The sequence below is a fragment of the Lepisma saccharinum genome, chromosome 13, assembly GCF_977018435.1.
Source record: "Lepisma saccharinum chromosome 13, izLepSacc3.1, whole genome shotgun sequence".
NCBI lineage: Eukaryota > Metazoa > Arthropoda > Insecta > Zygentoma > Lepismatidae > Lepisma > Lepisma saccharinum.
Window position 1 is genome coordinate 49,080,771 of NC_139241.1, and position 72,089 is coordinate 49,152,859.

The following is a 72,089-nucleotide window of genomic DNA, read 5'->3' on the forward strand; positions in this document are numbered from 1 at the left end:
GATTTCCTTCTTGTGGAGCCATTGTTAACGCTATAGTAATTTGACCAATGGATGGAGATGGTATTGAAATTCATTATGCCCGAATGGACCCTTCCCCAAGGATTTAATAATTGACCAATGGTTGGAGTTGGTATCGAAATAAATTATGCAATGGAAGTCTCATTCCTAACGCTGTAATAATTGACCACTGGTTGTAGATGGCATTGAAATTGATTTTGTCCTTGTGGACCCATTCTTAACGCTTACATAATTTGACCAATGATTGGATATGGTATTGAAATTTATTTTGTACTTGTTGGCCCATTCTTAACGGTATAAGAATTTGACCAATGGTTTTAGATGGTATTCAAATTCATTTCGTTCTTGTGGACCCATTGTTAACGCTATAGTAATTTGACCAATGGTTGGAGAGGGTATAGAAATTCATTATGGCCGGGTGGACCCATCCCCAACTCTCTAATAATTGACAAATGGTTGGAGTTGGTATCAAAATTGTTTATGCCTTGGAAGTCTCATTTGTAACGCAGTAATAAATGACCATTGGTTGGAGTTGGTTTTAAATTTGATTATGATCTTGTGGACCTATTCCTAACGCTATAATAATTTGACCAATGGTTGATGATGGTATTAAATTTGATTTCGTTCATGTGGACCAATTCTTAAAGCTATAACAATTTTACCAATGGTTGGTGATTGTATTGAAATTGATTATGCCCCGGAGGACTCATTTCTGACGTTGTAATAATTGACCATTGGTTGGAGTTGGTACTAAAATTGGTTTTGTCCTTGTGGACCCATTCTTAACGCTTAAATAATTTGACCAATGGTTTGAGATGGTTTGAAATTTATTTTGTCCTCGTTGGCGCATTCCTAACGCTATATTAATTTGACCAATGGATGGAGATGGTACTCAAATTGATTATGCCCGAATGGACCCATCCACAAGGATTTAATAATTGACCAATGGTTGGAGTGTGTATCGAAATAAATTATGCCTTGGAAGTATCATTCCTAACGCTGTAATAATTGACCATCGGTTGGAGATGGTATTGAAATTGATTTTGTTCTTGTGGACATTCTTAAAGCTATAATAATTTGACCAATGGTTGATGATGGTATTCAAATTGATTTCGTTCTTGTGAACCCATTCTTAAAGCTAAAATAAATTTGACCAATGGTTGGAGATGGTCTCGAAATATATAATGCCCGGGTGGACTCATTTCTGAGGCTGTCATAATTGACCATTGGTTGGAGTTCGTACTAAAATTGAATATGTCATCTTGACCCTTTCCTAAAGCTGTAATAATTGACCGATGGATGGAGTTGTTATTAAAATTGATTATGACCCTGTGGACGTATTCCTAACGCTGTAATAATTTGACCAATGGTTGGAGATGGTATTGAAAATGATTTTGTCCTTGTGGACCCATTCTTAACGCTTAAATAATTTGACCAATGGTTTGAGATGGTTTCAAATTTATTTTGTCCTCGTTGGCGCATTCCTAACGCTATAATAATTTGACCAATGGATGGAGATGGTACTCAAATTGATTATGCCTGAATGGACCCATCCCAAAGGTCTTAATATTTGACCAATGGTTGGAGTTGGTATCGAAATAAATTATGCCTTGGAAGTATCATTCCTAACGCTGTAATAATTGACCATTGGTTGGAGATGGCATTGAAATTGATTTTGTCCTTGTGCTCCCATTCTTAAGGCTTAAATAATTTGACCAATGGTTGGAAATCGTATTGAAATTGATTTTGTTATTGTTCGCCCATTCTTAACGCTTTAATAATTGACCAATTGTTGGAGTTTGTATCAAAATTGATTATGCCTTGGAAGACTCATTCCTAACGCTGTAATAATTTACCATTGGTTGGAGTTGGTACTACAATTGATTATGTCTGATACACCCATAGCTAACGCTGTAATAATTTGACCAATAGTTGGAGATGGTATTGAAATATATTTTGTCCTTGTTGGCCTATTCTTAACGCTGTAATAATTTAACCACTGGATGGAGATTGTATTGAAATTGATTTTGCCAGGGTGGACCCATCTCCAACTCTCTAATAATCGACCAATGGTTGGAGTTGGCATCGAAATTGATTATGTCTTGGAAATCTCATTTCTAACGCTGTAATATTTGACCATTGGTTGGAGTTGGTTTTGAAATTGATTATGAACTTCTGGACCTATTCCTAATGCTCTAATAATTGACCAGTGGTTGGAGTTGGTATCGAAATTGATTATGCTTTGGAAGTTTCATTCCAAACTCTGTGTAAATTAACCATTGGTTGGAGATGGTATTGAAATATATTTTGTCCTTGTAGGCCCATTCCTAACGCTGAAATAATTTGTCCAATGGTTGGAGATGGTATTGAAATTGATTTTGTAATTGAGGACCTATCTTTAACGCTATAATAATTTGACCAATGGATGGAGATGGTATTGAAATTTATTATGCCCGATTGAACCCATCCCCAAGGATCTAATAATTGACCAATGGTTGGAGTTGGTATCGAAATAAATTATACCTCGGAAGTTTCATTCCTAAGGCTGTAATAATTTGACCAATGGTTGGAGATGGTATTAAAATTGATTATGACCTTGTGGACCTATTCCTAGCGCTGTAATAATTTGACCAATGGTTGCTGATGGTATTGAAATTGATTTTGTCCTTGTGGACCCATTCTTAAAATGTATAAGAATTTGACCAATGGTTGGAGATGGTATTCAAATTCATTTCGTTCTTGTGGACCCATTGTTAACGCTATAGTAATTTGACCATTGGTTGGAGAGGGTATTGAAATTGATTATGGCCGGTGGACCTATCCCCAACGCTCTAATAATTGACAAATGGTTGGAGTTGGTATCAAAATTGTTTATGCCTTGGAAGTATCATTTGTAACGCAGTAATAAATGACCATTGGTTGGAGTTGGTTTTAAATTTGATTATGATCTTGTGGACCTATTCCTAACGCTATAATAATTTGACCAATGGTTGGATATGGAATTGAAATTGATTTTGTTCTTGTGAACCCATTCATAAAGCTATAATAATTTGACCAATGGTTGATGATGTTATTCAAATTGATTTCGTTCTTGTGGACCCATTCTTAAAGCTATAATAATTTTACCAATGGTTGGTGACTGTTTTGAATTTGAATATGCCCCGTAGGACTCATTTCTGACGTTGTAATAATTGGCCATTGGTTAGAGTTGGTACTAAAATTGATTATGTCCTGGTTGACACATTCCAAGCCCTGTAATAATTGACCGATGGATGGATTTGGTATTAAAATTGATTCTGACCTTGTGGACCTATTCCTAACGCTTTAATAATAAGACCAATGGTTGGAGATGGTATTGAAATTGATTTTGTCCTTGTTGGCCCATTCTTAACGCTTTATAATTTGACCAATGGTTTGAGATGGTATTGAAATTTATTTTGTACTTGTTGGCCCATTCTTAGCGGTATAAGAATTTGACCAATGGTTGGAGATAGTAAACAAATTGATTTCCTTCTTGTGGACCCATTGTTAACGCTATAGTAATTTGACCAATGGTTGGAGAGGTTATTGAATTTGATTATGGCCGGGTGGACCCATCCCCAACGCTCTAATAATTGACAAATGGTTGGAGTTGGTATCAAAATTGTTTATGCCTTGGAAGTCTCATTTGTAACGCAGTAATAAATGACCATTGGTTGGAGTTGGTTTTAAATTTGATTATGATCTTGTGGACCTATTCCTAACGCTATAATAATTTGACCAATGGTTGGATATGGTATTGAAATTGATTTTGTTCTTGTGGACATTCTTAAAGCTATAATAATTTGACCAATGGTTAATGATGGTATTCAAATTGATTTCCTTCTTGTCGACCCATTCTTAAAGCTAAAATAATTTTGACCAATGGTTGGAGATGGTATTGAAATATATAATGCCCGGGTGGACTCATTTCTGAAACTGTCATAATTGACCATTGGTTGGAGTTCGTAGTAAAATTGATTATGTCCTGTTGACACTTTCCCAAAGCTGTAATAATTTGACAAATGGTTGGAGATGGTATTGAAATTGATTTTGTCCTTTTGGACCCATTCTTAACGCTTAAATAATTTGACCAATGGTTTGAGATGGTATTGAAATTTATTTTGTACTTGTTGGCCCATTCTTAACGGTATAAGAATTTGACCAATTGTTGGAGATGGTACTAAAATTGGTTTTGTCCTTGTGGAGCCATTCTTAACGCTTAAATAATTTCACCAATGGTTTGAGATGGTCTGAAATTTATTTTGTACTTATTGGCGAATTCCTAACGCTATAATAATTTGACCAATGGATAGAGATGGTGTTGAAATTTATTATGCCCGAATGGACCCTTCCCCAAGGATTTAATAATTGACCAATGGTTGGAGTTGGTATCGAAATTAATTATGGCTTGGAAGTCTCATTCCTAACGCTTTAATAATTGACCACTGGTTGGAGATGGCATTGAAATTGATTTTGTCCTTGTGGACCTTTTTTAGCGCTTACATAATTTGACCAATGGTTGGATATGGTATTGAAATTTATTTTGTACTTGTTGGCCCATTCTTAACGGTATAAGAATTTGACCAATGGTTGGAGATGGTATTCAAATTCATTTCGTTCTTGTGGACCCATTGTTAACAATATAGTAATTTGACCAATGGTTGGAGAGGGTATAGAAATTCATTATGGCCGGGTGGACCCATCCCCAACGCTCTAATAATTGACAAATGGTTGGAGTTGGTATCAAAATTGTTTATGCCTTGGAAGTCTCATTTCTAACGCAGTAATAAATGACCATTGGTTGGAGTTGGCTTTAAATTTGATTATGATCTTGTGGACCTATTCCTAACTCTATAGTAATTTGACCAATGGTTGGAGCTGGTATTGAAATTGTTTTTGTTCTTGTGAACCCATTCTTAAAGCTATAATAATTTGACCAATGGTTGATGATGGTATTCAAATTGATTTCGTTCATGTGGACCCATTCTTAAAGATATAATAATTTTACAAATGGTTGGTGATTGTATTGAAATTGATTATGCCCCGGACGACTCATTTCTGACGTTGTAATAATTGACCATTGGTTGGAGTTGGTACTAAAATTGGTTTTGTCCTTGTGGACCCATTCTTAACGCTTAAATAATTTGACCAATGGTTTGAGATGGTTTGAAATTTATTTTGTCCTCGTTGGCGCATTCCTAACGCTATAATAATTTGACCAATGTATGGAGATGGTACTCAAATTGATTATGCCTGAATGGACCCATCCCAAAGGTCTTAATAATTGACCAATGGTTTAAGTTGGTATCGAAATAAATTATGCCTTGGAAGTATCATTCCTAACGCTGTAATAATTGACCATTGGTTGGAGATAGCATTGAAATTGATTTTGACCTTGTGGACCCATTCTTAAGGCTTAAATAATTTGACCAATGGTTGGAGATGGTATTGAAATTTATTTTGTACTTGTTGGCCCATTCTTAACGCTATAATAATTTTACCAATGGTTGGAGATGGTATTGATATATTATGCCTTGGAAGACTCATTCCTAACACTAATAATTTGACCAATGGTTGGAGATGGTATCGAAATATATTATTCCCGAGTGGACTCATTCCGACGTTATAATTATTGACCATTGGTTGGAGTTGGTACTAAAATTGAATATGTCATGGTTGACCGATTCCTAACGCTGTAATAATTGACTGATGGATTGAGATGGTATTAAAATTGATTATGACCTTGCGGACCTATTCCTAACGCTATAAAAATTTGACTAATGGTTGGAGATGGTATTGAAATTGATTTTGTCCTTGTGGACCCATTCTTAACGCTTAAATAATTTGACCAATGGTTGGAAATCGTATTGAAATTTATTTTGTTATTGTTCGCCCATTCTTAACGCTTTAATAATTGACCAATGGTTGGAGTTTGTACCAAAATTGATTATGCCTTGGAAGACTCATTCCTAACGCTGTAATAATTGACCATTGGTTGGAGTTGGTACTACAATTGATTAAATCTGGTACACCCATTGCTAACGCTGTAATAATTTGACCAATAGTTGGAGATGGTATTGAAATATATTTTGTCCTTGTTGACCTATTCTTAACGCTGTAATAAATTAACCACTGGTTGGAGATTGTATTGAAATTGATTTTGCCCGGGTGGACCCATCCCCAACTCTCTAATAATCGACCAATGGTTGGAGTTGGCATCGAAATTGATTATGCCTTGGAAATCTCATTTCTAACGCTGTAATAATTGACCATTGGTTGGAGTTGGTTTTGAAATTGATTATGAACTTCTGGACCTATTCCTAATGCTCTAATAATTGACCAATGGTTGGAGTTGGTATCGAAATTGATTATGCTTTGGAAGTTTCATTCCTAACTCTGTGTAAATTAACCATTGGTTGGAGATGGTATTGAAATATATTTTGTCCTTGTAGACCCATTCCTAACCCTGAAATAATTTGTCCAATGGTTGGAGATGGTATTTAAATTGATTTTGTAATTGAGGACCTCTAACCCTGAAATAATTTGTCCAATGGTTGGAGATGGTATTTAAATTGATTTTGTAATTGAGGACCTATCCTTAACGCTATAATAATTTGACCAATGGATGGAGATGGTATTGAAATTGATTATGCCCGAATGAACCCATCCCTAAGGACCTAATAATTGAACAATGGTTGGAGTTAGTATCGAAATAAATTATGTCTTGGAAGTTTCATTCCTAAGGCTGTAATAAATTGACCAATGGTTGGAGATGGTATTAAAATTGATTATGACCTTGTGGACCTATTCCTAACGCTGTAATAATTTGACCAATGGTTGCAGATGGTATTGAAATTGATTTTGTCCTTGTGGGCCCATTCTTAACTGTATAAGAATTTGACCAATTGTTGGAGATGGTATTCAAATTCATTTCGTTCTTGTATGGACCCATTGTTAACGCTATAGTAATTTGACCATTGGTTGGAGAGGATATTGAAATTGATTATGGCCGGTGGACCTATCCCCAACTCTCTAATAATTGACAAATGGTTGGAGTTGGTATCAAAATTGTTTATGCCTTGGAAGTCTCATTTGTAACGCAGTAATAAATGACCATTGGTTGGAGTTGGTTTTAAATTTGATTATGATCTTGTGGACCTATTCCTAACGCTATAATAATTTGACCAATGGTTGGATATGGTATTGAAATTGATTTTGTTCTTGTGAACCCATTCATAAAGCTATAATAATTTGACCAATGGTTGATGATGTTATTCAAATTGATTTCGTTCTTGTGGACCCATTCTTAAAGCTATAATAATTTTACCAATGGTTGGTGATTGTTTTGAAATTGATTATGCCCCGTAGGACTCATTTCTGACGTTGTAATAATTGGCCATTGTTAGGAGTTAGTACTAAAATTGATTATGTCCTGGTTGACACATTCCTAGCCCTGTAATAATTGACCGATTGATGTATTTGGTATTAAAATTGATTCTGACCTTGTGGACCTATTCCTAACGCTGTAATAATTTGACCAATGGTTGGAGATGGTATTGAAACTTATTTTGTCCTTGTGGACACATTCTTAACGCTTAAAAAATTTGACCAAAGTTTGTAGATGGTATTGAAACTAATTTTGTCCTTGTTGGCCCATTCTTAACGCTTTATAATTTGACCAAAGTTTGGAGATTGTATTGAAATTGATTTTGTTCTTGTGGACATTCTTAAAGCTATAATAATTTGACCAATGGTTGATGATGGTATTCAAATTGATTTCCTTCTTGTCGACCCATTCTTAAAGCTAAAATAATTTTGACCAATGGCTGGAGTTGGTATTGAAATATATAATACCCGGGCGGACTCATTTCTGCGGCTGTCATAATTGACCATTGGTTGGAGTTCGTAGTAAAATTGATTATGTCCTGTTGACACTTTCCTAACTTGTAATAATTGACCTATGGATGGAGTTGTTATTAAAATTGATTATGACCCTGTGGACCTATTCCTAACGCTGTAATAATTTGACCAATGGTTGGAGATGGTATTGAAATTTATTTTGTAATTGTTGGCCCATTCTTAACGGTATAAGAATTTGACAAATGGTTGGAGATGGTATACAAATTGATTTCCTTCTTGTGGAAACATTGTTAACGCTATAGTAATTTGACCAATGGTTGGAGAGGGTATTGAAATTGATTATGGCCGGGTGGACGCATCCCCAACGCTCTAATAATTGACAAATGGTTGGAGTTGGTTTCAAAATTGTGTATGCCTTGGAAGTCTCATTTCTAACGCAGTAATAAATGACCATTGGTTGGTTTTTGGTTTTAAATTTGATTATGACCTTGTGGACCTATTCCTAACACTATAATAATTTGACCAATGGTTGGAGATGGTATACAAATTGATTTCCTTCTTGTGGACCCATTGTTAACGCTATAGTAATTTCACCAATGGATGGAGATCGTATTGAAATTCATTATGCCCGAATGGAAACTTCCCCAAGGATTTAATAATTGACCAATGGTTGGAGTTGGTATCGAAATAAATTATGCCATGGAAGTCTCATTCCTAACGCTGTAATAATTGACCACTGGTTGGAGATGGCATTGAAATTGATTTTGTCCTTGTGGACCCATTCTTAACGCTTACATAATTTGACCAATGGTTGGATATGGTATTGAAATTTATTTTGTACTTGTTGGCCCATTCTTAACGGTATAAGAATTTGACCAATGGTTGGAGATGGTATTCAAATTCATTTCGTTCTTGTGGACCCATTGTTAACGCTATAGTAATTTGACCAATGGTTGGAGAGGGTATAAAAATTTATTATGGCCGGGTGGACCCATCCCCAACGCTCTAATAATTGACAAATGGTTGGAGTTGGTATCAAAATTGTTTATGCATTGGAAGTCTCATTTCTAACGCAGTAATAAATGACCATTGGTTGGAGTTGGTTTTAAATTTGATTATGATCTTGTGGACCTATTCCTAACGCTATAATAATTTGACCAATGGTTGGAGATGGTATTGAAATTGTTTTTGTTCTTGTGAACCCATTCTTAAAGCTATAACAATTTGACCAATGGTTGATGATGCTATTCAAATTGATTTCGTTCTTGTGGACCCATTCTTAAAGCTATAATAATTTTACAAATGGTTGGTGAATGTATTGAAATTGATTATGTCCCGGAGGACTCATTTCTGAGGTTGTAATAATTGACCATTGGTTGGAGTTGGTACTAAAATTGATTTTGTCCTTGTGTACCCATTCTTAATGATTAAATAATTTGACCAATGGTTTGAGATGGTTTGACATTTATTTTGTCCTCGTTGGCGCATTCCTAACGCTATAATAATTTGACCGATGGATGGATATGGTACTCAAATTGATTATGCCCGAATGGACCCATCAACAAGGATTTAATAATTGACCAATGGTTGGAGTTGGTATCGAAATAAATTATGCCTTGAAAGTATCATTCCTAACGCTGTAATAATTGACCATTGGTTGGAGATGGTATTGAAATTGATTTTGTTCTTGTGGACATTCTTAAAGCTATAATAATTTGACCAATGGTTGATGATGGTATTCAAATTGATTTCCTTCTTGTGGACACATTCTTAAGGCTTAAATAAATTTGACCAATGGTTAGAGATGGTATCGAAATATATAATGCCGGGGTGGACTCACATCTTAGGCTGTCATAATTGACCATTCGTTGGAGTTCGTACTAAAATTGAATATGTCCTGTTGACCCTTTCCTAAAGCTGTAATAATTGACCGATGGATGGAGTTGTTATTAAAATTGATTATGACCCTGTGGACCTATTCCTAACGCTGTAATAATTTGACCAATGGTTGGAGATGGTATTGAAAGTGATTTTGTCCTTGTGTACCAATTCTTAACGCTTAAATAATTTGACCAATGGTTTGAGATGGTTTGAAATTTATTTTGTCCTCGTTGGCGCATTCCTAACGCTATAATAATTTGACCAATGGATGGAGATGGTACTCAAATTGATTATGCCCGAATGGACCCATCAACAAGGATTTAAGAATTGACCAATGGTTGAAGTTGGTATCGAAATAAATTATGCCTTGGAAGTATCATTCCTAACGCTGTAATAATTGACCATTGGTTGGAGATGGTATTGAAATTGATTTTGTTCTTGTGGACATTCTTAAAGCTATAATAATTTGACCAATGGTTGATGATGGTATTCAAATTGATTTCCTTCTTGTGGACCCATTCTTAAAGCTAAAATAAATTTGACCAATGGTTGGAGATGGTATCGAAATATATAATGCCCGGGTGGACTCATTTCTGAGGCTGTCATAATTGACCATTGGTTGGAGTTCGTACTAAAATTGAATATGTCCTGTTGACCTTTTCCTAAAGCTGTAATAATTGACCGATGGATGGAGTTGTTATTAAAATTGATTATGACCCTGTGGACCTATTCCTAACGCTGTAATAATTTGACCAATGTTTGGAGATGGTATTGAAATTTATTTTGTACTTGCTGGCCAATTCATAACAGTATACGAATTTCACCAATGGTTGGAGATGGTATTCAAATTGATTTCGTTCTTGTGGACCCATTCTTAAAGCTATAATAATTTTACAAATGGTTGATGATGCTATTCAAATTGATTTCGTTCTTGTGGACCCATTCTTAAAGCTATAATAATTTTACAAATGGTTGGTGAATGTATTGAAATTGATTATGTCCCGGAGGACTCATTTCTGAGGTTGTAATAATTGACCATTGGTTGGAGTTGGTACTAAAATTGATTTTGTCCTTGTGTACCCATTCTTAATGATTAAATAATTTGACCAATGGTTTGAGATGGTTTGAAATTTATTTTGTCCTCGTTGGCGCATTCCTAACGCTATAATAATTTTACCAATGGATGGAGATGGTACTCAAATTGATTATGCCCGAATGGACCCATCAACAAGGATTTAATAATTGACCAATGGTTGGAGTTGGTATCGAAATAAATTATGCCTTGAAAGTATCATTCCTAACGCTGTAATAATTGACCATTGGTTGGAGATGGTATTGAAATTGATTTTGTTCTTGTGGACATTCTTAAAGCTATAATAATTTGACCAATGGTTGATGATAATATTCAAATTGATTTCCTTCTTGTGGACACATTCTTAAGGCTTAAATAAATTTGACCAATGGTTAGAGATGGTATCGAAATATATAATGCCGGGGTGGACTCACATCTTAGGCTGTCATAATTGACCATTCGTTGGAGTTCGTACTAAAATTGAATATGTCCTGTTGACCCTTTCCTAAAGCTGTAATAATTGACCGATGGATGGAGTTGTTATTAAAATTGATTATGACCCTGTGGACCTATTCCTAACGCTGTAATAATTTGACCAATGGTTGGAGATGGTATTGAAAGTGATTTTGTCCTTGTGTACCAATTCTTAACGCTTAAATAATTTGACGAATGGTTTGAGATGGTTTGAAATTTATTTTGTCCTCGTTGGCGCATTCCTAACGCTATAATAATTTAACCAATGGATGGAGATGGTACTCAAATTGATTATGCCCGAATGGACCCATCAACAAGGATTTAATAATTGACCAATGGTTGGAGTTGGTATCGAAATAAATTATGCCTTGGAAGTATCATTCCTAACGCTGTAATAATTGACCATTGGTTGGAGATGGTATTGAAATTGATTTTGTTCTTGTGGACATTCTTAAAGCTATAATAATTTGACCAATGGTTGATGATGGTATTCAAATTGATTTCCTTCTTGTGGACCCATTCTTAAAGCTAAAATAAATTTGACCAATGGTTGGAGATGGTATCGAAATATATAATGCCCGGGTGGACTCATTTCTGAGGCTGTCATAATTGACCATTGGTTGGAGTTCGTACTAAAATTGAATATGTCCTGTTGACCTTTTCCTAAAGCTGTAATAATTGACCGATGGATGGAGTTGTTATTAAAATTGATTATGACCCTGTGGACCTATTCCTAACGCTGTAATAATTTGACCAATGTTTGGAGATGGTATTGAAATTTATTTTGTACTTGCTGGCCAATTCTTAACAGTATACGAATTTCACCAATGGTTGAAGATGGTATTCAAATTGATTTCGTTCTTGTGGAACCATTGTTAACGCTATAGTAATTTGACCAATGGTTGGAAAGGGAATTGAAATTGATTATGCCCAGGTGGAACCTTAACCAACGCTCTAATAATCGACCAATGGTTGGAGTTGGCATCGAAATTGATTATGCCTTGGAAATCTCATTTCTAACGCAGTAATAATTGACCACTGGTTGGAGTTGGTTTTGAAATTGATTATGAACTTCTGGACGTATTTCTAATGCTCTACTAATTGGCCAATGGTTGGAGTTGGTATCGAAATTGATTATGCTTTGGAATTTTCATTCCTGACGCTGTATAAATTGACGATTGGTTGGAGATGGTATTGAAATATATTTTGTCTTTGTTGACCCGTTCCTAAAATAATTTGTAAAATTGATGGAGATGGTATTGAAATTGATTTTGTTCTTGTGAACCCATTCTTAAAGCTATAATAATTTGACCAATGGTTGATGATGGTATTCAAATTGATTTCGTTCTTGTGGACCCATTCTTAAAGCTATAATAATTTTACCAATGGTTGGTGATTTTATTGAAATTGATTATGCCCGGGATGACTCATTTCTGACGATGTAATAATTGACCATTGGTTGGAGTTGGTACTAAAATTGATTATGTCCTGGATGACCCATTCCTAACGCTGTAATAAATGACCGATGGATGGAGTTGGTATTAAAATTGATTATGACCCTGTGGACCTATTCCTAACGCTGTAATAATTTGACCAATCGTTGGAGATGATATTGAAATTGATTTTGTGCTTGTTGGCCCATTCTTGTCGCTGTAATAATTTGACCAATGGTTGGAGATGGTATTGAAATTGATTTTGTTCTTGTGAACCCATTCTTAACACTTAATTAATTTGACCAATGGTTGGAGATGTTATTGAAATATATTTTGTCCTTGTTGGCCCATTCTTAACGCTATAATAATTGAGCAATGGTTGGAGTTGGTAATGAAATATATTATGCCTTTGTGGACCCACTCCTGCCGTTGTAATAAATGACCATTGGTTGGAGTTGGTACTAAAATTGATTATGTGTGGTGGACCCATTCCTAACGCTGTAATAATTTGACCAAACTTTGGAGATGGTATTTTAATTGATTATGCCCTGTTGGACCCATTGTTAACGCTATAATAATTTTACCAATGGTTGGGGATGGTATTGAAATCGACTATGGACAGGTGGAAACATCCCCAGCTATCTAAAAATCGACCAATGGTTCAAGTTGATATCAAAATTGATTTTGCCCTGGAAGACTCATTCCTAACACTATAATAATTTGACCAATGGTTGGAGATGGTATCGAAATATATAATGCCCGGGTGGACTCATTTCTGAGGCTGTAATAATTGACCATTGGTTGGAGTTGGTATTGAAATAAATTATGCCTTGGAAGTCTCATTCTTAACGCTGTAATAATTGACCATTTGTTGGAGATGGGATTGAAATTGATTTTGTCCTTGTGGACCCATTCTTAACGCTTAAATAATTTGACCAATGGTTGGAGATGGTATTGAAATTTATTTTGTACTTGTTGGCCCATTCATAACGGTATAAGAATTTGACCAATGGATGGAGATGGTATTGAAATTGATTATGCCCGAATGGACCCATCCCAGAGAATCTAATAATTGACCAATGGTTGGAGTTGGTATGGAAATAAATTATGACATGGAAGTCTCATTCCTAAGGCTGTAATAATATAAGAAATGGTTGGAGATGGTATTAAAATTGATTATGACCTTGCGGACCTATTCCTAATGCTGTAGTAATTTGACCAATGGTTGGAGATGGAATTGAAATTGATTTTGTCCTTGTGGACCCATTCTTAACGCTTAAATAATTTGACCAATGGTTTGAGATGGTTTGAAATTTATTTTGTACTTGTTGGCCCATTCTTAACGCTATAATAATTTGACCAAATGTTGGAGCTGGTATCGAAATATATTATTCCCGAGTGGACTCATTCCGACGTTATAATTATTGACCATTGGTTGGAGTTGGTACTAAAATTGAATATGTCATGGTTGACCGATTCCTAACGCTGTAATAATTGACTGATGGATTGAGATGGTATTAAAATTGATTATGACCTTGTGGACCTATTCCTAACGCTATAAAAATTTGACTAATGGTTGGAGATGGTATTGAAATTGATTTTGTCCTTGTGGACCCATTCTTAACGCTTAAATAATTTGACCAATGGTTGGAAATCGTATTGAAATTTATTTTGTTATTGTTCGCCCATTCTTAACGCTTTAATAATTGACCAATGGTTGGAGTTTGTATCAAAATTGATTATGTCTGGTACACCCATTGCTAACGCTGTAATAATTTGACCAATAGTTGGAGATGGTATTGAAATATATTTTGTCCTTGTTGGCCTATTCTTAACGCTGTAATAATTTAACCACTGGTTGGAGATTGTACTGAAATTGATTATGCCCGAATGAACCCATCCCCAAGGATCTAATAATTGACCAATGGTTGGAGTTGGTATCAAAATAAATTATGCCTTGGAAGTTTCATTCCTAAGGCTGTAAAAATTTGACCAATGGTTGGAGATGGTACTAAAATTGATTATGACCTTGTGGACCTATTCCTACCGCTGTAATAATTTGACCAATGGTTGAGATGGTATTGAAATTGATTTTGTCGTTGAGGACCCATTCTTAACGGTATAAGAATTTGACCAATGGTTGGAGATGGTATTCAAATTCATTTCGTTCTTGTGGACCCATTGTTAACGCTATAGTAATTTGGCCAATGGTTGGAGAGGGTATTGAAATTGATTATGGCCGGTAGACCTATCCCCAATGCTCTAAAAATTGACAAATGGTTGGAGTTGGTATCAAAATTGCTTATGCCTTGGAAGTCTCATTTGTAACGCAGTAATAAATGACCATTGGTTGGAGTTGGTTTTAAATTTGATTATGACCTTGTGGACCTATTCCTAACGCTATAAAAATTTGACTAATGGTTGGAGATGGAATTGATATTGATTTTGTCCTTGTGGACCCATTCTTAACCCTTAAATAATTTGACCAATGGTTGGAAATCGTATTGAAATTAATCTTGTTATTGTTCGCCCATTCTTAACGCTATAATAATTGACCAATGGTTGGAGTTTGTATCAAAATTGATTATGCCTTGGAAGACTCATTCCTAACATTGTAATAATTGACCATTGGTTGGAGTTGGTACTACAATTGATTATGTCTGGTACACCCATTGCTAACGCTGTAATAATTTGACCAATAGTTGGAGATGGTATTGAAATATATTTTGTCCTTGTTGGCCTATTCTTACGGCTGTAATAATTTGACCACTGGTTGGAGATTGTATTGAAATTGATTTTGCCCGGGTGGACCCATCACCAACTCTCTAATAATCGACCAATGGTTGGAGTTGGCATCGAAATTGATTATGCCTTGGATATCTCATTTCTAACGCTGTAATAATTGACCATTGGTTGGAGTTGGTTTTGAAATTGATTATGAACTTCTGGAGCTATTCCTAATGCTCTAATAATTGACCAAGGGTTGGAGTTGGTATCGAAATTGATTATGCTTTGGAAGTTTCAATCCTAACTCTGTGTAAATTAACCATTGGTTGGAGATTGTATTGAAATATATTTTGTCCTTGTAGACCCATTCCTAATGCTGAAATAATTTGTCCAATGGTTGGAGATGGTATTGAAATTGATTTTGTCCTTGAGGACCTAACCTTAACGCTATAATAATTTGACCAATGGATGGAGATGGTACTGAAATTGATTATGCCCGAATGAACCCATCCCCAAGGATCTAATAATTGACTAATGGTTGGAGTTGGTATCGAAATTAATTATGGCTTGGAAGTCTCATTCCTAAGGCTGTAATAATTTGACCAATGGTTGGAGATGGTATTAAAATTGATTATGACCTTGTGGACCTATTCCTAGCGCTGTAATAATTTGACCAATGGTTGCTGATGGTATTGAAATTGATTTTGTCCTTGTGGACCCATTCTTAAAAGGTATAAGAATTTGACCAATGGTTGGAGATGGTATTCAAATTCATTTCGTTCTTGTGGACCCATTGTTAACGCTATAGTAATTTGACCATTGGTTGGAGAGGGTATTGAAATTGATTATGGCCGGTGGACCTATCCCCAACGCTCTAATAATTGACAAATGGTTGGAGTTGGTATCAAAATTGTTTATGCCTTGGAAGTATCATTTGTAACGCAGTAATAAATGACCATTGGTTGGAGTTGGTTTTAAATTTGATTATGATCTTGTGGACCTATTCCTAACGCTATAATAATTTGACCAATGGTTGGATATGGAATTGAAATTGATTTTGTTCTTGTGAACCCATTCATAAAGCTATAATAATTTGACCAATGGTTGATGATGTTATTCAAATTGATTTCGTTCTTGTGGACCCATTCTTAAAGCTATAATAATTTTACCAATGGTTGGTGACTGTTTTGAATTTGAATATGCCCCGTAGGACTCATTTCTGACGTTGTAATAATTGGCCATTGGTTAGAGTTGGTACTAAAATTGATTATGTCCTGGTTGACACATTCCAAGCCCTGTAATAATTGACCGATGGATGGATTTGGTATTAAAATTGATTCTGACCTTGTGGACCTATTCCTAACGCTTTAATAATAAGACCAATGGTTGGAGATGGTATTGAAATTGATTTTGTCCTTGTTGGCCCATTCTTAACGCTTTATAATTTGACCAATGGTTTGAGATGGTATTGAAATTTATTTTGTACTTGTTGGCCCATTCTTAGCGGTATAAGAATTTGACCAATGGTTGGAGATAGTAAACAAATTGATTTCCTTCTTGTGGACCCATTGTTAACGCTATAGTAATTTGACCAATGGTTGGAGAGGTTATTGAATTTGATTATGGCCGGGTGGACCCATCCCCAACGCTCTAATAATTGACAAATGGTTGGAGTTGGTATCAAAATTGTTTATGCCTTGGAAGTCTCATTTGTAACGCAGTAATAAATGACCATTGGTTGGAGTTGGTTTTAAATTTGATTATGATCTTGTGGACCTATTCCTAACGCTATAATAATTTGACCAATGGTTGGATATGGTATTGAAATTGATTTTGTTCTTGTGGACATTCTTAAAGCTATAATAATTTGACCAATGGTTAATGATGGTATTCAAATTGATTTCCTTCTTGTCGACCCATTCTTAAAGCTAAAATAATTTTGACCAATGGTTGGAGATGGTATTGAAATATATAATGCCCGGGTGGACTCATTTCTGAAACTGTCATAATTGACCATTGGTTGGAGTTCGTAGTAAAATTGATTATGTCCTGTTGACACTTTCCCAAAGCTGTAATAATTTGACAAATGGTTGGAGATGGTATTGAAATTGATTTTGTCCTTTTGGACCCATTCTTAACGCTTAAATAATTTGACCAATGGTTTGAGATGGTATTGAAATTTATTTTGTACTTGTTGGCCCATTCTTAACGGTATAAGAATTTGACCAATTGTTGGAGATGGCACTAAAATTGGTTTTGTCCTTGTGGAGCCATTCTTAACGCTTAAATAATTTCACCAATGGTTTGAGATGGTCTGAAATTTATTTTGTACTTATTGGCGAATTCCTAACGCTATAATAATTTGACCAATGGATAGAGATGGTGTTGAAATTTATTATGCCCGAATGGACCCTTCCCCAAGGATTTAATAATTGACCAATGGTTGGAGTTGGTATCGAAATTAATTATGGCTTGGAAGTCTCATTCCTAACGCTTTAATAATTGACCACTGGTTGGAGATGGCATTGAAATTGATTTTGTCCTTGTGGACCTTTTTTAGCGCTTACATAATTTGACCAATGGTTGGATATGGTATTGAAATTTATTTTGTACTTGTTGGCCCATTCTTAACGGTATAAGAATTTGACCAATGGTTGGAGATGGTATTCAAATTCATTTCGTTCTTGTGGACCCATTGTTAACAATATAGTAATTTGACCAATGGTTGGAGAGGGTATAGAAATTCATTATGGCCGGGTGGACCCATCCCCAACGCTCTAATAATTGACAAATGGTTGGAGTTGGTATCAAAATTGTTTATGCCTTGGAAGTCTCATTTCTAACGCAGTAATAAATGACCATTGGTTGGAGTTGGCTTTAAATTTGATTATGACCTTGTGGACCTATTCCTAACTCTATAGTAATTTGACCAATGGTTGGAGCTGGTATTGAAATTGTTTTTGTTCTTGTGAACCCATTCTTAAAGCTATAATAATTTGACCAATGGTTGATGATGGTATTCAAATTGATTTCGTTCATGTGGACCCATTCTTAAAGATATAATAATTTTACAAATGGTTGGTGATTGTATTGAAATTGATTATGCCCCGGACGACTCATTTCTGACGTTGTAATAATTGACCATTGGTTGGAGTTGGTACTAAAATTGGTTTTGTCCTTGTGGACCCATTCTTAACGCTTAAATAATTTGACCAATGGTTTGAGATGGTTTGAAATTTATTTTGTCCTCGTTGGCGCATTCCTAACGCTATAATAATTTGACCAATGTATGGAGATGGTACTCAAATTGATTATGCCTGAATGGACCCATCCCAAAGGTCTTAATAATTGACCAATGGTTTAAGTTGGTATCGAAATAAATTATGCCTTGGAAGTATCATTCCTAACGCTGTAATAATTGACCATTGGTTGGAGATGGCATTGAAATTGATTTTGACCTTGTGGACCCATTCTTAAGGCTTAAATAATTTGACCAATGGTTGGAGATGGTATTGAAATTTATTTTGTACTTGTTGGCCCATTCTTAACGCTATAATAATTTTACCAATGGTTGGAGATGGTATTGATATATTATGCCTTGGAAGACTCATTCCTAACACTAATAATTTGACCAATGGTTGGAGATGGTATCGAAATATATTATTCCCGAGTGGACTCATTCCGACGTTATAATTATTGACCATTGGTTGGAGTTGGTACTAAAATTGAATATGTCATGGTTGACCGATTCCTAACGCTGTAATAATTGACTGATGGATTGAGATGGTATTAAAATTGATTATGACCTTGCGGACCTATTCCTAACGCTATAAAAATTTGACTAATGGTTGGAGATGGTATTGAAATTGATTTTGTCCTTGTGGACCCATTCTTAACGCTTAAATAATTTGACCAATGGTTGGAAATCGTATTGAAATTTATTTTGTTATTGTTCGCCCATTCTTAACGCTTTAATAATTGACCAATGGTTGGAGTTTGTATCAAAATTGATTATGCCTTGGAAGACTCATTCCTAACGCTGTAATAATTGACCATTGGTTGGAGTTGGTACTACAATTGATTAAATCTCGTACACCCATTGCTAACGCTGTAATAATTTGACCAATAGTTGGAGATGGTATTGAAATATATTTTGTCCTTGTTGACCTATTCTTAACGCTGTAATAAATTAACCACTGGTTGGAGATTGTATTGAAATTGATTTTGCCCGGGTGGACCCATCCCCAACTCTCTAATAATCGACCAATGGTTGGAGTTGGCATCGAAATTGATTATGCCTTGGAAATCTCATTTCTAACGCTGTAATAATTGACCATTGGTTGGAGTTGGTTTTGAAATTGATTATGAACTTCTGGACCTATTCCTAATGCTCTAATAATTGACCAATGGTTGGAGTTGGTATCGAAATTGATTATGCTTTGGAAGTTTCATTCCTAACTCTGTGTAAATTAACCATTGGTTGGAGATGGTATTGAAATATATTTTGTCCTTGTAGACCCATTCCTAACCCTGAAATAATTTGTCCAATGGTTGGAGATGGTATTTAAATTGATTTTGTAATTGAGGACCTCTAACCCTGAAATAATTTGTCCAATGGTTGGAGATGGTATTTAAATTGATTTTGAAATTGAGGACCTATCCTTAACGCTATAATAATTTGACCAATGGATGGAGATGGTATTGAAATTGATTATGCCCGAATGAACCCATCCCTAAGGACCTAATAATTGAACAATGGTTGGAGTTAGTATCGAAATAAATTATGTCTTGGAAGTTTCATTCCTAAGGCTGTAATAAATTGACCAATGGTTGGAGATGGTATTAAAATTGATTATGACCTTGTGGACCTATTCCTAACGCTGTAATAATTTGACCAATGGTTGCAGATGGTATTGAAATTGATTTTGTCCTTGTGGGCCCATTCTTAACTGTATAAGAATTTGACCAATGGTTGGAGATGGTATTCAAATTCATTTCGTTCTTGTATGGACCCATTGTTAACGCTATAGTAATTTGACCATTGGTTGGAGAGGATATTGAAATTGATTATGGCCGGTGGACCTATCCCCAACTCTCTAATAATTGACAAATGGTTGGAGTTGGTATCAAAATTGTTTATGCCTTGGAAGTCTCATTTGTATCGCAGTAATAAATGACCATTGGTTGGAGTTGGTTTTAAATTTGATTATGATCTTGTGGACCTATTCCTAACGCTATAATAATTTGACCAATTGTTGGATATGGTATTGAAATTGATTTTGTTCTTGTGAACCCATTCATAAAGCTATAATAATTTGACCAATGGTTGATGATGTTATTCAAATTGATTTCGTTCTTGTGGACCCATTCTTAAAGCTATAATAATTTTACCAATGGTTGGTGATTGTTTTGAAATTGATTATGCCCCGAAGGACTCATTTCTGACGTTGTAATAATTGGCCATTGTTAGGAGTTAGTACTAAAATTGATTATGTCCTGGTTGACACATTCCTAGCCCTGTAATAATTGACCGATTGATGGATTTGGTATTAAAATTGATTCTGACCTTGTGGACCTATTCCTAACGCTGTAATAATTTGACCAATGGTTGGAGATGGTATTGAAACTTATTTTGTCCTTTTGGACACATTCTTAACGCTTAAAAAATTTGACCAAAGTTTGTAGATGGTATTGAAACTAATTTTGTCCTTGTTGGCCCATTCTTAACGCTTTATAATTTGACCAAAGTTTGGAGATTGTATTGAAATTGATTTTGTTCTTGTGGACATTCTTAAAGCTATAATAATTTGACCAATGGTTGATGATGGTATTCAAATTGATTTCCTTCTTGTCGACCCATTCTTAAAGCTAAAATAATTTTGACCAATGGCTGGAGTTGGTATTGAAATATATAATACCCGGGCGGACTCATTTCTGCGGCTGTCATAATTGACCATTGGTTGGAGTTCGTAGTAAAATTGATTATGTCCTGTTGACACTTTCCTAACTTGTAATAATTGACCTATGGATGGAGTTGTTATTAAAATTGATTATGACCCTGTGGACCTATTCCTAACGCTGTAATAATTTGACCAATGGTTGGAGATGGTATTCAAATTCATTTCGTTCTTGTATGGACCCATTGTTAACGCTATAGTAATTTGACCATTGGTTGGAGAGGATATTGAAATTGATTATGGCCGGTGGACCTATCCCCAACTCTCTAATAATTGACAAATGGTTGGAGTTGGTATCAAAATTGTTTATGCCTTGGAAGTCTCATTTGTATCGCAGTAATAAATGACCATTGGTTGGAGTTGGTTTTAAATTTGATTATGATCTTGTGGACCTATTCCTAACGCTATAATAATTTGACCAATGGTTGGATATTGTATTGAAATTGATTTTGTTCTTGTGAACCCATTCATAAAGCTATAATAATTTGACCAATGGTTGATGATGTTATTCAAATTGATTTCGTTCTTGTGGACCCATTCTTAAAGCTATAATAATTTTACCAATGGTTGGTGATTGTTTTGAAATTGATTATGCCCCGTAGGACTCATTTCTGACGTTGTAATAATTGGCCATTGTTAGGAGTTAGTACTAAAATTGATTATGTCCTGGTTGACACATTCCTAGCCCTGTAATAATTGACCGATTGATGGATTTGGTATTAAAATTGATTCTGACCTTGTGGACCTATTCCTAACGCTGTAATAATTTGACCAATGGTTGGAGATGGTATTGAAACTTATTTTGTCCTTTTGGACACATTCTTAACGCTTAAAAAATTTGACCAAAGTTTGTAGATGGTATTGAAACTAATTTTGTCCTTGTTGGCCCATTCTTAACGCTTTATAATTTGACCAAAGTTTGGAGATTGTATTGAAATTGATTTTGTTCTTGTGGACATTCTTAAAGCTATAATAATTTGACCAATGGTTGATGATGGTATTCAAATTGATTTCCTTCTTGTCGACCCATTCTTAAAGCTAAAATAATTTTGACCAATGGCTGGAGTTGGTATTGAAATATATAATACCCGGGCGGACTCATTTCTGCGGCTGTCATAATTGACCATTGGTTGGAGTTCGTAGTAAAATTGATTATGTCCTGTTGACACTTTCCTAACTTGTAATAATTGACCTATGGATGGAGTTGTTATTAAAATTGATTATGACCCTGTGGACCTATTCCTAACGCTGTAATAATTTGACCAATGGTTGGAGATGGTATTGAAATTTATTTTGTAATTGTTGGCCCATCCTTAACGGTATAAGAATTTGACAAATGGTTGGAGATGGTATACAAATTGATTTCCTTCTTGTGGAAACATTGTTAACGCTATAGTAATTTGACCAATGGTTGGAGAGGGTATTGAAATTGATTATGGCCGGGTGGACGCATCCCCAACGCTCTAATAATTGACAAATGGTTGGAGTTGGTATCAAAATTGTTTATGCCTTGGAAGTCTCATTTCTAACGCAGTAATAAATGACCATTGGTTGGTTTTTGGTTTTAAATTTGATTATGACCTTGTGGACCTATTCCTAACACTATAATAATTTGACCAATGGTTGGAGATGGTATACAAATTGATTTCCTTCTTGTGGACCCATTGTTAACGCTATAGTAATTTCACCAATGGATGGAGATCGTATTGAAATTCATTATGCCCGAATGGAAACTTCCCCAAGGATTTAATAATTGACCAATGGTTGGAGTTGGTATCGAAATAAATTATGCCATGGAAGTCTCATTCCTAACGCTGTAATAATTGACCACTGGTTGGAGATGGCATTGAAATTGATTTTGTCCTTGTGGACCCATTCTTAACGCTTACATAATTTGACCAATGGTTGGATATGGTATTGAAATTTATTTTGTACTTGTTGGCCCATTCTTAACGGTATAAGAATTTGACCAATGGTTGGAGATGGTATTCAAATTCATTTCGTTCTTGTGGACCCATTGTTAACGCTATAGTAATTTGACCAATGGTTGGAGAGGGTATAAAAATTTATTATGGCCGGGTGGACCCATCCCCAACGCTCTAATAATTGACAAATGGTTGGAGTTGGTATCAAAATTGTTTATGCATTGGAAGTCTCATTTCTAACGCAGTAATAAATGACCATTGGTTGGAGTTGGTTTTAAATTTGATTATGATCTTGTGGACCTATTCCTAACGCTATAATAATTTGACCAATGGTTGGAGATGGTATTGAAATTGTTTTTGTTCTTGTGAACCCATTCTTAAAGCTATAACAATTTGACCAATGGTTGATGATGCTATTCAAATTGATTTCGTTCTTGTGGACCCATTCTTAAAGCTATAATAATTTTACAAATGGTTGGTGAATGTATTGAAATTGATTATGTCCCGGAGGACTCATTTCTGAGGTTGTAATAATTGACCATTGGTTGGAGTTGGTACTAAAATTGATTTTGTCCTTGTGTACCCATTCTTAATGATTAAATAATTTGACCAATGGTTTGAGATGGTTTGAAATTTATTTTGTCCTCGTTGGCGCATTCCTAACGCTATAATAATTTGACCGATGGATGGATATGGTACTCAAATTGATTATGCCCGAATGGACCCATCAACAAGGATTTAATAATTGACCAATGGTTGGAGTTGGTATCGAAATAAATTATGCCTTGAAAGTATCATTCCTAACGCTGTAATAATTGACCATTGGTTGGAGATGGTATTGAAATTGATTTTGTTCTTGTGGACATTCTTAAAGCTATAATATTTTGACCAATGGTTGATGATGGTATTCAAATTGATTTCCTTCTTGTGGACACATTCTTAAGGCTTAAATAAATTTGACCAATGGTTAGAGATGGTATCGAAATATATAATGCCGGGGTGGACTCACATCTTAGGCTGTCATAATTGACCATTCGTTGGAGTTCGTACTAAAATTGAATATGTCCTGTTGACCCTTTCCTAAAGCTGTAATAATTGACCGATGGATGGAGTTGTTATTAAAATTGATTATGACCCTGTGGACCTATTCCTAACGCTGTAATAATTTGACCAATGGTTGGAGATGGTATTGAAAGTGATTTTGTCCTTGTGTACCAATTCTTAACGCTTAAATAATTTGACCAATGGTTTGAGATGGTTTGAAATTTATTTTGTCCTCGTTGGCGCATTCCTAACGCTATAATAATTTGACCAATGGATGGAGATGGTACTCAAATTGATTATGCCCGAATGGACCCATCAACAAGGATTTAATAATTGACCAATGGTTGGAGTTGGTATCGAAATAAATTATGCCTTGGAAGTATCATTCCTAACGCTGTAATAATTGACCATTGGTTGGAGATGGTATTGAAATTGATTTTGTTCTTGTGGACATTCTTAAAGCTATAATAATTTGACCAATGGTTGATGATGGTATTCAAATTGATTTCCTTCTTGTGGACCCATTCTTAAAGCTAAAATAAATTTGACCAATGGTTGGAGATGGTATCGAAATATATAATGCCCGGGTGGACTCATTTCTGAGGCTGTCATAATTGACCATTGGTTGGAGTTCGTACTGAAATTGAATATGTCCTGTTGACCTTTTCCTAAAGCTGTAATAATTGACCGATGGATGGAGTTGTTATTAAAATTGATTATGACCCTGTGGACCTATTCCTAACGCTGTAATAATTTGACCAATGTTTGGAGATGGTATTGAAATTTATTTTGTACTTGCTGGCCAATTCTTAACAGTATACGAATTTCACCAATGGTTGGAGATGGTATTCAAATTGATTTCGTTCTTGTGGAACCATTGTTAACGCTATAGTAATTTGACCAATGGTTGGAAAGGGAATTGAAATTGATTATGCCCAGGTGGAACCTTAACCAACGCTCTAATAATCGACCAATGGTTGGAGTTGGCATCGAAATTGATTATGCCTTGGAAATCTCATTTCTAACGCAGTAATAATTGACCACTGGTTGGAGTTGGTTTTGAAATTGATTATGAACTTCTGGACGTATTTCTAATGCTCTACTAATTGGCCAATGGTTGGAGTTGGTATCGAAATTGATTATGCTTTGGAATTTTCATTCCTGACGCTGTATAAATTGACGATTGGTTGGAGATGGTATTGAAATATATTTTGTCTTTGTTGACCCGTTCCTAAAATAATTTGTAAAATTGATGGAGATGGTATTGAAATTGATTTTGTTCTTGTGAACCCATTCTTAAAGCTATAATAATTTGACCAATGGTTGATGATGGTATTCAAATTGATTTCGTTCTTGTGGACCCATTCTTAAAGCTATAATAATTTTACCAATGGTTGGTGATTTTATTGAAATTGATTATGCCCGGGATGACTCATTTCTGACGATGTAATAATTGACCATTGGTTGGAGTTGGTACTAAAATTGATTATGTCCTGGATGACCCATTCCTAACGCTGTAATAAATGACCGATGGATGGAGTTGGTATTAAAATTGATTATGACCCTGTGGACCTATTCCTAACGCTGTAATAATTTGACCAATCGTTGGAGATGATATTGAAATTGATTTTGTGCTTGTTGGCCCATTCTTGTCGCTGTAATAATTTGACCAATGGTTGGAGATGGTATTGAAATTGATTTTGTTCTTGTGAACCCATTCTTAACACTTAATTAATTTGACCAATGGTTGGAGATGTTATTGAAATATATTTTGTCCTTGTTGGCCCATTCTTAACGCTATAATAATTGAGCAATGGTTGGAGTTGGTAATGAAATATATTATGCCTTTGTGGACCCACTCCTGCCGTTGTAATAAATGACCATTGGTTGGAGTTGGTACTAAAATTGATTATGTGTGGTGGACCCATTCCTAACGCTGTAATAATTTGACCAAACTTTGGAGATGGTATTTTAATTGATTATGCCCTGTTGGACCCATTGTTAACGCTATAATAATTTTACCAATGGTTGGGGATGGTATTGAAATCGACTATGGACAGGTGGAAACATCCCCAGCTATCTAAAAATCGACCAATGGTTCAAGTTGATATCAAAATTGATTTTGCCCTGGAAGACTCATTCCTAACACTATAATAATTTGACCAATGGTTGGAGATGGTATCGAAATATATAATGCCCGGGTGGACTCATTTCTGAGGCTGTAATAATTGACCATTGGTTGGAGTTGGTATTGAAATAAATTATGCCTTGGAAGTCTCATTCTTAACGCTGTAATAATTGACCATTTGTTGGAGATGGGATTGAAATTGATTTTGTCCTTGTGGACCCATTCTTAACGCTTAAATAATTTGACCAATGGTTGGAGATGGTATTGAAATTTATTTTGTACTTGTTGGCCCATTCATAACGGTATAAGAATTTGACCAATGGATGGAGATGGTATTGAAATTGATTATGCCCGAATGGACCCATCCCAGAGAATCTAATAATTGACCAATGGTTGGAGTTGGTATGGAAATAAATTATGACATGGAAGTCTCATTCCTAAGGCTGTAATAATATAAGAAATGGTTGGAGATGGTATTAAAATTGATTATGACCTTGCGGACCTATTCCTAATGCTGTAGTAATTTGACCAATGGTTGGAGATGGAATTGAAATTGATTTTGTCCTTGTGGACCCATTCTTAACGCTTAAATAATTTGACCAATGGTTTGAGATGGTTTGAAATTTATTTTGTACTTGTTGGCCCATTCTTAACGCTATAATAATTTGACCAAATGTTGGAGCTGGTATCGAAATATATTATTCCCGAGTGGACTCATTCCGACGTTATAATTATTGACCATTGGTTGGAGTTGGTACTAAAATTGAATATGTCATGGTTGACCGATTCCTAACGCTGTAATAATTGACTGATGGATTGAGATGGTATTAAAATTGATTATGACCTTGTGGACCTATTCCTAACGCTATAAAAATTTGACTAATGGTTGGAGATGGTATTGAAATTGATTTTGTCCTTGTGGACCCATTCTTAACGCTTAAATAAATTGACCAATGGTTGGAAATCGTATTGAAATTTATTTTGTTATTGTTCGCCCATTCTTAACGCTTTAATAATTGACCAATGGTTGGAGTTTGTATCAAAATTGATTATGTCTGGTACACCCATTGCTAACGCTGTAATAATTTGACCAATAGTTGGAGATGGTATTGAAATATATTTTGTCCTTGTTGGCCTATTCTTAACGCTGTAATAATTTAACCACTGGTTGGAGATTGTACTGAAATTGATTATGCCCGAATGAACCCATCCCCAAGGATCTAATAATTGACCAATGGTTGGAGTTGGTATCAAAATAAATTATGCCTTGGAAGTTTCATTCCTAAGGCTGTAAAAATTTGACCAATGGTTGGAGATGGTACTAAAATTGATTATGACCTTGTGGACCTATTCCTACCGCTGTAATAATTTGACCAATGGTTGAGATGGTATTGAAATTGATTTTGTCGTTGAGGACCCATTCTTAACGGTATAAGAATTTGACCAATGGTTGGAGATGGTATTCAAATTCATTTCGTTCTTGTGGACCCATTGTTAACGCTATAGTAATTTGGCCAATGGTTGGAGAGGGTATTGAAATTGATTATGGCCGGTAGACCTATCCCCAATGCTCTAAAAATTGACAAATGGTTGGAGTTGGTATCAAAATTGTTTATGCCTTGGAAGTCTCATTTCTAACGCAGTAATAAATGACCATTGGTTGGAGTTGGCTTTAAATTTGATTATGACCTTGTGGACCTATTCCTAACTCTATAAAAATTTGACTAATGGTTGGAGATGGAATTGATATTGATTTTGTCCTTGTGGACCCATTCTTAACCCTTAAATAATTTGACCAATGGTTGGAAATCGTATTGAAATTAATCTTGTTATTGTTCGCCCATTCTTAACGCTATAATAATTGACCAATGGTTGGAGTTTGTATCAAAATTGATTATGCCTTGGAAGACTCATTCCTAACATTGTAATAATTGACCATTGGTTGGAGTTGGTACTACAATTGATTATGTCTGGTACACCCATTGCTAACGCTGTAATAATTTGACCAATAGTTGGAGATGGTATTGAAATATATTTTGTCCTTGTTGGCCTATTCTTACGGCTGTAATAATTTGACCACTGGTTGGAGATTGTATTGAAATTGATTTTGCCCGGGTGGACCCATCACCAACTCTCTAATAATCGACCAATGGTTGGAGTTGGCATCGAAATTGATTATGCCTTGGATATCTCATTTCTAACGCTGTAATAATTGACCATTGGTTGGAGTTGGTTTTGAAATTGATTATGAACTTCTGGAGCTATTCCTAATGCTCTAATAATTGACCAAGGGTTGGAGTTGGTATCGAAATTGATTATGCTTTGGAAGTTTCAATCCTAACTCTGTGTAAATTAACCATTGGTTGGAGATTGTATTGAAATATATTTTGTCCTTGTAGACCCATTCCTAATGCTGAAATAATTTGTCCAATGGTTGGAGATGGTATTGAAATTGATTTTGTCCTTGAGGACCTAACCTTAACGCTATAATAATTTGACCAATGGATGGAGATGGTACTGAAATTGATTATGCCCGAATGAACCCATCCCCAAGGATCTAATAATTGACTAATGGTTGGAGTTGGTATCGAAATTAATTATGGCTTGGAAGTCTCATTCCTAAGGCTGTAATAATTTGACCAATGGTTGGAGATGGTATTAAAATTGATTATGACCTTGTGGATCTATTCCTAGCGCTGTAATAATTTGACCAATGGTTGCTGATGGTATTGAAATTGATTTTGTCCTTGTGGACCCATTCTTAAAAGGTATAAGAATTTGACCAATGGTTGGAGATGGTATTCAAATTCATTTCGTTCTTGTGGACCCATTGTTAACGCTATAGTAATTTGACCATTGGTTGGAGAGGGTATTGAAATTGATTATGGCCGGTGGACCTATCCCCAACGCTCTAATAATTGACAAATGGTTGGAGTTGGTATCAAAATTGTTTATGCCTTGGAAGTATCATTTGTAACGCAGTAATAAATGACCATTGGTTGGAGTTGGTTTTAAATTTGATTATGATCTTGTGGACCTATTCCTAACGCTATAATAATTTGACCAATGGTTGGATATGGAATTGAAATTGATTTTGTTCTTGTGAACCCATTCATAAAGCTATAATAATTTGACCAATGGTTGATGATGTTATTCAAATTGATTTCGTTCTTGTGGACCCATTCTTAAAGCTATAATAATTTTACCAATGGTTGGTGACTGTTTTGAATTTGAATATGCCCCGTAGGACTCATTTCTGACGTTGTAATAATTGGCCATTGGTTAGAGTTGGTACTAAAATTGATTATGTCCTGGTTGACACATTCCAAGCCCTGTAATAATTGACCGATGGATGGATTTGGTATTAAAATTGATTCTGACCTTGTGGACCTATTCCTAACGCTTTAATAATAAGACCAATGGTTGGAGATGGTATTGAAATTGATTTTGTCCTTGTTGGCCCATTCTTAACGCTTTATAATTTGACCAATGGTTTGAGATGGTATTGAAATTTATTTTGTACTTGTTGGCCCATTCTTAGCGGTATAAGAATTTGACCAATGGTTGGAGATAGTAAACAAATTGATTTCCTTCTTGTGGACCCATTGTTAACGCTATAGTAATTTGACCAATGGTTGGAGAGGTTATTGAATTTGATTATGGCCGGGTGGACCCATCCCCAACGCTCTAATAATTGACAAATGGTTGGAGTTGGTATCAAAATTGTTTATGCCTTGGAAGTCTCATTTGTAACGCAGTAATAAATGACCATTGGTTGGAGTTGGTTTTAAATTTGATTATGATCTTGTGGACCTATTCCTAACGCTATAATAATTTGACCAATGGTTGGATATGGTATTGAAATTGATTTTGTTCTTGTGGACATTCTTAAAGCTATAATAATTTGACCAATGGTTAATGATGGTATTCAAATTGATTTCCTTCTTGTCGACCCATTCTTAAAGCTAAAATAATTTTGACCAATGGTTGGAGATGGTATTGAAATATATAATGCCCGGGTGGACTCATTTCTGAAACTGTCATAATTGACCATTGGTTGGAGTTCGTAGTAAAATTGATTATGTCCTGTTGACACTTTCCCAAAGCTGTAATAATTTGACAAATGGTTGGAGATGGTATTGAAATTGATTTTGTCCTTTTGGACCCATTCTTAACGCTTAAATAATTTGACCAATGGTTTGAGATGGTATTGAAATTTATTTTGTACTTGTTGGCCCATTCTTAACGGTATAAGAATTTGACCAATTGTTGGAGATGGCACTAAAATTGGTTTTGTCCTTGTGGAGCCATTCTTAACGCTTAAATAATTTCACCAATGGTTTGAGATGGTCTGAAATTTATTTTGTACTTATTGGCGAATTCCTAACGCTATAATAATTTGACCAATGGATAGAGATGGTGTTGAAATTTATTATGCCCGAATGGACCCTTCCCCAAGGATTTAATAATTGACCAATGGTTGGAGTTGGTATCGAAATTAATTATGGCTTGGAAGTCTCATTCCTAACGCTTTAATAATTGACCACTGGTTGGAGATGGCATTGAAATTGATTTTGTCCTTGTGGACCTTTTTTAGCGCTTACATAATTTGACCAATGGTTGGATATGGTATTGAAATTTATTTTGTACTTGTTGGCCCATTCTTAACGGTATAAGAATTTGACCAATGGTTGGAGATGGTATTCAAATTCATTTCGTTCTTGTGGACCCATTGTTAACAATATAGTAATTTGACCAATGGTTGGAGAGGGTATAGAAATTCATTATGGCCGGGTGGACCCATCCCCAACGCTCTAATAATTGACAAATGGTTGGAGTTGGTATCAAAATTGTTTATGCCTTGGAAGTCTCATTTCTAACGCAGTAATAAATGACCATTGGTTGGAGTTGGCTTTAAATTTGATTATGACCTTGTGGACCTATTCCTAACTCTATAGTAATTTGACCAATGGTTGGAGCTGGTATTGAAATTGTTTTTGTTCTTGTGAACCCATTCTTAAAGCTATAATAATTTGACCAATGGTTGATGATGGTATTCAAATTGATTTCGTTCATGTGGACCCATTCTTAAAGATATAATAATTTTACAAATGGTTGGTGATTGTATTGAAATTGATTATGCCCCGGACGACTCATTTCTGACGTTGTAATAATTGACCATTGGTTGGAGTTGGTACTAAAATTGGTTTTGTCCTTGTGGACCCATTCTTAACGCTTAAATAATTTGACCAATGGTTTGAGATGGTTTGAAATTTATTTTGTCCTCGTTGGCGCATTCCTAACGCTATAATAATTTGACCAATGTATGGAGATGGTACTCAAATTGATTATGCCTGAATGGACCCATCCCAAAGGTCTTAATAATTGACCAATGGTTTAAGTTGGTATCGAAATAAATTATGCCTTGGAAGTATCATTCCTAACGCTGTAATAATTGACCATTGGTTGGAGATGGCATTGAAATTGATTTTGACCTTGTGGACCCATTCTTAAGGCTTAAATAATTTGACCAATGGTTGGAGATGGTATTGAAATTTATTTTGTACTTGTTGGCCCATTCTTAACGCTATAATAATTTTACCAATGGTTGGAGATGGTATTGATATATTATGCCTTGGAAGACTCATTCCTAACACTAATAATTTGACCAATGGTTGGAGATGGTATCGAAATATATTATTCCCGAGTGGACTCATTCCGACGTTATAATTATTGACCATTGGTTGGAGTTGGTACTAAAATTGAATATGTCATGGTTGACCGATTCCTAACGCTGTAATAATTGACTGATGGATTGAGATGGTATTAAAATTGATTATGACCTTGCGGACCTATTCCTAACGCTATAAAAATTTGACTAATGGTTGGAGATGGTATTGAAATTGATTTTGTCCTTGTGGACCCATTCTTAACGCTTAAATAATTTGACCAATGGTTGGAAATCGTATTGAAATTTATTTTGTTATTGTTCGCCCATTCTTAACGCTTTAATAATTGACCAATGGTTGGAGTTTGTATCAAAATTGATTATGCCTTGGAAGACTCATTCCTAACGCTGTAATAATTGACCATTGGTTGGAGTTGGTACTACAATTGATTAAATCTCGTACACCCATTGCTAACGCTGTAATAATTTGACCAATAGTTGGAGATGGTATTGAAATATATTTTGTCCTTGTTGACCTATTCTTAACGCTGTAATAAATTAACCACTGGTTGGAGATTGTATTGAAATTGATTTTGCCCGGGTGGACCCATCCCCAACTCTCTAATAATCGACCAATGGTTGGAGTTGGCATCGAAATTGATTATGCCTTGGAAATCTCATTTCTAACGCTGTAATAATTGACCATTGGTTGGAGTTGGTTTTGAAATTGATTATGAACTTCTGGACCTATTCCTAATGCTCTAATAATTGACCAATGGTTGGAGTTGGTATCGAAATTGATTATGCTTTGGAAGTTTCATTCCTAACTCTGTGTAAATTAACCATTGGTTGGAGATGGTATTGAAATATATTTTGTCCTTGTAGACCCATTCCTAACCCTGAAATAATTTGTCCAATGGTTGGAGATGGTATTTAAATTGATTTTGTAATTGAGGACCTCTAACCCTGAAATAATTTGTCCAATGGTTGGAGATGGTATTTAAATTGATTTTGAAATTGAGGACCTATCCTTAACGCTATAATAATTTGACCAATGGATGGAGATGGTATTGAAATTGATTATGCCCGAATGAACCCATCCCTAAGGACCTAATAATTGAACAATGGTTGGAGTTAGTATCGAAATAAATTATGTCTTGGAAGTTTCATTCCTAAGGCTGTAATAAATTGACCAATGGTTGGAGATGGTATTAAAATTGATTATGACCTTGTGGACCTATTCCTAACGCTGTAATAATTTGACCAATGGTTGCAGATGGTATTGAAATTGATTTTGTCCTTGTGGGCCCATTCTTAACTGTATAAGAATTTGACCAATGGTTGGAGATGGTATTCAAATTCATTTCGTTCTTGTATGGACCCATTGTTAACGCTATAGTAATTTGACCATTGGTTGGAGAGGATATTGAAATTGATTATGGCCGGTGGACCTATCCCCAACTCTCTAATAATTGACAAATGGTTGGAGTTGGTATCAAAATTGTTTATGCCTTGGAAGTCTCATTTGTATCGCAGTAATAAATGACCATTGGTTGGAGTTGGTTTTAAATTTGATTATGATCTTGTGGACCTATTCCTAACGCTATAATAATTTGACCAATGGTTGGATATGGTATTGAAATTGATTTTGTTCTTGTGAACCCATTCATAAAGCTATAATAATTTGACCAATGGTTGATGATGTTATTCAAATTGATTTCGTTCTTGTGGACCCATTCTTAAAGCTATAATAATTTTACCAATGGTTGGTGATTGTTTTGAAATTGATTATGCCCCGAAGGACTCATTTCTGACGTTGTAATAATTGGCCATTGTTAGGAGTTAGTACTAAAATTGATTATGTCCTGGTTGACACATTCCTAGCCCTGTAATAATTGACCGATTGATGGATTTGGTATTAAAATTGATTCTGACCTTGTGGACCTATTCCTAACGCTGTAATAATTTGACCAATGGTTGGAGATGGTATTGAAACTTATTTTGTCCTTTTGGACACATTCTTAACGCTTAAAAAATTTGACCAAAGTTTGTAGATGGTATTGAAACTAATTTTGTCCTTGTTGGCCCATTCTTAACGCTTTATAATTTGACCAAAGTTTGGAGATTGTATTGAAATTGATTTTGTTCTTGTGGACATTCTTAAAGCTATAATAATTTGACCAATGGTTGATGATGGTATTCAAATTGATTTCCTTCTTGTCGACCCATTCTTAAAGCTAAAATAATTTTGACCAATGGCTGGAGTTGGTATTGAAATATATAATACCCGGGCGGACTCATTTCTGCGGCTGTCATAATTGACCATTGGTTGGAGTTCGTAGTAAAATTGATTATGTCCTGTTGACACTTTCCTAACTTGTAATAATTGACCTATGGATGGAGTTGTTATTAAAATTGATTATGACCCTGTGGACCTATTCCTAACGCTGTAATAATTTGACCAATGGTTGGAGATGGTATTCAAATTCATTTCGTTCTTGTATGGACCCATTGTTAACGCTATAGTAATTTGACCATTGGTTGGAGAGGATATTGAAATTGATTATGGCCGGTGGACCTATCCCCAACTCTCTAATAATTGACAAATGGTTGGAGTTGGTATCAAAATTGTTTATGCCTTGGAAGTCTCATTTGTATCGCAGTAATAAATGACCATTGGTTGGAGTTGGTTTTAAATTTGATTATGATCTTGTGGACCTATTCCTAACGCTATAATAATTTGACCAATGGTTGGATATTGTATTGAAATTGATTTTGTTCTTGTGAACCCATTCATAAAGCTATAATAATTTGACCAATGGTTGATGATGTTATTCAAATTGATTTCGTTCTTGTGGACCCATTCTTAAAGCTATAATAATTTTACCAATGGTTGGTGATTGTTTTGAAATTGATTATGCCCCGTAGGACTCATTTCTGACGTTGTAATAATTGGCCATTGTTAGGAGTTAGTACTAAAATTGATTATGTCCTGGTTGACACATTCCTAGCCCTGTAATAATTGACCGATTGATGGATTTGGTATTAAAATTGATTCTGACCTTGTGGACCTATTCCTAACGCTGTAATAATTTGACCAATGGTTGGAGATGGTATTGAAACTTATTTTGTCCTTTTGGACACATTCTTAACGCTTAAAAAATTTGACCAAAGTTTGTAGATGGTATTGAAACTAATTTTGTCCTTGTTGGCCCATTCTTAACGCTTTATAATTTGACCAAAGTTTGGAGATTGTATTGAAATTGATTTTGTTCTTGTGGACATTCTTAAAGCTATAATAATTTGACCAATGGTTGATGATGGTATTCAAATTGATTTCCTTCTTGTCGACCCATTCTTAAAGCTAAAATAATTTTGACCAATGGCTGGAGTTGGTATTGAAATATATAATACCCGGGCGGACTCATTTCTGCGGCTGTCATAATTGACCATTGGTTGGAGTTCGTAGTAAAATTGATTATGTCCTGTTGACACTTTCCTAACTTGTAATAATTGACCTATGGATGGAGTTGTTATTAAAATTGATTATGACCCTGTGGACCTATTCCTAACGCTGTAATAATTTGACCAATGGTTGGAGATGGTATTGAAATTTATTTTGTAATTGTTGGCCCATCCTTAACGGTATAAGAATTTGACAAATGGTTGGAGATGGTATACAAATTGATTTCCTTCTTGTGGAAACATTGTTAACGCTATAGTAATTTGACCAATGGTTGGAGAGGGTATTGAAATTGATTATGGCCGGGTGGACGCATCCCCAACGCTCTAATAATTGACAAATGGTTGGAGTTGGTATCAAAATTGTTTATGCCTTGGAAGTCTCATTTCTAACGCAGTAATAAATGACCATTGGTTGGTTTTTGGTTTTAAATTTGATTATGACCTTGTGGACCTATTCCTAACACTATAATAATTTGACCAATGGTTGGAGATGGTATACAAATTGATTTCCTTCTTGTGGACCCATTGTTAACGCTATAGTAATTTCACCAATGGATGGAGATCGTATTGAAATTCATTATGCCCGAATGGAAACTTCCCCAAGGATTTAATAATTGACCAATGGTTGGAGTTGGTATCGAAATAAATTATGCCATGGAAGTCTCATTCCTAACGCTGTAATAATTGACCACTGGTTGGAGATGGCATTGAAATTGATTTTGTCCTTGTGGACCCATTCTTAACGCTTACATAATTTGACCAATGGTTGGATATGGTATTGAAATTTATTTTGTACTTGTTGGCCCATTCTTAACGGTATAAGAATTTGACCAATGGTTGGAGATGGTATTCAAATTCATTTCGTTCTTGTGGACCCATTGTTAACGCTATAGTAATTTGACCAATGGTTGGAGAGGGTATAAAAATTTATTATGGCCGGGTGGACCCATCCCCAACGCTCTAATAATTGACAAATGGTTGGAGTTGGTATCAAAATTGTTTATGCATTGGAAGTCTCATTTCTAACGCAGTAATAAATGACCATTGGTTGGAGTTGGTTTTAAATTTGATTATGATCTTGTGGACCTATTCCTAACGCTATAATAATTTGACCAATGGTTGGAGATGGTATTGAAATTGTTTTTGTTCTTGTGAACCCATTCTTAAAGCTATAACAATTTGACCAATGGTTGATGATGCTATTCAAATTGATTTCGTTCTTGTGGACCCATTCTTAAAGCTATAATAATTTTACAAATGGTTGGTGAATGTATTGAAATTGATTATGTCCCGGAGGACTCATTTCTGAGGTTGTAATAATTGACCATTGGTTGGAGTTGGTACTAAAATTGATTTTGTCCTTGTGTACCCATTCTTAATGATTAAATAATTTGACCAATGGTTTGAGATGGTTTGAAATTTATTTTGTCCTCGTTGGCGCATTCCTAACGCTATAATAATTTGACCGATGGATGGATATGGTACTCAAATTGATTATGCCCGAATGGACCCATCAACAAGGATTTAATAATTGACCAATGGTTGGAGTTGGTATCGAAATAAATTATGCCTTGAAAGTATCATTCCTAACGCTGTAATAATTGACCATTGGTTGGAGATGGTATTGAAATTGATTTTGTTCTTGTGGACATTCTTAAAGCTATAATAATTTGACCAATGGTTGATGATGGTATTCAAATTGATTTCCTTCTTGTGGACACATTCTTAAGGCTTAAATAAATTTGACCAATGGTTAGAGATGGTATCGAAATATATAATGCCGGGGTGGACTCACATCTTAGGCTGTCATAATTGACCATTCGTTGGAGTTCGTACTAAAATTGAATATGTCCTGTTGACCCTTTCCTAAAGCTGTAATAATTGACCGATGGATGGAGTTGTTATTAAAATTGATTATGACCCTGTGGACCTATTCCTAACGCTGTAATAATTTGACCAATGGTTGGAGATGGTATTGAAAGTGATTTTGTCCTTGTGTACCAATTCTTAACGCTTAAATAATTTGACCAATGGTTTGAGATGGTTTGAAATTTATTTTGTCCTCGTTGGCGCATTCCTAACGCTATAATAATTTGACCAATGGATGGAGATGGTACTCAAATTGATTATGCCCGAATGGACCCATCAACAAGGATTTAATAATTGACCAATGGTTGGAGTTGGTATCGAAATAAATTATGCCTTGGAAGTATCATTCCTAACGCTGTAATAATTGACCATTGGTTGGAGATGGTATTGAAATTGATTTTGTTCTTGTGGACATTCTTAAAGCTATAATAATTTGACCAATGGTTGATGATGGTATTCAAATTGATTTCCTTCTTGTGGACCCATTCTTAAAGCTAAAATAAATTTGACCAATGGTTGGAGATGGTATCGAAATATATAATGCCCGGGTGGACTCATTTCTGAGGCTGTCATAATTGACCATTGGTTGGAGTTCGTACTGAAATTGAATATGTCCTGTTGACCTTTTCCTAAAGCTGTAATAATTGACCGATGGATGGAGTTGTTATTAAAATTGATTATGACCCTGTGGACCTATTCCTAACGCTGTAATAATTTGACCAATGTTTGGAGATGGTATTGAAATTTATTTTGTACTTGCTGGCCAATTCTTAACAGTATACGAATTTCACCAATGGTTGGAGATGGTATTCAAATTGATTTCGTTCTTGTGGAACCATTGTTAACGCTATAGTAATTTGACCAATGGTTGGAAAGGGAATTGAAATTGATTATGCCCAGGTGGAACCTTAACCAACGCTCTAATAATCGACCAATGGTTGGAGTTGGCATCGAAATTGATTATGCCTTGGAAATCTCATTTCTAACGCAGTAATAATTGACCACTGGTTGGAGTTGGTTTTGAAATTGATTATGAACTTCTGGACGTATTTCTAATGCTCTACTAATTGGCCAATGGTTGGAGTTGGTATCGAAATTGATTATGCTTTGGAATTTTCATTCCTGACGCTGTATAAATTGACGATTGGTTGGAGATGGTATTGAAATATATTTTGTCTTTGTTGACCCGTTCCTAAAATAATTTGTAAAATTGATGGAGATGGTATTGAAATTGATTTTGTTCTTGTGAACCCATTCTTAAAGCTATAATAATTTGACCAATGGTTGATGATGGTATTCAAATTGATTTCGTTCTTGTGGACCCATTCTTAAAGCTATAATAATTTTACCAATGGTTGGTGATTTTATTGAAATTGATTATGCCCGGGATGACTCATTTCTGACGATGTAATAATTGACCATTGGTTGGAGTTGGTACTAAAATTGATTATGTCCTGGATGACCCATTCCTAACGCTGTAATAAATGACCGATGGATGGAGTTGGTATTAAAATTGATTATGACCCTGTGGACCTATTCCTAACGCTGTAATAATTTGACCAATCGTTGGAGATGATATTGAAATTGATTTTGTGCTTGTTGGCCCATTCTTGTCGCTGTAATAATTTGACCAATGGTTGGAGATGGTATTGAAATTGATTTTGTTCTTGTGAACCCATTCTTAACACTTAATTAATTTGACCAATGGTTGGAGATGTTATTGAAATATATTTTGTCCTTGTTGGCCCATTCTTAACGCTATAATAATTGAGCAATGGTTGGAGTTGGTATTGAAATATATTATGCCTTTGTGGACCCACTCCTGCCGTTGTAATAAATGACCATTGGTTGGAGTTGGTACTAAAATTGATTATGTGTGGTGGACCCATTCCTAACGCTGTAATAATTTGACCAAACTTTGGAGATGGTATTTTAATTGATTATGCCCTGTTGGACCCATTGTTAACGCTATAATAATTTTACCAATGGTTGGGGATGGTATTGAAATCGACTATGGACAGGTGGAAACATCCCCAGCTATCTAAAAATCGACCAATGGTTCAAGTTGATATCAAAATTGATTTTGCCCTGGAAGACTCATTCCTAACACTATAATAATTTGACCAATGGTTGGAGATGGTATCGAAATATATAATGCCCGGGTGGACTCATTTCTGAGGCTGTAATAATTGACCATTGGTTGGAGTTGGTATTGAAATAAATTATGCCTTGGAAGTCTCATTCTTAACGCTGTAATAATTGACCATTTGTTGGAGATGGGATTGAAATTGATTTTGTCCTTGTGGACCCATTCTTAACGCTTAAATAATTTGACCAATGGTTGGAGATGGTATTGAAATTTATTTTGTACTTGTTGGCCCATTCATAACGGTATAAGAATTTGACCAATGGATGGAGATGGTATTGAAATTGATTATGCCCGAATGGACCCATCCCAGAGAATCTAATAATTGACCAATGGTTGGAGTTGGTATGGAAATAAATTATGACATGGAAGTCTCATTCCTAAGGCTGTAATAATATAAGAAATGGTTGGAGATGGTATTAAAATTGATTATGACCTTGCGGACCTATTCCTAATGCTGTAGTAATTTGACCAATGGTTGGAGATGGAATTGAAATTGATTTTGTCCTTGTGGACCCATTCTTAATGCTTAAATAATTTGACCAATGGTTTGAGATGGTTTGAAATTTATTTTGTACTTGTTGGCCCATTCTTAACGCTATAATAATTTGACCAAATGTTGGAGCTGGTATCGAAATATATTATTCCCGAGTGGACTCATTCCGACGTTATAATTATTGACCATTGGTTGGAGTTGGTACTAAAATTGAATATGTCATGGTTGACCGATTCCTAACGCTGTAATAATTGACTGATGGATTGAGATGGTATTAAAATTGATTATGACCTTGTGGACCTATTCCTAACGCTATAAAAATTTGACTAATGGTTGGAGATGGTATTGAAATTGATTTTGTCCTTGTGGACCCATTCTTAACGCTTAAATAATTTGACCAATGGTTGGAAATCGTATTGAAATTTATTTTGTTATTGTTCGCCCATTCTTAACGCTTTAATAATTGACCAATGGTTGGAGTTTGTATCAAAATTGATTATGTCTGGTACACCCATTGCTAACGCTGTAATAATTTGACCAATAGTTGGAGATGGTATTGAAATATATTTTGTCCTTGTTGGCCTATTCTTAACGCTGTAATAATTTAACCACTGGTTGGAGATTGTACTGAAATTGATTATGCCCGAATGAACCCATCCCCAAGGATCTAATAATTGACCAATGGTTGGAGTTGGTATCAAAATAAATTATGCCTTGGAAGTTTCATTCCTAAGGCTGTAAAAATTTGACCAATGGTTGGAGATGGTACTAAAATTGATTATGACCTTGTGGACCTATTCCTACCGCTGTAATAATTTGACCAATGGTTGAGATGGTATTGAAATTGATTTTGTCGTTGAGGACCCATTCTTAACGGTATAAGAATTTGACCAATGGTTGGAGATGGTATTCAAATTCATTTCGTTCTTGTGGACCCATTGTTAACGCTATAGTAATTTGGCCAATGGTTGGAGAGGGTATTGAAATTGATTATGGCCGGTAGACCTATCCCCAATGCTCTAATAATTGACAAATGGTTGGAGTTGGTATCAAAATTGCTTATGCCTTGGAAGTCTCATTTGTAACGCAGTAATAAATGACCATTGGTTGGAGTTGGTTTTAAATTTGATTATGACCTTGTGGACCTATTCCTAACGCTATAAAAATTTGACTAATGGTTGGAGATGGAATTGATATTGATTTTGTCCTTGTGGACCCATTCTTAACCCTTAAATAATTTGACCAATGGTTGGAAATCGTATTGAAATTAATCTTGTTATTGTTCGCCCATTCTTAACGCTATAATAATTGACCAATGGTTGGAGTTTGTATCAAAATTGATTATGCCTTGGAAGACTCATTCCTAACGTTGTAATAATTGACCATTGGTTGGAGTTGGTACTACAATTGATTATGTCTGGTACACCCATTGCTAACGCTGTAATAATTTGACCAATAGTTGGAGATGGTATTGAAATATATTTTGTCCTTGTTGGCCTATTCTTACGGCTGTAATAATTTGACCACTGGTTGGAGATTGTATTGAAATTGATTTTGCCCGGGTGGACCCATCACCAACTCTCTAATAATCGACCAATGGTTGGAGTTGGCATCGAAATTGATTATGCCTTGGATATCTCATTTCTAACGCTGTAATAATTGACCATTGGTTGGAGTTGGTTTTGAAATTGATTATGAACTTCTGGAGCTATTCCTAATGCTCTAATAATTGACCAAGGGTTGGAGTTGGTATCGAAATTGATTATGCTTTGGAAGTTTCAATCCTAACTCTGTGTAAATTAACCATTGGTTGGAGATTGTATTGAAATATATTTTGTCCTTGTAGACCCATTCCTAATGCTGAAATAATTTGTCCAATGGTTGGAGATGGTATTGAAATTGATTTTGTCCTTGAGGACCTAACCTTAACGCTATAATAATTTGACCAATGGATGGAGATGGTACTGAAATTGATTATGCCCGAATGAACCCATCCCCAAGGATCTAATAATTGACTAATGGTTGGAGTTGGTATCGAAATTAATTATGGCTTGGAAGTCTCATTCCTAAGGCTGTAATAATTTGACCAATGGTTGGAGATGGTATTAAAATTGATTATGACCTTGTGGACCTATTCCTAGCGCTGTAATAATTTGACCAATGGTTGCTGATGGTATTGAAATTGATTTTGTCCTTGTGGACCCATTCTTAAAAGGTATAAGAATTTGACCAATGGTTGGAGATGGTATTCAAATTCATTTCGTTCTTGTGGACCCATTGTTAACGCTATAGTAATTTGACCATTGGTTGGAGAGGGTATTGAAATTGATTATGGCCGGTGGACCTATCCCCAACGCTCTAATAATTGACAAATGGTTGGAGTTGGTATCAAAATTGTTTATGCCTTGGAAGTATCATTTGTAACGCAGTAATAAATGACCATTGGTTGGAGTTGGTTTTAAATTTGATTATGATCTTGTGGACCTATTCCTAACGCTATAATAATTTGACCAATGGTTGGATATGGAATTGAAATTGATTTTGTTCTTGTGAACCCATTCATAAAGCTATAATAATTTGACCAATGGTTGATGATGTTATTCAAATTGATTTCGTTCTTGTGGACCCATTCTTAAAGCTATAATAATTTTACCAATGGTTGGTGACTGTTTTGAATTTGAATATGCCCCGTAGGACTCATTTCTGACGTTGTAATAATTGGCCATTGGTTAGAGTTGGTACTAAAATTGATTATGTCCTGGTTGACACATTCCAAGCCCTGTAATACTTGACCGATGGATGGATTTGGTATTAAAATTGATTCTGACCTTGTGGACCTATTCCTAACGCTTTAATAATAAGACCAATGGTTGGAGATGGTATTGAAATTGATTTTGTCCTTGTTGGCCCATTCTTAACGCTTTATAATTTGACCAATGGTTTGAGATGGTATTGAAATTTATTTTGTACTTGTTGGCCCATTCTTAGCGGTATAAGAATTTGACCAATGGTTGGAGATAGTAAACAAATTGATTTCCTTCTTGTGGACCCATTGTTAACGCTATAGTAATTTGACCAATGGTTGGAGAGGTTATTGAATTTGATTATGGCCGGGTGGACCCATCCCCAACGCTCTAATAATTGACAAATGGTTGGAGTTGGTATCAAAATTGTTTATGCCTTGGAAGTCTCATTTGTAACGCAGTAATAAATGACCATTGGTTGGAGTTGGTTTTAAATTTGATTATGATCTTGTGGACCTATTCCTAACGCTATAATAATTTGACCAATGGTTGGATATGGTATTGAAATTGATTTTGTTCTTGTGGACATTCTTAAAGCTATAATAATTTGACCAATGGTTAATGATGGTATTCAAATTGATTTCCTTCTTGTCGACCCATTCTTAAAGCTAAAATAATTTTGACCAATGGTTGGAGATGGTATTGAAATATATAATGCCCGGGTGGACTCATTTCTGAAACTGTCATAATTGACCAGTGGTTGGAGTTCGTAGTAAAATTGATTATGTCCTGTTCACACTTTCCCAAAGCTGTAATAATTTGACAAATGGTTGGAGATGGTATTGAAATTGATTTTGTCCTTTTGGACCCATTCTTAACGCTTAAATAATTTGACCAATGGTTTGAGATGGTATTGAAATTTATTTTGTACTTGTTGGCCCATTCTTAACGGTATAAGAATTTGACCAATTGTTGGAGATGGCACTAAAATTGGTTTTGTCCTTGTGGAGCCATTCTTAACGCTTAAATAATTTCACCAATGGTTTGAGATGGTCTGAAATTTATTTTGTACTTATTGGCGAATTCCTAACGCTATAATAATTTGACCAATGGATAGAGATGGTGTTGAAATTTATTATGCCCGAATGGACCCTTCCCCAAGGATTTAATAATTGACCAATGGTTGGAGTTGGTATCGAAATTAATTATGGCTTGGAAGTCTCATTCCTAACGCTTTAATAATTGACCACTGGTTGGAGATGGCATTGAAATTGATTTTGTCCTTGTGGACCTTTTTTAGCGCTTACATAATTTGACCAATGGTTGAATATGGTATTGAAATTTATTTTGTACTTGTTGGCCCATTCTTAACGGTATAAGAATTTGACCAATGGTTGGAGATGGTATTCAAATTCATTTCGTTCTTGTGGACCCATTGTTAACAATATAGTAATTTGACCAATGGTTGGAGAGGGTATAGAAATTCATTATGGCCGGGTGGACCCATCCCCAACGCTCTAATAATTGACAAATGGTTGGAGTTGGTATCAAAATTGTTTATGCCTTGGAAGTCTCATTTCTAACGCAGTAATAAATGACCATTGGTTGGAGTTGGCTTTAAATTTGATTATGACCTTGTGGACCTATTCCTAACTCTATAGTAATTTGACCAATGGTTGGAGCTGGTATTGAAATTGTTTTTGTTCTTGTGAACCCATTCTTAAAGCTATAATAATTTGACCAATGGTTGATGATGGTATTCAAATTGATTTCGTTCATGTGGACCCATTCTTAAAGATATAATAATTTTACAAATGGTTGGTGATTGTATTGAAATTGATTATGCCCCGGACGACTCATTTCTGACGTTGTAATAATTGACCATTGGTTGGAGTTGGTACTAAAATTGGTTTTGTCCTTGTGGACCCATTCTTAACGCTTAAATAATTTGACCAATGGTTTGAGATGGTTTGAAATTTATTTTGTCCTCGTTGGCGCATTCCTAACGCTATAATAATTTGACCAATGTATGGAGATGGTACTCAAATTGATTATGCCTGAATGGACCCATCCCAAAGGTCTTAATAATTGACCAATGGTTTAAGTTGGTATCAAAATAAATTATGCCTTGGAAGTATCATTCCTAACGCTGTAATAATTGACCATTGGTTGGAGATGGCATTGAAATTGATTTTGACCTTGTGGACCCATTCTTAAGGCTTAAATAATTTGACCAATGGTTGGAGATGGTATTGAAATTTATTTTGTACTTGTTGGCCCATTCTTAACGCTATAATAATTTTACCAATGGTTGGAGATGGTATTGATATATTATGCCTTGGAAGACTCATTCCTAACACTAATAATTTGACCAATGGTTGGAGATGGTATCGAAATATATTATTCCCGAGTGGACTCATTCCGACGTTATAATTATTGACCATTGGTTGGAGTTGGTACTAAAATTGAATATGTCATGGTTGACCGATTCCTAACGCTGTAATAATTGACTGATGGATTGAGATGGTATTAAAATTGATTATGACCTTGCGGACCTATTCCTAACGCTATAAAAATTTGACTAATGGTTGGAGATGGTATTGAAATTGATTTTGTCCTTGTGGACCCATTCTTAACGCTTAAATAATTTGACCAATGGTTGGAAATCGTATTGAAATTTATTTTGTTATTGTTCGCCCATTCTTAACGCTTTAATAATTGACCAATGGTTGGAGTTTGTATCAAAATTGATTATGCCTTGGAAGACTCATTCCTAACGCTGTAATAATTGACCATTGGTTGGAGTTGGTACTACAATTGATTAAATCTCGTACACCCATTGCTAACGCTGTAATAATTTGACAAATAGTTGGAGATGGTATTGAAATATATTTTGTCCTTGTTGACCTATTCTTAACGCTGTAATAAATTAACCACTGGTTGGAGATTGTATTGAAATTGATTTTGCCCGGGTGGACCCATCCCCAACTCTCTAATAATCGACCAATGGTTGGAGTTGGCATCGAAATTGATTATGCCTTGGAAATCTCATTTCTAACGCTGTAATAATTGACCATTGGTTGGAGTTGGTTTTGAAATTGATTATGAACTTCTGGACCTATTCCTAATGCTCTAATAATTGACCAATGGTTGGAGTTGGTATCGAAATTGATTATGCTTTGGAAGTTTCATTCCTAACTCTGTGTAAATTAACCATTGGTTGGAGATGGTATTGAAATATATTTTGTCCTTGTAGACCCATTCCTAACCCTGAAATAATTTGTCCAATGGTTGGAGATGGTATTTAAATTGATTTTGTAATTGAGGACCTCTAACCCTGAAATAATTTGTCCAATGGTTGGAGATGGTATTTAAATTGATTTTGTAATTGAGGACCTATCCTTAACGCTATAATAATTTGACCAATGGATGGAGATGGTATTGAAATTGATTATGCCCGAATGAACCCATCCCTAAGGACCTAATAATTGAACAATGGTTGGAGTTAGTATCGAAATAAATTATGTCTTGGAAGTTTCATTCCTAAGGCTGTAATAAATTGACCAATGGTTGGAGATGGTATTAAAATTGATTATGACCTTGTGGACCTATTCCTAACGCTGTAATAATTTGACCAATGGTTGCAGATGGTATTGAAATTGATTTTGTCCTTGTGGGCCCATTCTTAACTGTATAAGAATTCGACCAATGGTTGGAGATGGTATTCAAATTCATTTCGTTCTTGTATGGACCCATTGTTAACGCTATAGTAATTTGACCATTGGTTGGAGAGGATATTGAAATTGATTATGGCCGGTGGACCTATCCCCAACTCTCTAATAATTGACAAATGGTTGGAGTTGGTATCAAAATTGTTTATGCCTTGGAAGTCTCATTTGTATCGCAGTAATAAATGACCATTGGTTGGAGTTGGTTTTAAATTTGATTATGATCTTGTGGACCTATTCCTAACGCTATAATAATTTGACCAATGGTTGGATATGGTATTGAAATTGATTTTGTTCTTGTGAACCCATTCATAAAGCTATAATAATTTGACCAATGGTTGATGATGTTATTCAAATTGATTTCGTTCTTGTGGACCCATTCTTAAAGCTATAATAATTTTACCAATGGTTGGTGATTGTTTTGAAATTGATTATGCCCCGTAGGACTCATTTCTGACGTTGTAATCATTGGCCATTGTTAGGAGTTAGTACTAAAATTGATTATGTCCTGGTTGACACATTCCTAGCCCTGTAATAATTGACCGATTGATGGATTTGGTATTAAAATTGATTCTGACCTTGTGGACCTATTCCTAACGCTGTAATAATTTGACCAATGGTTGGAGATGGTATTGAAACTTATTTTGTCCTTTTGGACACATTCTTAACGCTTAAAAAATTTGACCAAAGTTTGTAGATGGTATTGAAACTAATTTTGTCCTTGTTGGCCCATTCTTAACGCTTTATAATTTGACCAAAGTTTGGAGATTGTATTGAAATTGATTTTGTTCTTGTGGACATTCTTAAAGCTATAATAATTTGACCAATGGTTGATGATGGTATTCAAATTGATTTCCTTCTTGTCGACCCATTCTTAAAGCTAAAATAATTTTGACCAATGGCTGGAGTTGGTATTGAAATATATAATACCCGGGCGGACTCATTTCTGCGGCTGTCATAATTGACCATTGGTTGGAGTTCGTAGTAAAATTGATTATGTCCTGTTGACACTTTCCTAACTTGTAATAATTGACCTATGGATGGAGTTGTTATTAAAATTGATTATGACCCTGTGGACCTATTCCTAACGCTGTAATAATTTGACCAATGGTTGGAGATGGTATTCAAATTCATTTCGTTCTTGTATGGACCCATTGTTAACGCTATAGTAATTTGACCATTGGTTGGAGAGGATATTGAAATTGATTATGGCCGGTGGACCTATCCCCAACTCTCTAATAATTGACAAATGGTTGGAGTTGGTATCAAAATTGTTTATGCCTTGGAAGTCTCATTTGTATCGCAGTAATAAATGACCATTGGTTGGAGTTGGTTTTAAATTTGATTATGATCTTGTGGACCTATTCCTAACGCTATAATAATTTGACCAATGGTTGGATATGGTATTGAAATTGATTTTGTTCTTGTGAACCCATTCATAAAGCTATAATAATTTGACCAATGGTTGATGATGTTATTCAAATTGATTTCGTTCTTGTGGACCCATTCTTAAAGCTATAATAATTTTACCAATGGTTGGTGATTGTTTTGAAATTGATTATGCCCCGTAGGACTCATTTCTGACGTTGTAATAATTGGCCATTGTTAGGAGTTAGTACTAAAATTGATTATGTCCTGGTTGACACATTCCTAGCCCTGTAATAATTGACCGATTGATGGATTTGGTATTAAAATTGATTCTGACCTTGTGGACCTATTCCTAACGCTGTAATAATTTGACCAATGGTTGGAGATGGTATTGAAACTTATTTTGTCCTTTTGGACACATTCTTAACGCTTAAAAAAATTGACCAAAGTTTGTAGATGGTATTGAAACTAATTTTGTCCTTGTTGGCCCATTCTTAACGCTTTATAATTTGACCAAAGTTTGGAGATTGTATTGAAATTGATTTTGTTCTTGTGGACATTCTTAAAGCTATAATAATTTGACCAATGGTTGATGATGGTATTCAAATTGATTTCCTTCTTGTCGACCCATTCTTAAAGCTAAAATAATTTTGACCAATGGCTGGAGTTGGTATTGAAATATATAATACCCGGGCGGACTCATTTCTGCGGCTGTCATAATTGACCATTGGTTGGAGTTCGTAGTAAAATTGATTATGTCCTGTTGACACTTTCCTAACTTGTAATAATTGACCTATGGATGGAGTTGTTATTAAAATTGATTATGACCCTGTGGACCTATTCCTAACGCTGTAATAATTTGACCAATGGTTGGAGATGGTATTGAAATTTATTTTGTAATTGTTGGCCCATCCTTAACGGTATAAGAATTTGACAAATGGTTGGAGATGGTATACAAATTGATTTCCTTCTTGTGGAAACATTGTTAACGCTATAGTAATTTGACCAATGGTTGGAGAGGGTATTGAAATTGATTATGGCCGGGTGGACGCATCCCCAACGCTCTAATGATTGACAAATGGTTGGAGTTGGTATCAAAATTGTTTATGCCTTGGAAGTCTCATTTCTAACGCAGTAATAAATGACCATTGGTTGGTTTTTGGTTTTAAATTTGATTATGACCTTGTGGACCTATTCCTAACACTATAATAATTTGACCAATGGTTGGAGATGGTATACAAATTGATTTCCTTCTTGTGGACCCATTGTTAACGCTATAGTAATTTCACCAATGGATGGAGATCGTATTGAAATTCATTATGCCCGAATGGAAACTTCCCCAAGGATTTAATAATTGACCAATGGTTGGAGTTGGTATCGAAATAAATTATGCCATGGAAGTCTCATTCCTAACGCTGTAATAATTGACCACTGGTTGGAGATGGCATTGAAATTGATTTTGTCCTTGTGGACCCATTCTTAACGCTTACATAATTTGACCAATGGTTGGATATGGTATTGAAATTTATTTTGTACTTGTTGGCCCATTCTTAACGGTATAAGAATTTGACCAATGGTTGGAGATGGTATTCAAATTCATTTCGTTCTTGTGGACCCATTGTTAACGCTATAGTAATTTGACCAATGGTTGGAGAGGGTATAAAAATTTATTATGGCCGGGTGGACCCATCCCCAACGCTCTAATAATTGACAAATGGTTGGAGTTGGTATCAAAATTTTTTATGCATTGGAAGTCTCATTTCTAACGCAGTAATAAATGACCATTGGTTGGAGTTGGTTTTAAATTTCATTATGATCTTGTGGACCTATTCCTAACGCTATAATAATTTGACCAATGGTTGGAGATGGTATTGAATTTGTTTTTGTTCTTGTGAACCCATTCTTAAAGCTATAACAATTTGACCAATGGTTGATGATGCTATTCAAATTGATTTCGTTCTTGTGGACCCATTCTTAAAGCTATAATAATTTTACAAATGGTTGGTGAATGTATTGAAATTGATTATGTCCCGGAGGACTCATTTCTGAGGTTGTAATAATTGACCATTGGTTGGAGTTGGTACTAAAATTGATTTTGTCCTTGTGTACCCATTCTTAATGATTAAATAATTTGACCAATGGTTTGTGATGGTTTGAAATTTATTTTGTCCTCGTTGGCGCATTCCTAACGCTATAATAATTTGACCGATGGATGGATATGGTACTCAAATTGATTATGCCCGAATGGACCCATCAACAAGGATTTAATAATTGACCAATGGTTGGAGTTGGTATCGAAAAAAATTATTCCTTGAAAGTATCATTCCTAACGCTGTAATAATTGACCATTGGTTGGAGATGGTATTGAAATTGATTTTGTTCTTGTGGACATTCTTAAAGCTATAATAATTTGACCAATGGTTGATGATGGTATTCAAATTGATTTCCTTCTTGTGGACACATTCTTAAGGCTTAAATAAATTTGACCAATGGTTAGAGATGGTATCGAAATATATAATGCCGGGGTGGACTCACATCTTAGGCTGTCATAATTGACCATTCGTTGGAGTTCGTACTAAAATTGAATATGTCCTGTTGACCCTTTCCTAAAGCTGTAATAATTGACCGATGGATGGAGTTGTTATTAAAATTGATTATGACCCTGTGGACCTATTCCTAACGCTGTAATAATTTGACCAATGGTTGGAGATGGTATTGAAAGTGATTTTGTCCTTGTGTACCAATTCTTAACGCTTAAATAATTTGACCAATGGTTTGAGATGGTTTGAAATTTATTTTGTCCTCGTTGGCGCATTCCTAACGCTATAATAATTTGACCAATGGATGGAGATGGTACTCAAATTGATTATGCCCGAATGGACCCATCAACAAGGATTTAATAATTGACCAATGGTTGGAGTTGGTATCGAAATAAATTATGCCTTGGAAGTATCATTCCTAACGCTGTAATAATTGACCATTGGTTGGAGATGGTATTGAAATTGATTTTGTTCTTGTGGACATTCTTAAAGCTATAATAATTTGACCAATGGTTGATGATGGTATTCAAATTGATTTCCTTCTTGTGGACCCATTCTTAAAGCTAAAATAAATTTGACCAATGGTTGGAGATGGTATCGAAATATATAATGCCCGGGTGGACTCATTTCTGAGGCTGTCATAATTGACCATTGGTTGGAGTTCGTACTAAAATTGAATATGTCCTGTTGACCTTTTCCTAAAGCTGTAATAATTGACCGATGGATGGAGTTGTTATTAAAATTGATTATGACCCTGTGGACCTATTCCTAACGCTGTAATAATTTGACCAATGTTTGGAGATGGTATTGAAATTTATTTTGTACTTGCTGGCCAATTCTTAACAGTATACGAATTTCACCAATGGTTGGAGATGGTATTCAAATTGATTTCGTTCTTGTGGAACCATTGTTAACGCTATAGTAATTTGACCAATGGTTGGAAAGGGAATTGAAATTGATTATGCCCAGGTGGAACCTTAACCAACGCTCTAATAATCGACCAATGGTTGGAGTTGGCATCGAAATTGATTATGCCTTGGAAATCTCATTTCTAACGCAGTAATAATTGACCACTGGTTGGAGTTGGTTTTGAAATTGATTATGAACTTCTGGACGTATTTCTAATGCTCTACTAATTGGCCAAAGGTTGGAGTTGGTATCGAAATTGATTATGCTTTGGAATTTTCATTCCTGACGCTGTATAAATTGACGATTGGTTGGAGATGGTATTGAAATATATTTTGTCTTTGTTGACCCGTTCCTAACACTGAAATAATTTGTAAAATTGATGGAGATGGTATTGAAATTGATTTTGTTCTTGTGAACCCATTCTTAAAGCTATAATAATTTGACCAATGGTTGATGATGGTATTCAAATTGATTTCGTTCTTGTGGACCCATTCTTAAAGCTATAATAATTTTACCAATGGTTGGTGATTTTATTGAAATTGATTATGCCCGGGATGACTCATTTCTGACGATGTAATAATTGACCATTGGTTGGAGTTGGTACTAAAATTGATTATGTCCTGGATGACCCATTCCTAACGCTTTAATAATTGACCGATGGATGGAGTTGGTATTAAAATTGATTATGACCCTGTGGACCTATTCCTAACGCTGTAATAATTTGACCAATCGTTGGAGATGATATTGAAATTGATTTTGTGCTTGTTGGCCCATTCTTGTCGCTGTAATAATTTGACCAATGGTTGGAGATGGTATTGAAATTGATTTTGTTCTTGTGAACCCATTCTTAACACTTAATTAATTTGACCAATGGTTGGAGATGTTATTGAAATATATTTTGTCCTTGTTGGCCCATTCTTAACGCTATAATAATTGAGCAATGGTTGGAGTTGGTATTGAAATATATTATGCCTTTGTGGACCCACTCCTGCCGTTGTAATAAATGACCATTGGTTGGAGTTGGTACTAAAATTGATTATGTGTGGTGGACCCATTCCTAACGCTGTAATAATTTGACCAAACTTTGGAGATGGTATTTTAATTGATTATGCCCTGTTGGACCCATTGTTAACGCTATAATAATTTTACCAATGGTTGTTGATGGTATTGAAATCGACTATGGACAGGTGGAAACATCCCCAGCTATCTAAAAATCGACCAATGGTTCAAGTTGATATCAAAATTGATTTTGCCCTGGAAGACTCATTCCTAACACTATAATAATTTGACCAATGGTTGGAGATGGTATCGAAATATATAATGCCCGGGTGGACTCATTTCTGAGGCTGTAATAATTGACCATTGGTTGGAGTTGGTATTGAAATAAATTATGCCTTGGAAGTCTCATTCTTAACGCTGTAATAATTGACCATTTGTTGGAGATGGCATTGAAATTGATTTTGTCCTTGTGGACCCATTCTTAACGCTTAAATAATTTGACCAATGGTTGGAGATGGTATTGAAATTTATTTTGTACTTGTTGGCCCATTCATAACGGTATAAGAATTTGACCAATGGATGGAGATGGTATTGAAATTGATTATGCCCGAATGGACCCATCCCAGAGAATCTAATAATTGACCAATGGTTGGAGTTGGTATGGAAATAAATTATGACATGGAAGTCTCATTCCTAAGGCTGTAATAATATAAGAAATGGTTGGAGATGGTATTAAAATTGATTATGACCTTGCGGACCTATTCCTAATGCTGTAGTAATTTGACCAATGGTTGGAGATGGAATTGAAATTGATTTTGTCCTTGTGGACCCATTCTTAACGCTTAAATAATTTGACCAATGGTTTGAGATGGTTTGAAATTTATTTTGTACTTGTTGGCCCATTCTTAACGCTATAATAATTTGACCAAATGTTGGAGCTGGTATCGAAATATATTATTCCCGAGTGGACTCATTCCGACGTTATAATTATTGACCATTGGTTGGAGTTGGTACTAAAATTGAATATGTCATGGTTGACCGATTCCTAACGCTGTAATAATTGACTGATGGATTGAGATGGTATTAAAATTGATTATGACCTTGTGGACCTATTCCTACCGCTGTAATAATTTGACCAATGGTTGAGATGGTATTGAAATTGATTTTGTCGTTGAGGACCCATTCTTAACGGTATAAGAATTTGACCAATGGTTGGAGATGGTATTCAAATTCATTTCGTTCTTGTGGACCCATTGTTAACGCTATAGTAATTTGGCCAATGGTTGGAGAGGGTATTGAAATTGATTATGGCCGGTAGACCTATCCCCAATGCTCTAATAATTGACAAATGGTTGGAGTTGGTATCAAAATTGCTTATGCCTTGGAAGTCTCATTTGTAACGCAGTAATAAATGACCATTGGTTGGAGTTGGTTTTAAATTTGATTATGACCTTGTGGACCTATTCCTAACGCTATAAAAATTTGACTAATGGTTGGAGATGGAATTGATATTGATTTTGTCCTTGTGGACCCATTCTTAACGCTTAAATAATTTGACCAATGGTTGGAAATCGTATTGAAATTAATCTTGTTATTGTTCGCCCATTCTTAACGCTATAATAATTGACCAATGGTTGGAGTTTCTATCAAAATTGATTATGCCTTGGAAGACTCATTCCTAACGTTGTAATAATTGACCATTGGTTGGAGTTGGTACTACAATTGATTATGTCTGGTACACCCATTGCTAACGCTGTAATAATTTGACCAATAGTTGGAGATGGTATTGAAATATATTTTGTCCTTGTTGGCCTATTCTTACGGCTGTAATAATTTGACCACTGGTTGGAGATTGTATTGAAATTGATTTTGCCCGGGTGGACCCATCACCAACTCTCTAATAATCGACCAATGGTTGGAGTTGGCATCGAAATTGATTATGCCTTGGATATCTCATTTCTAACGCTGTAATAATTGACCATTGGTTGGAGTTGGTTTTGAAATTGATTATGAACTTCTGGAGCTATTCCTAATGCTCTAATAATTGACCAAGGGTTGGAGTTGGTATCGAAATTGATTATGCTTTGGAAGTTTCAATCCTAACTCTGTGTAAATTAACCATTGGTTGGAGATTGTATTGAAATATATTTTGTCCTTGTAGACCCATTCCTAATGCTGAAATAATTTGTCCAATGGTTGGAGATGGTATTGAAATTGATTTTGTCCTTGAGGAGCTATCCTTAACGCTATAATAATTTGACCAATGGATGGAGATGGTACTGAAATTGATTATGCCCGAATGAACCCATCCCCAAGGATCTAATAATTGACTAATGGTTGGAGTTGGTATCGAAATAAATTATGCCTTGGAAGTTTCATTCCTAAGGCTGTAATAAATTGACCAATGGTTGGAGATGGTATTAAAATTGATTATGACCTTGTGGACCTATTCCTACCGCTGTAATAATTTTAATTTGACCAATGGTTGCAGATGGTATTGAAATTGATTTTGTCCTTGTGGACCCATTCTTAACGGTATAAGAATTTTACCAATGGTTGGAGAAGGTATTCAAATTCATTTCGTTCTTGTGGACCCATTGTTAACGCTATAGTAATTTGGCCAATGGCTGGAGAGGGTATTGAAATTGATTATGGCCGGTGGACCTATCCCCAACGCTCTAATAATTGACAAATGGTTGGAGTTGGTATCAAAATTGTTTATGCCTTGGAAGTCTCATTTGTAACGCAGTAATAAATGACCAATGGTTGGAGTTGGTTTTAAATTTGATTATGATCTTGTGGACCTATTCCTAACGCTTTAATAATTTGACCAATGGTTGGAGTTGGTACTGAAATTGATTATGTCCTGGTTGACACATTCCTAGCGCTGTAATAATTGACCGATGGATGGATTTGGTATTAAAATTGATTCTGACCTTGTGGACCTATTCCTAACTCTGGAATAATTTGACCAATGATTAGAGATGGTATTGAAATTGATTTTGTCCTTGTGGACCCATTCTTAACGCTTAAATAATTTGACCAATGTTTGGAGATGGTATTGAAACTTATTTTGTCCTTGTTGGCCCATTCTTAACGCTTTATAATTTGACCAAAGTTTGGAGATGGTATTGAAATTGATTTTGTTCTTGTGGACATTCTTAAAGCTATAATAATTTGACCAATGCTTGGTGAGGGTATTGAAATTGATTATGGCCGGGTGGACCCATCCCCAAAGCTCTAATAATTGACAAATTGTTGGAGTTGGTATCATAATTGTTTATGCCTTGGAAGTGTCATTTCTAACGCAGTAATATATGACCATTGGTTGGAGTTGGTTTTAAATTTGATTATGACCTGGTGGAACTATTCCTAATGCTATAATAATTTGACCAATGGTTGGAGATGGTATTGAAATTGATTTTGTTCTTGTGGACCCATTCTTAAAGCTATAATAATTTGAACAATGGTTGATATGGTATTGAAATTTATTTTGTACTTGTTGGCCCATTCTTAACCGTGTAAGAATTTGACCAATGGTTGGAGATGGTACTAAAATTGGTTTTGTCCTTGTGGAGCCATTCTTAACGCTTAAATAATTTCACCAATGGTTTGAGATGGTTTGAAATTTATTTTGTACTTGTTGGCGAATTCCTAACGCTATAATAATTTGACCAATGGATAGAGATGGTATTGAAATTGATTATGCCCGAATGGACCCTTCCCCAAGGATTTAATAATTGACCAATGGTTGGAGTTGGTATCGAAATTAATTATGGCTTGGAAGTCTCATTCCTAACGATGTAATAATTGACCACTGGTTGGAGATGGCATTGAAATTGATTTTGTCCTTGTGGACCCATTCTTAATGCTTACATAATTTGACCAATGGTTGGATATGGTATTGAAATTCATTTCGTTCTTGTGGACCCATTGTTAACACTATAGTAATTTGACCAATGGTTGGAGAGGGTATAGAAATTCATTATGGCCGGGTGGACCCATTCCCAACGCTCTAATAATTGACAAATGGTTTGAGTTGGTATCAAAATTGTTTATGCCTTGGAAGTCTCATTTCTAACGCAGTAATAAATGACCATTGGTTGGAGTTGACTTTAAATTTTATTATGATCTTGTGGACCTATTCCTAACGCTATAGTAATTTGACCAATGGTTGGAGATGGTATTGAAATTGTTTTTGTTCTTGTGAACCCATTCTTAAAGCTATAATAATTTGACCAATGGTTGATGATGGTATTCAAATTGATTTCGTTCATGTGGACCCATTCTTAAAGCTCTAATAATTTTACCAATGGTTGGTGATTGTATTGAAATTGATTATGTCCCGGAGGACTCATTTCTGACGTTGTAATAATTGACCATTGGTTGGAGTTGGTACTAAAATTGGTTTTGTCCTTGTGGACCCATTCTTAACGCTGAAATAATTTGACCAATGGTTTGAAATTTATTTTGTCCTCGTTGGCGCATTCCTAACGCTATAATAATTTGACCAATGGATGGAGATGGTACTCAAATTGATTATGCCTGAATGGACCCATCCCAAAGGTCTTAATAATTGACCAATGGTTGGAGTTGGTATCGAAATAACTTATGCCTTGGAAGTATCATTCCTAACGCTGTAATAATTGACCATTGGTTGGAGATGGCATTGAAATTGATTTTGTCCTTGTGGACCCATTCTTAACGCTTAAATAATTTGACCAATGGTTGGAGATTGTATTCAAATTTATTTTGTACTTGTTGGCCCATTCTTAACGGTATAAGAATTTGACCAATGGATGGAGATGGTATTGAAATTGATTATGCCCGAATGGACTAATCCCAGAGGATCTAATAATTGACCAATGGTTGGAGTTGGTATCGAAATAAATTATTCCCTGGAAGTCTCGCTCCTAAGGCTGTAATAATATAACCAATGGTTGGAGATGGCATTGAAATTGATTTTGTCCTTGTGGACCCATTCTTAACGCTTAAAGAATTTGACCAATGGTTGGAGATGTTATTGAAATTTATTTTGAACTTGTTGGCCCATTCTTAACGCTATAATAATTTTACCAATGGTTGGAGATGGTATTGATATATTATGCCTTGGAAGACTCATTCCTAACACTAATAATTTGACCAATGGTTGGAGATGGTATCGAAATATATTATTCCCGAGTGGACTCATTCCGACGTTATAATTATTGACCATTGGTTGGAGTTGGTACTAAAATTGAATATGTCATGGTTGACCGATTCCTAACGCTGTAATAATTGACTGATGGATTGAGATGGTATTAAAATTGATTATGACCTTGTGGACCTATTCCTAACGCTATAAAAATTTGACTAATGGTTGGAGATGGTATTGAAATTGATTTTGTCCTTGTGGATCCATTCTTAATGCTTAAATAATTTGACCAATGGTTTGAGATGGTATTGAAATTTATTTTGTACTTGTTGGCCATTCTTAACGGTATAAGAATTTGACCAATGGTTGGAGATGGTATACAAATTGATTTCCTCCTTGAGACCCATTGTTAACGCTTTAGTAATTTGACCAATGGTTGGAGAGGGTATTGAAATTGATTATGGCCGGGTGGACGCATCCCCAACGCTCTAATAATTGAAAATGGTTGGATTTGGTATCAAAATTGTTTATGCCTTGGAAGTCTCATTTCTAACGCAGTAATAAATGACCATTGGTTGGATTTGGTTTTAAATTTGATTATGACCTTGTGGACCTATTCCTAACGCTATAATAATTTGACCAATGGTTGGAGATGGTATACAAATTGATTTCCTTCTTGTGGAGCCATTGTTAACGCTATAGTAATTTGACCAATGGATGGAGATTGTATTGAAATTCATTATGCCCGAATGGACCCTTCCCCAAGGATTTAATAATTGACCAATGGTTGGAGTTGGTATCGAAATAAATTATGCAATGGAAGTCTCATTCCTAACGCTGTAATAATTGACCACTGGTTGTAGATGGCATTGAAATTGATTTTGTCCTTGTGGACCCATTCTTAACGCTTACATAATTTGACCAATGATTGGATATGGTATTGAAATTTATTTTGTACTTGTTGGCCCATTCTTAACGGTATAAGAATTTGACCAATGGTTGGAGATGGTATTCAAATTCATTTCGTTCTTGTGGACCCATTGTTAACGCTATAGTAATTTGACCAATGGTTGGAGAGGGTATAGAAATTCATTATGGCCGGGTGGACCCATCCCCAACGCTCTAATAATTGACAAATGTTTGGAGTTGGTATCAAAATTGTTTATGCCTTGGAAGTCTCATTTCTAACGCAGTAATAAATGACCATTGGTTGGAGTTGGTTTTAAATTTGATTATGATCTTGTGGACCAATTCCTAACGCTATAATAATTTGACCAATGGTTGATGATGGTATTAAAATTGATTTCGTTCATGTGGACCAATTCTTAAAGCTATAACAATTTTACCAATGGTTGGTGATTGTATTGAAATTGATTATGCCCCGGAGGACTCATTTCTGACGTTGTAATAATTGACCATTGGTTGGAGTTGGTACTAAAATTGGTTTTGTCCTTGTGGACCCATTCTTAACGCTTAAATAATTTGACCAATGGTTTGAGATGGTTTGAAATTTATTTTGTCCTCGTTGGCGCATTCCTAACGCTATATTAATTTGACCAATGGATGGAGATGGTACTCAAATTGATTATGCCCGAATGGACCCATCCACAAGGATTTAATAATTGACCAATGGTTGGAGTGTGTATCGAAATAAATTATGCCTTGGAAGTATCATTCCTAACGCTGTAATAATTGACCATCGGTTGGAGATGGTATTGAAATTGATTTTGTTCTTGTGGACATTCTTAAAGCTATAATAATTTGACCAATGGTTGATGATGGTATTCAAATTGATTTCGTTCTTGTGAACCCATTCTTAAAGCTAAAATAAATTTGACCAATGGTTGGAGATGGTCTCGAAATATATAATGCCCGGGTGGACTCATTTCTGAGGCTGTCATAATTGACCATTGGTTGGAGTTCGTACTAAAATTGAATATGTCCTCTTGACCCTTTCCTAAAGCTGTAATAATTGACCGATGGATGGAGTTGTTATTAAAATTGATTATGACCCTGTGGACGTATTCCTAACGCTGTAATAATTTGACCAATGGTTGGAGATGGTATTGAAAATGATTTTGTCCTTGTGGACCCATTCTTAACGCTTAAATAATTTGACCAATGGTTTGAGATGGTTTCAAATTTATTTTGTCCTCGTTGGCGCATTCCTAACGCTATAATAATTTGACCAATGGATGGAGATGGTACTCAAATTGATTATGCCTGAATGGACCCATCCCAAAGGTCTTAATAATTGACCAATGGTTGGAGTTGGTATCGAAATAAATTATGCCTTGGAAGTATCATTCCTAACGCTGTAATAATTGACCATTGGTTGGAGATGGCATTGAAATTGATTTTGTCCTTGTGCTCCCATTCTTAAGGCTTAAATAATTTCACCAATGGTTGGAGATGGTATTGAAATTTCTTTTGTACTTGTTGGCCCATTCTTAACGGTATAAGAATTTGACCAATGGATGGAGATGGTATTGAAATTGATTATGCCCGAATGGACTAATCCCAGAGGATCTAATAATTGACCAATGGTTGGAGTTGGTATCGAAATAAATTATGCCATGGGAGTCTCATTCCTAAGGCTGTAATAATATAACCAATGGTTGGAGATAGCATTGAATTTGATTTTGTCCTTGTGGACCCATTCTTAACGCTTAAATAATTTGACCAACGGTTGGAGATGGTATTGAAATTTACCTTGTACTTGTTGGCCCATTCTTAACGCTATAATAATTTTACCAATGGTTGGAGATGGTATTGATATATTATGCCTTGGAAGAATCATTCCTAACACTAATAATTTGACCAATGGTTGGAGATGGTATCGAAATATATTATTCCCGAGTGGACTCATTCCGACGTTATAATTATTGACCATTGGTTGGAGTTGGTACTAAAATTGAATACGTCATGGTTGACCCATTGCTAACGCTGTAATAATTGACTGATGGATTGAGATGGTATTAAAATTGATTATGACCTTGTGGACCTATTCCTAACGCTATAAAAATTTGACTAATGGTTGGAGATGGTATTGAAATTGATTTTGTCCTTGTGGACCCATTCTTAACGCTTAAATAATTTGACCAATGGTTGGAAATCGTATTGAAATTGATTTTGTTATTGTTCGCCCATTCTTAACGCTTTAATAATTGACCAATGGTTGGAGTTTGTATCAAAATTGATTATGCCTTGGAAGACTCATTCCTAACGCTGTAATAATTTACCATTGGATGGAGTTGGTACTACAATTGATTATGTCTGATACACCCATAGCTAACGCTGTAATAATTTGACCAATAGTTGGAGATGGTATTGAAATATATTTTGTCCTTGTTGGCCTATTCTTAACGCTGTAATAATTTAACCACTGGTTTTAGATTGTATTGAAATTGATTTTGCCAGGGTGGACCCATCCCCAACTCTCTAATAATCGACCAATGGTTGGAGTTGGCATCGAAATTGATTATGCCTTGGAAATCTCATTTCTAACGCTGTAATATTTGACCATTGGTTGGAGTTGGTTTTGAAATTGATTATGAATTTCTGGACCTATTCCTAATGCTCTAATAATTGACCAATGGTTGGAGTTGGTATCGAAATTGATTATGCTTTGGAAGTTTCATTCCTAACTCTGTGTAAATTAACCATTGGTTGGAGATTATATTGAAATATATTTTGTCCTTGTAGGCCCATTCCTAACGCTGAAATAATTTGTCCAATGGTTGGAGATGGTATTGAAATTGATTTTTAATTGAGGACCTATCTTTAACGCTATAATAATTTGACCAATGGATGGAGATGGTATTGAAATTGATTATGCCCGAATGAACCCATCCCCAAGGATCTAATAATTGACCAACGGTTGGAGTTGGTATCGAAATAAATTATACCTCGGAAGTTTCATTCCTAAGGCTGTAATAATTTGACCAATGGTTGGAGATGGCATTAAAATTGATTATGACCTTGTGGACCTATTCCTAGCGCTGTAATAATTTGACCAATGGTTGCTGATGGTATTGAAATTGATTTTGTCCTTGTTGACCCATTCTTAACGGTATAAGAATTTGACCAATGGTTGGAGATGGTATTCAAATTCATTTCGTTCTTGTGGACCCATTGTTAACGCTATAGTAATTTGACCATTGGTTGGAGAGGGTATTGAAATTGATTATGGCCGGTGGACCTATCCCCAACGCCCTAATAATTGACAAATGGTTGGAGTTGGTATCAAAATTGTTTATGCCTTGGAAGTATCATTTGTAACGCAGTAATAAATGACCATTGGTTGGAGTTGGTTTTAAATTTGATTATGATCTTGTGGACCTATTCCTAACGCTATAATAATTTGACCAATGGTTGGATATGGAATTGAAATTGATTTTGTTCTTGTGAACCCATTCATAAAGCTATAATAATTTGACCAATGGTTGATGATGTTACTCAAATTGATTTCGTTCTTGTGGACCCATTCTTAAAGCTATAATAATTTTACCAATGGTTGGTGATTGTTTTGAATTTGATTATGCCCCGTAGGACTCATTTCTGATGTTGTAATAATTGGCCATTGGTTGGAGTTGGTACTAAAATTGATTATGTCCTGGTTGACACATTCCAAGCCCTGTAATAATTGACCGATGGATGGATTTGGTATTAAAATTGATTCTGACCTTGTGGACCTATTCCTAACGCTTTAATAATAAGACCAATGGTTGGAGATGGTATTGAAATTGATTTTGTCCTTGTTGGCCCATTCTTAACGCTTTATAATTTGACCAATGGTTTGAGATGGTATTGAAATTTATTTTGTACTTGTTGGCCCATTCTTAGCGGTATAAGAATTTGACCAATGGTTGGAGATAGTAAACAAATTGATTTCCTTCTTGTGGACCCATTGTTAATGCTATAGTAATTTGACCAATGGTTGGAGAGGGTATTGAATTTGATTATGGCCGGGTGGACCCATCCCCAACGCTCTAATAATTCACAAATGGTTGGAGTTGGTATCAAAATTGTTTATGCCTTGGAAGTCACATTTGTAACGCAGTAATAAATGACCATTGGTTGGAGTTGGTTTTAAATTTGATTATGATCTTGTGGACTTATTCCTAACGCTATAATAATTTGACCAATCGTTGGATATGGTATTGAAATTGATTTTGTTCTTGTGGACATTCTTAAAGCTATAATAATTTGACCAATGGTTAATGATGGTATTCAAATTGATTTCCTTCTTGTCGACCCATTCTTAAAGCTAAAATAATTTTGACCAATGGTTGGAGATGGTATTGAAATATATAATGCCCGGGTGGACTCATTTCTGAAACTGTCATAATTGACCATTGGTTGGAGTTCGTAGTAAAATTGATTATGTCCTGTTGACACTTTCCTAAAGCTGTAATAATTTGACAAATGGTTGGAGATGGTATTGAAATTGATTTTGTCCTTTTGGACCCATTCTTAACGCTTAAATAATTTGACGAATGGTTTGAGATGGTATTGAAATTTATTTTGTACTTGTTGGCCCATTCTTAACGGTATAAGAATTTGACCAATGGTTGGAGATGGTACTAAAATTGGTTTTGTCCTTGTGGAGCCATTCTTAACGCTTAAATAATTTCACCAATGGTTTGAGATGGTCTGAAATTTATTTTGTACTTATTGGCGAATTCCTAACGCTATAATAATTTGACCAATGGATAGAGATGGTGTTGAAATTGATTATGCCCGAATGGGCCCTTCCCCAAGGATTTAATAATTGACCAATGGTTGGAGTTGGTATCGAAATTAATTATGGCTTGGAAGTCTCATTCCTAACGCTTTAATAATTGACCACTGGTTGGAGATGGCATTGAAATTGATTTTGTCCTTGTGGACCCATTTTTAGCGCTTACATAATTTGACCAATGGTTGGATATGGTATTGAAATTTATTTTGTACTTGTTGGCCCATTCTTAACGGTATAAGAATTTGACCAATGGTTGGAGATGGTATTCAAATTCATTTCGTTCTTGTGGACCCATTGTTAACAATATAGTAATTTGTCCAATGGTTGGAGAGGGTATAGAAATTCATTATGGCCGGGTGGACCCATCCCCAACGCTCTAATAATTGACAAATGGTTGGAGTTGGTATCAAAATTGTTTATGCCTTGGAAGTCTCATTTCTAACGCAGTAATAAATGACCATTGGTTGGAGTTGGCTTTAAATTTGATTATGATCTTGTGGACCTATTCCTAACTCTATAGTAATTTGACCAATGGTTGGAGCTGGTATTGAAATTGTTTTTGTTCTTGTGAACCCATTCTTAAAGCTATAATAATTTGACCAATGGTTGATGATGGTATTCAAATTGATTTCGTTCATGTGGACCCATTCTTAAAGATATAATAATTTTACAAATGGTTGGTGATTGTATTGAAATTGATTATGCCCCGGACGACTCATTTCTGACGTTGTAATAATTGACCATTGGTTGGAGTTGGTACTAAAATTGGTTTTGTCCTTGTGGACCCATTCTTAACGCTTAAATAATTTGACCAATGGTTTGAGATGGTTTGAAATTTATTTTGTCCTCGTTAGCGCATTCCTAACGCTATAATAATTTGACCAATGTATGGAGATGGTACTCAAATTGATTATGCCTGAATGGACCCATCCCAAAGGTCTTAATAATTGACCAATGGTTTAAGTTGGTATCGAAATAAATTATGCCTTGGAAGTATCATTCCTAACGCTGTAATAATTGACCATTGGTTGGAGATGGCATTAAAATTGATTTTGACCTTGTGGACCCATTCTTAAGGCTTAAATAATTTGACCAATGGTTGGAGATGGTATTGAAATTTATTTTGTACTTGTTGGCCCATTCTTAACGCTATAATAATTTTACCAATTTTTGGAGATGGTATTGATATATTATGCCTTGGAAGACTCATTCCTAACACTAATAATTTGACCAATGGTTGGAGATGGTATCGAAATATATTATTCCCGAGTGGACTCATTCCGACGTTATAATTATTGACCATTGGTTGGAGTTGGTACTAAAATTGAATATGTCATGGTTGACCGATTCCTAACGCTGTAATAATTGACTGATGGATTGAGATGGTATTAAAATTGATTATGACCTTGCGGACCTATTCCTAACGCTATAAAAATTTGACTAATGGTTGGAGATGGTATTGAAATTGATTTTGTCCTTGTGGACCCATTCTTAACGCTTAAATAATTTGACCAATGGTTGGAAATCGTATTGAAATTGATTTTGTTATTGTTCGCCCATTCTTAACGCTTTAATAATTGACCAATGGTTGGAGTTTGTATCAAAATTGATTATGCCTTGGAAGACTCATTCCTAACGCTGTAATAATTTACCATTGGTTGGAGTTGGTACTACAATTGATTAAGTCTGGTACACCCATTGCTAACGCTGTAATAATTTGACCAATAGTTGGAGATGGTATTGAAATATATTTTGTCCTTGTTGACCTATTCTTAACGCTGTAATAATTTAACCACTGGTTGGAGATTGTATTGAAATTGATTTTGCCCGGGTGGACCCATCCCCAACTCTCTAATAATCGACCAATGGTTGGAGTTGGCATCGAAATTGATTATGCCTTGGAAATCTCATTTCTAACGCTGTAATAATTGACCATTGGTTGGAGTTGGTTTTGAAATTGATTATGAACTTCTGGACCTATTCCTAATGCTCTAATAATTGACCAATGGTTGGAGTTGGTATCGAAATTGATTATGCTTTGGAAGTTTCATTCCTAACTCTGTGTAAATTAACCATTGGTTGGAGATGGTATTGAAATATATTTTGTCCTTGTAGACCCATTCCTAACCCTGAAATAATTTGTCCAATGGTTGGAGATGGTATTTAAATTGATTTTGTAATTGAGGACCTCTAACCCTGAAATAATTTGTCCAATGGTTGGAGATGGTATTTAAATTGATTTTGTAATTGAGGACCTATCCTTAACGCTATAATAATTTGACCAATGGATGGAGATGGTATTGAAATTGATTATGCCCGAATGAACCCATCCCTAAGGACCTAATAATTGAACAATGGTTGGAGTTAGTATCGAAATAAATTATGTCTTGGAAGTTTCATTCCTAAGGCTGTAATAAATTGACCAATGGTTGGAGATGGTATTAAAATTGATTATGACCTTGTGGACCTATTCCTAACGCTGTAATAATTTGACCAATGGTTGCAGATGGTATTGAAATTGATTTTGTTCTTGTGGGCCCATTCTTAACGGTATAAGAATTTGACCAATGGTTGGAGATGGTATTCAAATTCATTTCGTTCTTGTATGGACCCATTGTTAACGCTATAGTAATTTGACCATTGGTTGGAGAGGATATTGAAATTGATTATGGCCGGTGGACCTATCCCCAACTCTCTAATAATTGACAAATGGTTGGAGTTGGTATCAAAATTGTTTATGCCTTGGAAGTCTCATTTGTAACGCAGTAATAAATGACCATTGGTTGGAGTTGGTTTTAAATTTGATTATGATCTTGTGGACCTATTCCTAACGCTATAATAATTTGACCAATGGTTGGATATGGTATTGAAATTGATTTTGTTCTTGTGAACCCATTCATAAAGCTATAATAATTTGACCAATGGTTGATGATGTTATTCAAATTGATTTCGTTCTTGTGGACCCATTCTTAAAGCTATAATAATTTTACCAATGGTTGGTGATTGTTTTGAAATTGATTATGCACCGTAGGGCTCATTTCTGACGTTGTAATCATTGGCCATTGGTAGGAGTTAGTACTAAAATTGATTATGTCCTGGTTGACACATTCCTAGCCCTGTAATAATTGACCGATGGATGGATTTGGTATTAAAATTGATTCTGACCTTGTGGACCTATTCCTAACGCTGTAATAATTTGACCAATGGTTGGAGATGGTATTGAAACTTATTTTGTCCTTGTGGACCCATTCTTAACGCTTAAAAAATTTGACCAATGTTTGTAGATGGTATTGAAACTAATTTTGTCCTTGTTGGCCCATTCTTAACGCTTTATAATTTGACCAAAGTTTGGAGATTGTATTGAAATTGATTTTGTTCTTGTGGACATTCTTAAAGCTATAATAATTTGACCAATGGTTGATGATGGTATTCAAATTGATTTCCTTCTTGTCGACCCATTCTTAAAGCTAAAATAATTTTGACCAATGGCTGGAGTTGGTATTGAAATATATAATACCCGGGCGGACTCATTTCTGCGGCTGTCATAATTGACCATTGGTTGGAGTTCGTAGTAAAATTGATTATGTCCTGTTGACACTTTCCTAACTTGTAATAATTGACCTATGGATGGAGTTGTTATTAAAATTGATTATGAACCTGTGGACCTATTCCTAACGCTGTAATAATTTGACCAATGGTTGGAGATGGTATACAAATTGATTTCCTTCTTGTGGACCCATTGTTAACGCTATAGTAATTTGACCAATGGATGGAGATGGTATTGAAATTCATTATGCCCGAATGGAAACTTCCCCAAGGATTTAATAATTGACCAATGGTTGGAGTTGGTATCGAAATAAATTATACCATGGAAGTCTCATTCCTAACGCTGTAATAATTGACCACTGGTTGGAGATGGCATTGAAATTGATTTTGTCCTTGTGGACCCATTCTTAACACTTACATAATTTGACCAATGGTTGGATATGGTATTGAAATTTATTTTGTACTTGTTGGCCCATTCTTAACGGTATAAGAATTTGACCAATGGTTGGAGATGGTATTCAAATTCATTTCGTTCTTGTGGACCCATTGTTAACGCTATAGTAATTTGACCAATGGTTGGAGAGGGTATAAAAATTTATTATGGCCGGGTGGACCCATCCCCAACGCTCTAATAATTGACAAATGGTTGGAGTTGGTATCAAAATTGTTTATGCATTGGAAGTCTCATTTCTAACGCAGTAATAAATGACCATTGGTTGGAGTTGGTTTTAAATTTGATTATGATCTTGTGGACCTATTCCTAACGCTATAATAATTTGACCAATGGTTGGAGATGGTATTGAAATTGTTTTTGTTCTTGTGAACCCATTCTTAAAGCTATAACAATTTGACCAATGGTTGATGATGCTATTCAAATTGATTTCGTTCTTGTGGACCCATTCTTAAAGCTATAATAATTTTACAAATGGTTGGTGAATGTATTGAAATTGATTATGTCCCGGAGGACTCATCTCTGAGGTTGTAATAATTGACCATTGGTTGGGGTTGGTACTAAAATTGATTTTGTCCTTGTGTACCCATTCTTAATGATTAAATAATTTGACCAATGGTTTGAGATGGTTTGAAATTTATTTTGTCCTCGTTGGCGCATTCCTAACGCTATAATAATTTGACCAATGGATGGAGATGGTACTCAAATTGATTATGCCCGAATGGACCCATCAACAAGGATTTAATAATTGACCAATGGTTGGAGTTGGTGTCGAAATAAATTATGCCTTGAAAGTATCATTCCTAACTCTGTAATAATTGACCATTGGTTGGAGATGGTATTGAAATTGATTTTGTTCTTGTGGACATTCTTAAAGCTATAATAATTTGACCAATGGTTGATGATGGTATTCAAATTGATTTCCTTCTTGTGGACACATTCTTAAGGCTTAAATAAATTTGACCAATGGTTAGAGATGGTATCGAAATATATAATGCCGGGGTGGACTCACATCTTAGGCTGTCATAATTGACCATTCGTTGGAGTTCGTACTAAAATTGAATATGTCCTGTTGACCCTTTCCTAAAGCTGTAATAATTGACCGATGGATGGAGTTGTTATTAAAATTGATTATGACCCTGTGGACCTATTCCTAACGCTGTAATAATTTGACCAATGGTTGGAGATGGTATTGAAAGTGATTTTGTCCTTGTGTACCAATTCTTAACGCTTAAATAATTTGACCAATGGTTTGAGATGGTTTGAAATTTATTTTGTCCTCGTTGGCGCATTCCTAACGCTATAATAATTTGACCAATGGATGGAGATGGTACTCAAATTGATTATGCCCGAATGGACCCATCAACAAGGATTTAAGAATTGACCAATGGTTGGAGTTGGTATCGAAATAAATTATGCCTTGGAAGTATCATTCCTAACGCTGTAATAATTGACCATTGGTTGGAGATGGTATTGAAATTGATTTTGTTCTTGTGGACATTCTTAAAGCTATAATAATTTGACCAATGGTTGATGATGGTATTCAAATTGATTTCCTTCTTGTGGACCCATTCTTAAAGCTAAAATAAATTTGACCAATGGTTGGAGATGGTATCGAAATATATAATGCCCGGGTGGACTCATTTCTGAGGCTGACATAATTGACCATTGGTTGGAGTTCGTACTAAAATTGAATATGTCCTGTTGACCTTTTCATAAAGCTGTAATAATTGACCGATGGATGGAGTTGTTATTAAAATTGATTATGACCCTGTGGACCTATTCCTAACGCTGTAATAATTTGACCAATGTTTGGAGATGGTATTGAAATTTATTTTGTACTTGCTGGCCAATTCTTAACAGTATACGAATTTCACCAATGGTTGGAGATGGTATTCAAATTGATTTCGTTCTTGTGGAACCATTCTTAACGCTATAGTAATTTGACCAATGGTTGGAAAGGAAATTGAAATTGATTATGCCCAGGTGGAACCTTAACCAACGCTCTAATAATCGACCAATGGTTGGAGTCGGCATCGAAATTGATTATGCCTTGGAAATCTCATTTCTAACGCAGTAATAATTGACCACTGGTTGGAGTTGGTTTTGAAATTGATTATGAACTTCTGGACGTATTTCTAATGCTCTACTAATTGGCCAATGGTTGGAGTTGGTATCGAAATTGATTATGCTTTGGAATTTTCATTCCTGACGCTGTATAAATTGACGATTGGTTGGAGATGGTATTGAAATATATTTTGTCTTTGTTGACCCGTTCCTAACACTGAAATAATTTGTAAAATTGATGGAGATGGTATTGAAATTGATTTTGTTCTTGTGAACCCATTCTTAAAGCTATAATAATTTGACCAATGGTTGATGATGGTATTCAAATTGATTTCGTTCTTGTGGACCCATTCTTAAAGCTATAATAATTTTACCAATGGTTGGTGATTTTATTGAAATTGATTATGCCCGGGATGACTCATTTCTGACGATGTAATAATTGACCATTGGTTGGAGTTGGTACTAAAATTGATTATGTCCTGGATGACCCATTCCTAACGCTGTAATAATTGACCGATGGATGGAGTTGGTATTAAAATTGATTATGACCCTGTGGACCTATTCCTAACGCTGTAATAATTTGACCAATCGTTGGAGATGATATTGAAATTGATTTTGTGCTTGTTGGCCCATTCTTGTCGCTGTAATAATTTGACCAATGGTTGGAGATGGTATTGAAATTGATTTTGTTCTTGTGAACCCATTCTTAACACTTAATTAATTTGACCATTGGTTGGAGTTGGTACTAAAATTGATTATGTGTGGTGGACCCATTCCTAACGCTGTAATAATTTGACCAAACTTTGGAGATGGTATTTTAATTGATTATGCCCTGTTGGACCCATTGTTAACGCTATAATAATTTTACCAATGGTTGGGGATGGTATTGAAATCGATTATGGACAGGTGGAAACATCCCCAGCTATCTAAAAATCGACCAATGGTTCAAGTTGATATCAAAATTGATTTTGCCCTGGAAGACTCATTCCTAACACTATAATAATTTGACCAATGGTTGGAGATGGTATCGAAATATATAATGCACGGGTGGACTCATTTCTGAGGCTGTAATAATTGACCATTGGTTGGAGTTGGTATTGAAATAAATTATGCCTTGGAAGTCTCATTCTTAACGCTGTAATAATTGACCATTTGTTGGAGATGGCATTGAAATTGATTTTGTCCTTGTGGACCCATTCTTAACGCTTAAATAATTTGACCAATGGTTGGAGATGGTATTGAAATTTATTTTGTACTTGTTGGCCCATTCTTAACGGTATAAGAATTTGACCAATGGATGGAGATGGTATTGAAATTGATTATGCCCGAATGGACCCATCCCAGAGAATCTAATAATTGACCAATGGTTGGAGTTGGTATGGAAATAAATTATGCCATGGAAGTCTCATTCCTAAGGCTGTAATAATATAAAAAATGGTTGGAGATGGTATTAAAATTGATTATGACCTTGCGGACCTATTCCTAATGCTGTAGTAATTTGACCAATGGTTGGAGATGGAATTGAAATTGATTTTGTCCTTGTGGACCCATTCTTAACGCTTAAATAATTTGACCAATGGTTTGAGATGGTTTGAAATTTATTTTGTACTTGTTGGCCCATTCTTAACGCTATAATAATTTGACCAAATGTTGGAGCTGGTATCGAAATATATTATTCCCGAGTGGACTCATTCCGACGTTATAATTATTGACCATTGGTTGGAGTTAGTACTAAAATTGATTATGTCCTGGTTGACACATTCCTAGCCCTGTAATAATTGACCGATGGATGGATTTGGTATTAAAATTGATTCTGACCTTGTGGACCTATTCCTAACGCTGTAATAATTTGACCAATGGTTGGAGATGGTATTGAAACTTATTTTGTCCTTGTGAACCCATTCTTGTCGCTGTAATAATTTGACCAATGGTTGGTGATTGTTTTGAAATTGATTATGCCCCGTAGGACTCATTTCTGACGTTGTAATAATTGGCCATTGGTAGGAGTTAGTACTAAAATTGATTATGTCCTGGTTGACACATTCCTTGCCCTGTAATAATTGACCGATGGATGGATTTGGTATTAAAATTGATTCTGACCTTGTGGACCAATTCCTAACGCTGTAATAATTTGACCAATGGTTGGAGATGGTATTGAAACTTATTTTGTCCTTGTGGACCCATTCTTAACGCTTAAAAAATTTGACCAATGTTTGTAGATGGTATTGAAACTAATTTTGTCCTTGTTGGCCCATTCTTAACGCTTTATAATTTGACCAAAGTTTGGAGATGGTATTGAAATTGATTTTGTTCTTGTGGACATTCTTAAAGCTATAATAATTTGACCAATGGTTGATGATGGTATTCAAATTGATTTCCTTCTTGTCGACCCATTCTTAAAGCTAAAATAATTTTGACCAATGGCTGGAGTTGGTATTGAAATATATAATACCCGGGCGGACTCATTTCTGCGGCTGTCATAATTGACCATTGGTTGGAGTTCGTAGTAAAATTGATTATGTCCTGTTGACACTTTCCTAACTTGTAATAATTGACCTATGGATGGAGTTGTTATTAAAATTGATTATGACCCTGTGGACCTATTCCTAACGCTGTAATAATTTGACCAATGGTTGGAGATGGTATTGAAATTGACTTTGTCCTTGTGGACCCATT